At 46.4% G+C, this 66345-nt stretch overlaps 1 protein-coding gene and 1 pseudogene across 1 annotated transcript; both read left to right on the forward strand.

Moving 5' to 3' along the window:
• The first annotated feature begins 21238 nt into the window (after positions 1-21238).
• Positions 21239-25185, forward strand: LOC119338638 (annotated as a pseudogene).
• Positions 25186-40477: 15292 nt separating this feature from the next.
• Positions 40478-41797, forward strand: LOC119335737 (RING-H2 finger protein ATL3-like). The gene has a single exon (XM_037607824.1). It carries the CDS (start codon positions 40616-40618, stop codon positions 41576-41578), a length of 963 nt encoding a protein of 320 aa, XP_037463721.1. The 5' UTR covers positions 40478-40615; the 3' UTR covers positions 41579-41797.
• Positions 41798-66345: the final 24548 nt, after the last annotated feature.

Genomic DNA, 66345 nt, shown 5'->3' on the forward strand with positions numbered 1-66345 from the left:
AGGTGAGTCTTCTTGAGGAAGAAGACCCCCTTTTATAGTGGGGGGACAAATCCAACCGTTATGCACCACTCAGCCCGCAAATGAGTGGTACTACCGCTCCAAGAGTGGTACTACCGCACCTTACAGGATGCACAGGAGAAATGAAGAACAGGGGAGAAAATAGAGGAACAGGCGGTGGTAGCCGCAGTAGTAGGAGCGGTAGTACCGCCTCCACTATCGCTGCTACAACCTCCCGTTTTCTAGGGACAAACGGGTAGCACGGTAGTAACCCGGAGGCACCACCGTAGAACCCGACACAAAAAAATCAAGGTCCTAACCACGAGCAGTAGTGCGAACGATGGTTACAGCGGTACTACCGCCTATAGGCTAGGCGGTACTACCGCTTGTGGCTCTTCTGCCCTACTTCGATGCAAACGGAGGACAACTCCAATGAAATGGAAGGGGTCGATGGGTGCAAGAAGAGTGTGTATGTGTTGATTCCACCCAAACCTTTCCGAAGCGGACCCCCTCTTGATAGTATGGTTTTCCCTACGACTCAAGTCCACCAGAAAAGAAACACGGGAAAGAAAATCGTCTTCTCTTGAAACTCCGAGGGGCACGAATCATCCTGTGCCATATGCTTGATAATATGAAAAGCTCAATGCATACGATTAGTCCGCAAACATGTTGTCATCAGTCACCAAAACCACTTAGGGAGAAATATGCCCTAACAATCTCCCCCTTTTTGGTGGATTGATGACAACGAGGGATTTGCACAAAGGATGTAGCAAAAAGAGGTGTGCAACCCCACAATCTACAAAATATAGGCAGGCTCCCCCTTGATGTCTGCACTATTTTAGATATGCTTTTGGAATACAAAATACACACATATAGGATCCACACTCTCCCTATATTTTATAGACCAAACCATACTTGCATAGATAGTAAGATGACGACAGACAAGTGATACTATGTGAGCATATGAATAAGAGCATAAACATAAGATATATCTCACAAGCAATAATTAACATAAAGTACTTGACATAGATAAATAGAGATAGGATAGCTCATATGTCTCACACCATATGGTCTCGATGAAGGAAATATGCCCTAGAGGCAATAATAAAGTTATTATTTATTTCCTTATATTTCATGATAAATGTTTATTATTCATGCTAGAATTGTATTAACCGGAAACTTAGTACATGTGTGAATACATAGACAAACAAAGTGTCACTAGTATGCCTCTACTTGACTAGCTTATTGAATCAAAGATGGTTAAGTTCCCTAGCCATAGACATGAGTTGTCATTTGATTAACGGGATCACATCATTAGAGAATGATGTGATTGACTTGACCCATTCCGTTAGCTTAACACTTGATCGTTTAGTATGTTGCTATTACTTTCTTCATGACTTATATATGTTCCTATGACTATGAGATTATGCAACTCCCGTTTACCGGAGGAACACTTTGTGTGCTACCAAACGTCACAACATAACTGGGTGATTATAAAGGTGCTCTACAGGTGTCTCCGAAGGTACTTGTTGGGTTGGCATAGATCAAGATTAGGATTTGTCATTCCGTATTTCGGAGAGGTATCTCTGGGCCCTCTCGGTAATACTCATAACTATAAGCCTTGCAAGCAGTGTGACTAATGAGTTAGTTATGGGATGAAGTATTACAGAACGAGTAAAGAGACTTGATGGTAACGAGATTGAACTAGGTATGATGATACCGACGATCGAATCTCGGACAAGTAACATACCGATGACAAAGGGAACAACGTACGTTGTTATGCGGTTCGACCAATAAAGATCTTCGTAGAATATGTAGGAGTCAATACGGGCATCTAGGTTCCGCTATTGGTTATTGACCAGAGAGGTTTCTCGGTCATGTCTACATAGTTCTCGAACCCGTAGGGTCTGCACGCTTAACGTTCGTTGACGATATAGTATCATATGAGTTATATATGTTGGTGACTGAATGTTGTTTGGAGTCCCGGATGAGATCACAGACATGACGAGGAGCTCCGAAATGGTCCGGAGGTAAAGATTCATATATTGGATGATATGGTTAGGCCAAGGGGTCAGGCCCACAGGGCGATAAGTCGGTGCAAAAGGAGTTTTGCGGAGGCCAGGGGGCCAAACACCTGAGACCTTGGCGTCTGGCCCTGGGCTAGACGCCGAGGCCCATGGCGTCTGGGCCAGACGCCAAGGATTGTGGCGTTTGGTCCTGGAGTCTGAGTGGGACTCTTGCCTTACGGGTGAAACCGACTTTGTGGAGGCTTTTACTCCAAGTTTCAACCCCAAGGCTCAACATATAAATAGAGGGGCAAGGCTAGCACCAAAGACACATCAAGAAACACCAAGCCGTGTGTCGGCAACCCCGTCCCCTCTAGTTTATCCTCCATCATAGTTTCCGTAGTGCTTAGGCGAAGCCCTGCGGACACCAACACCGTCACCACGTCGTCATGCTGCCGGAACTCATCTACTACTTCGCCCGTCTTGCTGGATCAAGAAGGCGAGGACGTCATCGAGCTGAACGTGTGCAGAACTCGGAGGTGTCGTGCATTCGGTACTTGGATCGGTCGGATCGTGAAGACGTACGACTACATCAACCGCGTTGTCATAACGCTTCCGCTTAGCGATCTTCAAGGGTATGAAGATACACTCTCCCTCTCATTGCTATGCATCACCGTGATCTTGCGTGTGCGTAGGAAATTTTTGAAATTACCACGTTCCCCAACAGTGGCATCCGAGCCAGGTTTATGCGTAGATATTATATGCACGAATAGAACACAAGTGAGTTGTGGGCAATACAAGTCATACTGCTTACCAGCATGTCATACTTTGGCTTAGCGGTATTGTTGGATGAAGCGGCCCGGACCGACATTACACGTACGCTTACGCGAGACTAGTTCTACCGACGTGCTTTGCACATAGGTGGCTGGCGGGTGTCAGTTTCTCCAACTTTAGTTGAACCGAGTGTGGCTACGCTCGGTCCTTGTTGAAGGTTAAAACATTAGTAACTTGACGAAATATCATTGTGGTTTTGATGCGTAGGTAAGAACGGTTCTTGCTCAGCCCGTAGCAGCCACGTAAAACTTGCAACAACAAAGTAGAGGACGTCTAACTTGTTTTTGCAGGGCATGTTGTGATGTGATATGGTCAAGACATGATGCTAAATTTTATTGTATGAGATGATCATGTTTTGTAACAGAGTTATCGGCAACTGGCAGGAGCCATACGGTTGTCGCTTTATTGTATGCAATGCAATCGCCATGTAATTGCTTTACTTTATCACTAAGCGGTAGTGATAGTCATGGAAGCAATAGTTGGCGAGACGACAACGATGCTACGATGGAGATCAAGGTGTCGCGCCGGTGACGATGGTGATCTTGACGGTGCTTTGGAGATGGAGATCAAAGGCACAAGTTGATGGTGGCTATATCATATCACTTATATTGATTGCATGTGATGTTTATCTTTTATGCATCTTATTCTTCTTTGATTGACGGTAGCATTATAAGATGATCTCTCACTAAATTTCAAGGTATAAGTGTTCTCCCTGAGTATGCACCGTTGCGAAAGTTCTTCGTGCCGAGACATCACGTGATGATCGAACATGGTTTAGTTGATTTGGATCACGTGATCACTTAGATGATTAGAGGGAAGTCTATCTAAGTGGGAGTTCTTAAGAAATATGATTAATTGAACTTTAATTTATCATGAACTTAGTCCTGATAGTATTTTGCAAATAATGTTGTAGATCAATAGCCCACGTCGTTGCTTCCCTATGTTTTATATGTGTTCCTAGAGAAAACTAAGTTGAAAGATGATAGTGGCAATGATATGGACTAGGTCCGTGATCTGAGGTTTATCCTCATTGCTGCATAGAAGAATTATGTCCTTGATGCACCGCTAGGTGACAGACCTATTGCAAGAGCAGATGCAAACGTTATGAATGTTTGGCTAGCTCAATATGATGACTACTTGATAGTTTAGTGCACCATGCTTAACGGCTTAGAATCGGGACTTCAAAGACGTTTTGAACGTCATGGACCATATGAGATGTTCCATGAGTTGAAGTTAATATTTCAAGCAAATACCCGAGTTGAGAGATATAAAGTCTCCAACAAGTTCTATAGCTAAAAGATGGAGGAGAATTGCTCAACTAGTGAGCATGTGCTCAGATTGTCTGGGTACTACAATCGCTTGAATCAAGTGGGAGTTAATCTTCCAGATAAGATAGTGATTGACAGAGTTCTCTAGTCACCATCACCAAGTTACTAGAAGTTCGTGATGAACTATAGTATGCAACGGATGACGAAAACGATTCCCGAGCTCTTCGTGATGTTAAAATCGACGAAGGTGGAAATCAAGAAAGAGCATCAAGTGTTGATGATTGATAAGACCACTAGTTTCAAGAAAAGGGCAAAGGGAAAGAAAGGGAAACTTCAAGTAGAATGGCAAGCAAGTTGTCACTCCCGTGAAGAAGCCCAAAGTTGGACCAAAGCCTGAAACTGAGTGCTTCTACTGCAAAGGAAATGGTCACTGGAAGCGGAAACACCCTGAATATTTGGTGGATAAGTAGGATGGCAAAGTGAACAAGGGTATATTTGATATGTACCTTACTAGTGTTTATAGTAGCCCCTGGGTATTTGATACTTGTTCGGTTGCTAAGATTAGTAACTCGAAACAGGAGTTACAGAATAAACAAAGACTAGTTGAGGGTGAAGTGATGATGTGTGTTGGAAGTGGTTCCAAGATTGATATGATCATCATCGCACACTCCCTATACTTTCGGGATTAGTGTTAAACCTAAATAAATGTTATTTGGCGTTTGCGTTGAGCTTGAATATGATTTGATCATGTTTATTGTAATACGGTTATTCATTTAAAGTCAGAGAATAATTGTTGTTCTGTTTACATGAATAAAGCCTTCGATGGTCATACACCCAATGAAAATAGTTTGTTGGATCTCGATCGTAGTGATACACATATTCATAATATTGATGCCAAAAGATGCAAAGTTGATAATGATAGTGCAACTTATTTGTGGCACTGCCGTTTGGGTCATATCGGTGTAAAGCGCATGAAGAAACTCCATAAAGATGGACTTTTAGAATCACTTGATTATGAATCATTTGATGCTTGCGAACCGTGCCTTATGGGCAAGATGACTAAAACTCCGTTCTCCGGAACACGAGCTATTGACTTGTTGGAAATAATACATACCAATGTATGCGATCGAATGAGTGTTGGTGCTCGTGGCGAGTATCGTTATTTTCTGACCTTCACAGATGATTTGAGCAGATATGGGTATATCTACTTAATAAAACACAAGTCTGAAACATTTGAAAAGTTCAAAGAATTTCAGAGTGAAGTGGAGAATCATCGTAACAAGAAAATAAAGTTTCTACGATCTGATCATGGAGAAGAATATTTGAGTTACGAGTTTGGCCTTCATTTAAAAACAATGTGGAATAGTTTCACAGCTCACACCACATGGAACATCCCAGCGTAATGGTGTGTCCGAACATCGTAACCGCACTTTATTGGATATGGTGCGATCTATGATGTATCTTACCGATTTACCACTATCGTTTTTAGGGTTATGCATTAGAGACAGTTGCATTCACTTTAAATAGGGCACCATCAAAATCCGTTGAGACGACGCCTTATGAACTGTGGTTTGGCAAGAAACCAAAGTTGTCGTTTCTTAAAGTTTGGGGTTGCGATGCTTATGTGAAAAAGTTTCAACCTGATAAGCTCAAACCCAAATCGGAGAAGTGCGTCTTCATAGAATACCCAAAGGAAACTGTTGGGTACACCTTCTATCACAGATCCGAAGGCAAGATATTCGTTGCTAATTTGGATCCTTTCTAGAGAAGGAGTTTCTCTCGAAAGAAGTGAGTGGGAGGAAAGTAGAACTTGATGAGGTAACTGTACCTACTCCCTTATTGGAAAGTAGTTCATCACAGAAACCGGTTCCTGTGATGCCTACACCAATTAGTGAGGAAGCTAATGATATTGATCATCAAACTTCAGATCAAGTTACTACCGAACCTTGTAGGTCAGCCAGAGTAAGATCCGCACCAGAGTGGTACGGTAATCCTATTCTGGAGGTCATGTTACTTGACTATGGTGAACCTACGAACTATGAGGAAGCGATGATGAGCCACAAAATGGCTTGAGGCCATGAAATCTGAGATGGGATCCATGTATGAGAACAAAGTGTGGACTTTGGTTGACTTGCCCGATGATCGGCAAGCCATCAAGAATAAATGGATCTTCAAAAAGAAGACTGACGCTGATGGTAATGTTACTATCTACAAAGCTCGACTTGTTGCGAAAGATTTTCGACAAGTTCAAGGGGTCGACTACGATGAGACTTTCTCACCCGTAGTGATGCTTAAGTCTGTCTGAATCATGTTAGCAATTGCTGCATTTTATGATTATGAAATTTGGCAAATGCATGTAAAACCTGCATTCCTGAATGGATTTCTGGAAGAAGAGTTGTATATGATGCAACCAGAGGGTTTTGTTGATCCAAAAGGTGCTAAAAAAGTGTGCAAGCTCCAGCGATCCATTTATGGACTGGTGCAAGCCTCTTGGAGTTGGAATAAACGCTTTGATAGTGTGATCAAAGCATATGGTTTTATACAGACTTTTGGAGAAGCCTGTATTTACAAGAAAGTGAGTGGGAGCTCTGCAGCATTTTTGATATTATATGTAGAAGGCATATTGTTGATTGGAAATGATGTAGAATTTCTGGATAGCATAAAAGGATACTTGAATAAAAGTTTTTCAAAGAAAGACCTCGGTGAAGCTTCTTACACATTGAGCATCAAGATCTATAGAGCTAGATCAAGACGCTAGATAAGTTGTTTTAATGAGTACATACCTTGATAAGATTTTGAAGTAGTTCAAAATGGAACAGTCAAAGAAGGAGCTCTTGCCTATGTTGCAAGGTGTGAAGTTGAGTAAGACTCAAAACCCGACCATGGCAGAAAATAGAAAGAGAATGAAAAGTCATTCTCTATGCCTCAGTCATAGGTTCTATAAAGTATGCTATGCTGTGTACCAGACCTATTGTATACCTTGCTCTGAGTTTGGCAAGGGAGTACAATTTTGATCTAGGAGTAGATCACTGGGCGGCGGTCAAGAATATCCTTAGTGAGGACTAAGGAAATGTTTCTCGATTATGGAGGTGATAAAAGAATTTGTCGTAAAGAGTTACATCGGTGCAAGCTTTTACACCGGTCCAGATGACTCTAAGTCTCAATCTGGATACATATTGAAAGTGGGAGCAATTAGCTAGAGTAGCTCCGTGCAGAGCATTGTAGACATAGAATATTTGCAAAAATACATATGGATCTGAATGTGACAGACCCGTTGACTAAACTTCTCTCACGAGCAAAACATGACCATACCTTAGTACTCTTTGGGTGTTAATCACATAGCAATGTGAACTAGATTATTGACTCTAGTAAACCCTTTGGGTGTTGGTCACATGACGATGTGAACTATGGGTGTTAATCATATACAGATATGAATATTGGTGCTAAATCACATGATGGTGTGAACTAGATTATTGACTCTAGTGCAAGTGGGAGACTGAAGGAAATATGCCCTAGAGACAATAATAAATTTATTATTTATTTCCTTATTTCATGATAAATGTTTATTATTCATGCTAGAATTGTATTAACCGGAAACTTAGTACATGTGTGAATACATAGACAAACAAAGTGTCACTAGTATGCCTCTACTTGACTAGCTCGTTGAATCAAAGATGGTTAAGTTTCCTAGCCATAGACATGAGTTGTCATTTGATTAACGGGATCACATCATTAGAGAATGATGTGATTGACTTGACCCATTCTGTTAGCTTAGCACTTGATCGTTTAGTATGTTGCTATTGCTTTCTTCATGACTTATACATGTTCCTATGACTATGAGATTATGCAACTCCTGTTTACCGGAGGAACACTTTGTGTGCTACCAAACATCACAACGTAACTGGGTGATTATAAAGGTGCTCTACAGATTTCTCCGAAGGTATTGTTGGGTTGGCATAGATCAAGATTAGGATTTCTCATTCCGTATTTCGGAGAGGTATCTCTGGGCCCTCTCGGTAATACTCATCACTATAAGCCTTGCAAGCATTGTGACTAATGAGTTAGTTACGGGATGAAGTATTACGGAACGAGTAAAGAGACTTGATGGTAATGAGATTGAACTAGGTATGCTGATACCGATGATCGAATCTCGGACAAGTAACATACCGATGACAAAGGGAACAACGTATGTTGTTATGCGGTTCGACCGATAAAGATCTTCGTAGAATATGTAGGAGCCAATATGGCATCCAGGTTCCGCTATTGGTTATTGACCAGAGAGGTGTCTCGGTCATGTCTACATAGTTCTCGAACTCGTAGGGTCCGCACGCTTAACGTTCGTTGACGATATAGTATTATATGAGTTATATATGTTGGTGACCGAATGTTGTTGGGAGTCCCGGATGAGATCACGGACACGACGAGGAGCTCCGGAATGGTCCAGGGGTAAAGATTCATATATTGGATGATATGGTTAGGCTAAGGGGTTAGGCCCACAGGGCGATAAGTCAGTGCAAAAGGAGTTTTGCGGAGGCCAGGGGGCCAAACACCGGAGACCTTGGCGTCTGGCCCTGGGGTCCGAGTGGGACTCTTGCCTTTCGGGTGAAACCGACTTTGTGGAGGCTTTTACTCCAAGTTTCAACCCCAAGGCTCAACATATAAATAGAGGGGTAGGGATACCACCAAAGACATATCAAGAAACACCAAGCCGTGTGCCGGCAACCCCGTCCCCTCTAGTTTATCCTCCATCATAGTTTCCGTAGTGCTTAGGCGAAGCCCTGCGGAGATTGTTCTTCACCAACACCGTCACCACGCCGTCATGCTGCCGGAACTCATCTACTACTTCGCCCGTCTTGCTAGATCAAGAAGGCGAGGACGTCATCGAGCTGAACGTGTGCAGAACTCGGAGGTGCCGTGCGTTCGGTACTTGGATAGGTCGGATCGTGAAGACGTACGACTACATCAACCACGTTGTCATAACGCTTCCGCTTAGCGATCTTCAAGGATATGAAGATACACTCTCCCTCTCGTTGCTATGCATTACCATGATCTTGTGTGTGCATAGGAAATTTTTGAAATTACCATGTTCCCCAACACTCGAACACACGGGACACACACAAACGATGGGAAACTAAAGCAAAAGAAAGAGTTCGAGTGAGGAAATCAATTGCAAAGAGAGAAACACACTTGACACTCAACTCACAACACACTGCAAATCCCTACATCTCTCCCCCTTTGGCATTGAGACACCAAAAGAGTAGAGAGGACACCTAAACACGACGGTGGTAGCAATACTCCATGACATCACCAATCATGCTCCTCCTCCTCGTCAGACTCCTCTGCAGCAGCTGAAGGGCCTCAAGTCCCATCATCAGAATCAGTCCATGGGCAATGCACACGGATCCAAGCCTCCTCATCAGTGATCCTCTCCTTAGAGCCATCAGATACGGTGAGGCCAACCTACCTCATAATGGCCTTGTCACGACAATGGGCCTTCTTTGCAGCAACATGAGCCTTGTACTGTCCCTTGGCCTGGAGACAAAAGAGCTTGTTCATCTTCTGCTTGAGCTTCTTAGCCCAAGATGGATCCTCTGACGGCTCATAGTCATCCTCATCATCCTCAGAATGCACTTGTGGGGCAGGAGATGGCGTTCCCCACTTCTCCTTCTGCCTCAACTCAACAACATCATGAGACACTAGGTCTCCAGTGAGAAGCTCCTCATTAGGAAACGTAGACGCCCATGTCTCCTCAATGAGCAGCATGAGATAAGGGCCATAAATGATGCACTTGCGCTCCAAGATCACACAATGAAGTTTCGACCACATGACATGAGAAACATCCAATACCTCCTGAGAGCCCTGCTCCTTCTAGCAAAAGGGAAGAAGGTCCACCAGATAGGAATGCACCATATCCTGACTGCCAACACGAGGGAACAGAGTGTTCCTGAAGATCCTATGCATGATATCCAGAAAGGGCCAAAGCTCATAAGAGATGTGTCTAGTATCAGACACTTTCCTAGTAGAGAACTGCCGTAGAGCCTCATTGTGGGTAGCATTGGCCTCCCAATGAGGGAGAAACCCAGTTGGGGTTTGGGAGCCCTTATCCTCATATGGCAGCAACTCCATAAAGTTCTTCCAATACGCACACAAACACCAACCATTGGTCATCCAGGAGAGGGTCCTGTCCTCATCATGCCCAAAGTGAATTGTGGCATAGAATTGGGTCACAAGTTCTGCATCAAAGTCCTTGTTGAACGAGATAATCCGCTTGATATCGAGCTCCTCACACCTCTGAAGTGCATCTCTGAAGTAAGGCAAGTCTTTCTCCATGTGAGAGAGATCAACTGACTTAACCTTCACATACATATTCTTCTTTGTCTTCAACACATCATAGAAGATAGACTGCTGAAACTTGTTCCAGAACATACGATGAACAAGTGCGGGATCCTGAGGCTCCCAGTACTGATTGCGCTTACGAGTTGTACCAAACTCCAGAGCAGACATCTAATGAGCCCCTTGGGCCCCTTGTTCTTGGTTGCAATCACTTTGACTCATTGTCTTGGCTGCTCAGCGGCACCACTCACAGGGACAGAGCCACTCTCTAGCACGGTGCGGCCCACTGACACATCGGCAGAACGGTAGCGCTTGGAGCCACCGGTATGAGCAGGGTTCTTGCGACGAGCCTGATGCCTGGAGCTACTACCACCTGGAACACACACACACACACACATACACACTCACACGCACGCACGCACGCACACACACACACACAAGAACACGAAAGAGACAATTTGCATAAGCCAAGAGAAAACGACAACACAAGAGTGAAGATGGAACGGAGAACATCTGAAACTGGAAGCTGAGCGGTAGTACCGCACCTCCCAGTGATAGTACCGCTCGAGGTGGATATCAAGGGGCTGACGACTTCCGCGGGGAGATCCGGTAGTACTGGAGATGCCAAATTCAAATATTCATGGTTAAATCTTCAATCTACCTACTCTAGCAATCTTCTACGTCCTACTCAAGCCCCGAGTTGGGAAAAATCAAAGAATGCAACGGATATTTCCCTAAGCCTAGATCCAAAAACTAGAACCAACGAGGAGAAGAACGGGGGCAATACCGGCATCCATGGCAAGAGGAAGGCGTGGGGATCAATCCCACCGGACGAAAACACAGAAGACGGCCCGGAGACCGCGGCCTGGAGGCAGCCCTCCGCTGCCTGTTCATTGCCTGAGAGAGAGAGAGAGCGAGAGAGAGCGAGAGAGAGAGAGAGGAGATAGGGGCGAGTGAATGGGTATGGGGAGAGAAACCTCCCCCGCTCCAACTCCCTGCGTGGTAGTACCGTGGGCCCGGGAGGTAGTACCGCGCTGGCTCAGCGGTACTACCGCTCAGTTGAAAACATGCAGGAGCAGAAAAAAGAAGGGGGCTTATGCAAACAGGAAGACCAAGGAAAACAAGAGAGGGAAAAGACGAGGAACCACAACAACGGGAAGAGACACCTCAAGCTCAAAAGCAAGGGAAAAAGAACCACACAAGAAGTGCCTCAAACACACAGAAGGACCTCAAGACCAACAACAACCGTTGATCATGAGGGGAGGGCGGTGGCCGAAGCCACCTATGTTTGAGTTAATAGGTATGGCACCGCGAAGATTTTAGCATTGGGCCCATGACCAAAACTCATCTTTGAAATGTTCTAAACATATGTTGAAATGTTGAAAAATATATGTTAAAATTATTCTACAAAAAAATTTAAAAATGTTAAATGACTATCTAGAAAATGTTTATCATGTATACAAAAAATTATAGAAAAACAATTTCTTTATGAAAAAAAATCTTGTATTTAGAAAAAATGTTAATCAAGCACTTGAAAAAATATTGAACATGTATTTGAAAAATATTAATGAAGCATTTACAAAATCTTAAACATGTATAGAAACAAAGTTGACCATGTATTAAAAAATGATGAAAAAAATTGATTATGTATATAAAAACTGATAATCAAGCATTTGAAAAAAAATGGTGTACATGTATTCAAAATAATTAATCAACCATTTCAAAATGTTAAACGCGTATAGAAAAAGTATTGACAATGTACTAAAAGTAATGAAAAAATTGATCATGTATATAAAAATGTTAATCAAGCATTTAAATAAATGTTAAACTAGTATTTGATAAATGTTAATAAAGCATATGAAGAATATTAAATGTATGTAGCAAATAATGTTACCGTGTGCTAAAATCGATGAAAAAATTTGATCTTGTATATAAAAAAATTAACCAAGTATTTGTGAAAATGTTCAATAGGTGTTTGAAAAATGTTAAGTCCAACATTTAGAAAATATTAAATGTGTATATAAAAAATGTTAATCATATGTTAAAAAATGATGAATGTTTTTATCATGTGTATAACAATGTTAATCAAGGATTTGAAAAAAAATATGAACATTAATTAGAAAAATGTTAATAAAACATCTGGAAAATCTTAAATGTGTATAGAAAAAAATATTTACCATGTATTAAAAAAATATTTTATTTGAAATATTTTAATCGATCATGTAAAAAATGTGTAAAATATATAGGAAGAATGTTGACCATGTATTTCAAAAATGTTAATCTTGTATTGGAAAAATGTTAATTAAGGTTTTCAAAAAGATTAGAAATCTGTATTGAAAAAATATTGACCAGGTATTGAAAAAAAGTGAAATTTGTGTTTGCAAATTGCGAAACATGTATTAGAAAAATGTTTTTGACGTATATGAAAAATGTTCTTGACGTATACGAAAAATGTAGGAAGAAAACCAACACTCCAACATAAAACGAAAAAAACACAAAAAAACAATGAAAATCAAAAAAGAAACAAAAAGGCAAAGAAAAAACTGAAAAGTAGATGCAAAGAAACAAATGCAAAAAGTATGGCAAAACAATGAAAACCAATAAAGAAAGAAAGAAAGAAATAAAAACAACAAATAGAAAACCAAGAAAACGGATGAAAATAAAAGAAAAAAGAAAGAAAAAGGAAAAGTAAAACAGGTGAAAAACAAAGAAAACATGAAAAGGAAAGAGAAAAAAAGTGAAAACTGAGAAGAAACAAAGAGAAACATTTTAAAGGAAATATAAACAGAAAAACCAAAGAACCAAGTGAGGAAACAAAGAAAACCCAAAAAAATCTAGCAAAGCCAGCGAACGAAGCTCAGTTAGCGAGCGAACTCGATCGAAAACTAGCCTCATGAATGACCGAACAAATAACAGAAAAAAGCAGGTGACCGCGAACGAAGAAAGGAAAGTGTGTCGGCCTGACAACTTCATCGCATAGGAAAGATCTTCAGCGAGACAGAAAGGGGTCTCACTTAAAGCGAGATATAGTCGACACGCAGGGGAGCTATATCTCGCCTAAAGTGATATGGAAGCTGCTCACGCTGAAGGGAATCGTTCATCACCCAATAATTGGGCCGTCCCATTAATGTATATACTTAGAAGAGTAAAGGAGAAAAAAGGGAGTTCCCATGATTCGAACCTAGGTCTACTAGCTAATAGCTAGTGCATCAAGATGGGAATTGGCCGCGTCAGCCTGCTGGGTGACTGGGGGGAAGGTTCAATAGTCTGCACCTGAGCTTTGTTAATCGGGTTGCAAATGAAGGGCTCATCGTTGTGCGAAACAAGCGGGTGAGACAAGGAGGATATGTCTTAGGCTAAATTGTTTCCGTCCTTCCTTGCTGAAACCATTCAGTGTGATCGTAATCCTGATTAGCCTTTATCAATAAAGATTATTAATTCATAGGGAAAAAACGACTAACTTGAGTCACGCCACTTTTAAATTAGATCATGTTCTTTAGTGCAAATATCATTTTCATGACCGGGAAGTCAAAGTAACTTGAACATCTATTCTCACCCCATATGGTCGTCATTATACTTGTCACTCCCGGGGATAATCTCAAATCTCATGTGATTCTATGTGTACCTTTCATTGATGAGTTGCATTTCATATTGCATTTCACCCACCACATTTGCTTCTATCTGTAGGCTATATATTGTTTCAAAACGTTCCTCCTACACAACTATGCATCGAGCCAGGAATGAGACACACAATCTCTCTCACACTCTTTTGCGTTGCTTGATGAGTTACGGCCAAATGTATAGCGAGGATGGGAGGTTTCATGAATACTTTTAGCCAAATGATAAAAACACCACAATGGTTCAAGGATTGGGAGTAGAGACATAGATAGGAGAGCAAAGATAAAGGGTTCTCCCTCACAAAAGGAGGGCCGATGTAGTCATCATGACTACACTCCGACGGTTGTTTAATAAAATCCCACGTAGTCGTAAGACTGATGAAAGAAGAGGGCACCCCGGCACCTTCATCACATGGTATCAAGTTACAAGGTGAAGGGCTTCCGAAGTCCTACCATGACAATTGGATGTTGCGAAAGGGCCCCAAAAGGTCTCGGCATGTGGCCACAACCTTTATTTCCCCCGGGGCACGTGGTCCGTCTCTCGTTTGAAGTTCCAGACTTCATGCTATGGCAACTAGAGATGATACCTCTCGCGTTGTTGCGGGAATTAGTTGTAATTATTTTTGTTGAGGTTTGGTTATATATATGAAACGTTGGTTTTCAGACTAACAATATGAGAACTGAAACTAGATACATATAGGTTAGTGTATTTGATTATTGTTATATATGAGTACTTGTAGCAAAAATGGTTAATGGTGGACGAGCTCCATGGAGCCCTTTATTTTGAAAATCGCATTTTAAATTTAAAAAACTAAAAAAAAACCACACACGTTCATATGGATGTAAACTATAGATGTGTAAAATTTGAAGATGATGTAATGATGTACATTACGGTGAGAACTACATAAAAGGACTAATCATGATTTTAAAAATGATTAACAGTATGTGCACTGTTCACTATTAAAAATGCACAAATTTGTCTTTCCTGGGTAGCTCTGACCATAATGTATTTCATCGTCAAACTTTATACACAAGTAAAACACATCCATATAAAAATGTATGATTTTTTTCCAGATTGTTTTGACACTTCAAAATGTTTTTTTATTTTCCAAGAAAACAAGCTCGATGAAGCTCGTCCACGAAAATGCCCTACTTTACTTGTAGAAGTTTTATTGATAGCCTGCATGGTGCATGTTAAAGGTGGGGTATTTATTCAATAATATGTGTAGCATGCATGGCAAGGTGAGGTATTTTTCTATGCATGGTGGTGTCATGATGAGCTGGCATAGTTGCATGTTAAAAGAATTAGAGTTAGCGAGGATCAACTATTTAGGTATATAGCATGTGTTAGCAAGTAGAATTTCTACCGTCAAAACGCATGACGAGAGAACAACACATGAAACGCCACTCATGGCAACAAACCCCATCATTCAGGGTCCGATTTCGGTTTTTCGGTTTGATTCGGTTCGGTTTATGGTTTATACGGTTTTTATACTTCAGTTTATATGATTTATGATTTATAAGGTTTTTATACTTGCATGTATATGGTCATATGGTTTATGATTTATAAGGTTTTTATACTTCGGTTTATACGGTTTTATACATAGACACGGTTCGGTTTCGGTAATAATATTTTACTTTTGGTTTTCCGGTAATAACCAAATTAACTTTTCAAGTGTAAATATATATATATATATATATATATATATATATTTACGGTCACGCTATACTAAGCGTGAGCGCATAATCCCCTATCCTACGCTCCGGCCATGGTACGCCCGCACGAAGCCAGCCCCAAGTCATAACTTCCCTTGTGTTGATCGTAATACATTGCTTCTTTATCGTAAAAGTAGTAAAGCATGTTCGATGCGCTCCATCCCTCTTTTTTTGATAGTAATTGCCTGAACCTACTAGTAAAAGGTGATGCATATATCTAGTAAAAATCTGTAGGAGTACGTGAGACCAAACTTGATGGTAATCTGTTTAGACTTTCTAGTAAAATAATTGTATCTCTAGTAATGACTTGTCCTACGTCAGGTTTGCTAGTAAATCTTCTTGTAAAAGATGGTAACAGAATTAAGTATGGTTACTGTATGCATGCACAAGTCCTCTGCCACGTTAAAGCAAGCCCATTTTTTCCTCTGGCTGCTAGTAAAACTTTTGACAAATATAGTAATACAATTAATTTGTTACCATATGCATGCACGAGTCTAGCGATCCACCAAATTAGACCACCTTTACTAGATGCATGCCTCTTTTTTATTTGAAAGTCTTGTCTTTTCACTTCAAATTTATTACCGTCATTAGTTCTCTTAGTAGTAACTACGTACTACTTGATTACCACATATAGCAATGCTTTTACGTGCAGGTTGGAGGGTCATAGGTTTAACTTGCATCAGGCGCGCGCTCGTTTGTCATGTACGCGTTGTTCGACCGGAGCGTACAATAGGTAATTCTGCGCTCAGGCTTAGTTTAGCAAGCCTATATATATAGGCGAAATATCAGGTGAAAATGAGTATTCGGTGAATATCATAGTGAGAAAAAATAATTAGAAAAAGATAAAGAATTAATGTTGGATAAGCAGCCAGGCTAATCACATAAACAGAAGCACGAAGTGGGTTAGTAGGTACAGTACTATAGCAGCCCATTACGTTTTTTTTTGAACCCAAAAAACCTCAATATCAGTTAAATTTGGTTCAACCAAATGGTTTCCAGTGTTATTCGAAACCGAAACAGAAACCTAAAAATACCAAAAATATCGGTTCGTTTTTTCCCCTCGGTTTTGCACGCCCTGACTAGTGGCCATCATCATCATCGTCGCCCTTGACACTTTGGCCTGCCGTCTCCCCGCGTCCTCGCCCCACTTGACACGGCACAGGTGGAGATGGAGAAACAAAACATTGACCTGACCCGCCCCGGGCTCCCCCCGCCGTCACATCACCATCGCCCCGCTAGTCTCCGGAAGCGGCTCCCCTGACGTGCGGCTCCTGCCGTTGTGGCGCTGCCATGTGGGCCTGTTCTCCGATGGGTCCATCAGTCAGTGGTCGAACGGCACCCTGCCGGACCGAACGTACGTACGCCGTGAGATGCCGCGCAAAGGCCCCGGCCGGCATCTCCCGGCGCGCCCGCCGCTGGGGCTGCCCTCCGGGTTTCCCGCCGCCGGTCGCCCCGGCCCTCCCCTCCCGTGACGACGACGGTGGTGCGCGCTCTGCTTTCCACCCCCCCCTGGCGCGCTTTTTGTCCGCGGCCTCGCCCTACAGATCCCGACACAACAATCATCCTACTCATGTCGTGCGTAACAGTGTTGCTAGGGGGGGTAGGGCAAGGGACGGGCCTTTTCGCGCGGACTCCGGGCGCCGGCGGACCCGGGCGAGCGATCGTGGAGCCGGCGATCGCGCACAGTGGCAAGGTGCCGTCGCGTCAGGGCATGCCTACCGGTGGCTCTCTCTCTCTCCCTCTGACGTAGGAGTGCATGCGTTGCTCCCTCCGGCTCCAGGCCAGGCAGGCTCCGTCGTCAACGTCCGGCGCTCCGGCCCAGAGCACGCGGGCGTGTGCAGGCGCGACGCCGTGCACTGAACGATCGACCTGTCACTCGTGGTGGGCGGGGGGATCAAAATCGTGGTGGTTTCTCCGCGGGAACGGGCGTAGAAACCGAAACCATGCGTCCGTGCCGACGACTTTCCGCTCTCAACTTGTCAATGGTCTCGGCACGGCAGCGCACGCGTTTCCCTCGTCCTCCTACCAAACATTGTTGAAACGACAGCCCCCACAGTCGCGTTCCCGTTTCCCAGACCCCAGTAGTCACGGTTAAGTGGCGTTGTCATGTACTACAAAAAGCCAGCCAGCCGTGGCCGACGTGCTGTAGTTAATTCAGTGGGCAAAGGTGAATTGCATCCAAGGTGTAAAGTGTAAACTCATAAATATACAGGTCACTGTATACAATATTGCAGTACGTACTACGCATTTTTCTTTTGAAAATAGTACTGCGAATCTGAGACACTAATCCTAAGAATTATGCACAGATTGACAAAATGCTTGGAGTGCTATAATATTGAGAAAATTCCATTCTAGTAATATTTTATTTTTAAAGGACACGTCTAGTGGGCGGCCGGCTGCCCACTAGTGCGATCGAGCGGCCGGCCCAAAACGGTAAGCCCTGTCCCCCCGCGGTACAGAAAAGGAAGGGGACAGGCTGCCACCAAACCCGATTGAGCGGCCAGTCCCAATAGGCCCCGTATCCCATGCTCCCACGCCTCCCACGCCCGCTCGTCCTCACGCCCCAGCGTATGTACGCAGCGTCCCCACGCCCCCCGTACCTACCCCAACGCCTCCCACGCCCCATGTTGCCTTCTTCTTCTTTCTTGACCTGCACGAAAGAAAGGGATCCAAAACTCCTTCTTCCTCCTCCTGTATAGCCGCCATGGGAGCAGAAAGATAGATGAATCTGCTTCAACAAATTGATCTAAAAGGCAGGGTGATCAGACTCATACCAGGCAACAAACATCAGGCAAGTACTTCCTCTCTACCCCTCTTCAGTTCTCCCCTTTCTTGTACTGCATCTATAAAAACACCCTCCCCCATGGATCCATCAGCAAAATCCATGGAGAATCTGCTTCAAAAAAAGAGTAGATCTGAAACATCACCCTATTGTGAACATCACACCAACCACCCCCCACCCACCCCCCACCCCCCCATGAGTGCATCTGCACACTAACTTAGGATTCCCAGATCGAAACTGGACGTGTTTTTCTAAACATGCATGCCAAGCAAGTTTCTCCTGCCCCCTTTTATGTGTTCAACAAGTCAACTAAGACATATTTTCTGACCAACCAATGCATGATTCTAGCCAACTGAACATGCATGCTTGCCAACTCGATATATGCGTCCTGGCCAACTGAAACGTCTATTCTAACCAGCTGAACACATTGTCTGTGCAACGGAACATGCATGCTGGCCAACTGATATATGCATCCTGGTAAACTGAAACGTCTATTCTAGCCAGCTAAACACATTGACTGTGCAACAGAAACATGCATCCTGGCCAAGCTGATATATGCATCCTGGCCAACTGAAATGTCTATTCTAGCCAGCTAAATACATTGGCTGTGCAACAGAACATGCATCCTGGCCAAAATGATATATGGATCCATGAAAAATTCAAACATCTATTTTAGCCAACTGAACACATTGGCTGTGCAACTAAACATGCATGCTGGACAACTGATATATGCAGAGGGAGCAGGTAAGCCCCCTCTGCACCTCTTCACTTCCCCTTTCTCCATGGATCCATGGAGAATCTGCTTCAAAAAATAGGTGAATCTGGCACATCACACCAGATGTTAAACATGTTGGATGTGTTAAACATGCCAAAAACTACCACCTGGATGTGTTAAAACAAGCCAACTAAAAACGAGTTATCTGACCAATTAAAACATGATTAAAAGCCAACTTCTAGTTATTATTTGCAAAATGAACAAAAAATTGACTGCCCAATGCTTTGTTGAACATGTGCAACAAAAAATTCATAAATGTGCAACTAAACATGCATCCCAGCCAACTGAACATGTATCCTGGCCAACTAAACATGTATCCTGCCAACTAAACATATATCTGGCAATACATGTTTCTGAGTGAACACTTTGGAAAAAATGTAGTATATGTGAAAATAAAAAACATGTTTTCTGGCCAACTAAACATGCATGTTGGCCAAAAACTGATGACCAACTAAGACATCTATTCTAGACAACTAAGACATCTATTCTAGCCAACTGAATGCATTAACTGTCCAACTGAACATGCATGTTGGCCACAAAAACTGAAAAAATGCAACCTGGCCAGCTGAGACATCTATTCTAGCCATACTAGGCAGTAAGATCGAGCAGGTAAGCCCCCTCTGCACCTCTTCACTTCCCCCTTCTCCATGGATCCATGGAGAATCTGCTTCAAAAAAGAGGTGAATCTGGCACATCACACCAGATGTTAAACATGCTGGATGTGTTAAACATGCCAAAAACTACCACCTGGATGTGTTAAAACAAGCCAACTAAAAACGAGTTATCTGGCCAATTAAAACATGATTAAAAGCCAACTTCTAGTTATTATTTGCAAAATGAACAAAAAATTGACTGCCCAATGCTTTGTTGAACATGTGCAACGAAAAATTCATAAATGTGCAACTAAACATGCATCCCAGCCAACTGAACATGTATCCTGGCCAACTAAACATGTATCCTGCCAACTAAACATATATCTGGCAATACATGTTTCTGAGTGAACACTTTGGAAAAAATGTAGTATATGTGAAAATAAAAAACATGTTTTCTGGCCAACTAAACATGCATGTTGGCCAAAAACTGATGACCAACTAAGACATCTATTCTAGGCAACTAAGACATCTATTCTAGCCAACTGAATGCATTAACTGTCCAACTGAACATGCATGTTGGTCACAAAAACTGAAAAAATACAACCTGGCCAGCTGAGACATCTATTCTAGCCAACTAAAAGCATTGAATGTCCAACTGAATATGTATGCTGGCCAAGTGGAAATCCTGGAAATTGAGACATCTATTCTAGCGAAAACCAGAAATCTGTAGTGCAACAGGAAAAACATAGAAACTTTTGTCCATAGCTAATGAAGCCACAAACCATATTAACATATTCACACACAAATCTTGTCCCACGCATATATTCTGGTCCCACACCTATTGCAAACCATATTAATATGTTCAAATATACCAGATCTAGAAACATAAACGGCGATGAAAAACATATAACTATAATCTGTCCTCCAATTCTTCTTTCTTCTTTCTTCTTTCACCTGGATTTTCCTTCTCAAATGTAGCATCCAATTATGTGCAGAAAAATCTAAAAAGAGCTCCTTGCGAAACGGAAACCTACAGATCATTGCAACAAAACAAAAAGGGAAAAGGTAAGAAAAACTCTGTAGCAAAAAGAAGTCATGCTCTTGCCAGTTATTTACTGCAAACTGTGCAACTAACATAACAACTCTGTGCAAACAAAAAAATTCATAACTGTTATAATAAAAGATTATGCTATGGTCATGTTGCTTTTAGGTTGTTTTGAAACACAGTTTTTCTGTGGTTACCAACTGATGACATCAATTTCTTCTTTTTTTATATGTGCAGGGAGTGTGTGGCAGCATCCAAAAACAAGGGAAAAAATGCTTGATCTCAATGAGTTGCCTCCAGATCTCAATGAGCTCCCTCATGATATGGATCAGCAGCAACCCAGCATACAACAAGGAAACTGCACAGAAAATGGTCGATCTGTTTACTACACGCAGGCAAGTCGTGATGGTAACCCTACGGGCCATGACAATGTGGCAGGCCAGTCATCAGCCCGTGGTGCCCCTGTAGTGGTGTCTTTGCAGTCAGAGAGCCATACTCTTGATGACACAGGAACCGAGGCAAATGTTCCTGGTCCAACCAGGACTGAGCTGGAAGCTGGGGCTTTTGACAGAGCTGTGCAAGTAGAAGAAGGAGAGGATGAGGCTGGTTCTCAACCTATGGAACCCTATGTTGGCATGAGGTTTGACAGCCTTCAAATTGCTAAGGATCACTACAACAGTTACGCACTACGGATGGGTTTCTCTATCAAGATGAACACCTCTAGACGGACACCCCGCACCAATGAATTGATAAAACAACAGTTTTGCTGCAACAAGTTCAAGAAGCCCAAAGTTGATGATGGAGGAGCTGAGGCTCCTCCTTACCTGGACCCTATTCCAGATCCAACATCTGTTAACAGTGATGAGGAGATGGAAGAAGAACCTCCAATATTTGCTGAAGAGGATGCTGGTACTAGTAAGAAGAAGAAGAAGCGCAAACGTGAGACAATAAAGCAGACTGAATGCAAGGCGAAAATGTTGGTGAAGCTGATAGATGGGCGATGGGAGGTGACGCACTTTGTTCGTGACCACAATCATCCGCTCGTGAACAAACCTTCATTGTCCAAATACTTGAGATCCCACCAAGGCATCTCACCTGATGAAAAGGAGTTTCTGCGCATCTTGTATAACTGCAACTTGACTACAGGTGTGGTGTTTTTCTATATCCCTTGAAGAATTAAGTTTCCCTCTAGGCAGTCCAGTGTGCAACTGTTATGGTACTACTGTGCAACTGAAATGACTTAACTATGCAACTGTTGTCCAACTTCCCATGCTTTTTATATATCACTTTGGGTGCTTCTTGTGCAACTAGATTGTCTTTACTATGCAAATACACAATGTCCTGTATGCAAAAACTGCAAAGTGTTTTTAAAAAGGTGCAGCTAGGTGTCCATTTCCTGTGATTATCTTCTGTGCCAACACGTGTCCTATTACTGTGCAGCTGGATGTGCGCATTTGTGCAACTAAAAAAAGGATATACTGTTTGTTTTTGTATTATGCAGGACGAATGATGCATGTAATGGCAGAGTTCTATGGATCTGAGATGATGGTGCCGTTCGGACCAAAGGCAACAACAAATCTTTGTACAAGTTTCCGTAGAGATGACACAAAGGAGGGTGATCTGATTGAGACAATTGCACACTTCAAGGATATACAAAAAACCGATCCAGACTTCTTCTATAAGATGAAATATGATGAAGAGGACAGAGTTGTCAACATATTTTGGGTGGACGGCTTAGCTCGAAAAGCTTATGCGGAGGCGTACCACGATTGCATATCGTTTGACACCACCTACATGACCAACTTGTACAATATGCCGTTCGCGCCCTTCATAGGAATAAACCGACATAGCCAATCTTTCATGCTGGGTTGCGCGTTTGTGAGGCAGGAGTTGGCATCGAGCTTTGATTGGGTCTTTGGAGCATTCCTAGAGGCTATGGATGGCAAACCTCCTGACAACTTCATCACCGATCAGGATGGTGCGATGAGGCAGTCAATACAGAGCATCTTTCCAACCACCGTGCACCGTTGTTGTCGATGGCACATCATGAAAAAGGCTCAGGAAAAGGTTGGTTGGTTGCTGTGCCGGAATCCAGGACTCTCTGATGATTTCAACAAGTGTGTTGACTTCAGCTTCACTATAGACGAGTTTGAGCAGAATTGGGCTGGGTTAATGATGAAGTATGAGGCTATGGCACACACGCACTTTGAGAAGTTGTACGAATACAGGTCAACTTGGGTGCCGTGCTACTTCAAACACAGGTTCTTTCCCTTCCTCCAGTCTACACAGCGTAGTGAGGGGTTCAACGCCGTCCTCAAAAGATATGTGAACCCACACAACTCAATGTTGAACTTCATCAAGCAATATGAAAAAATACAGAACCACATCCTTGTCAAGGAAGGCTGCAATGATTACAGGACACAACACCTTGAGATTGAGTTGTGGTCCAACTTCCCAATAGAGAAGCAAGTTTACAAAACCTATACTAAAGACCTTTACCGCAAGTTTAGAGAAGAGTTTGAGCTGATTGGACGTTATAATGCATTCCAAGTTGGTGCTGATGTGTTTGAGCTCAGACCGAACCAGGAATTTGTTGCGAAATATGGTTCTCGAAACTACTTGGTGCAGGCAAGGGTGGAGGAGCGTTCCTATTTGTGTGAGTGTTGTAAAATGGACAAGGACGGCATCCTCTGTTGCCACATCCTCAAGGTGTTCACCCATGTTGGCGTTGATGTCATACCGGAAAGGTACCTGCTAAGACGGTGGACACCTACTGCTGTACCTAGTGCGCCAGGGACTGGTTATGAGAAACCGGATGAAATGCCTCCTCAATCAAAGAAGCAGATAAGGGAGAGGAACATGATATACGATTTTCGGAAACTAGCAAAGTTTGCGAGTGGTTCTGATCCAACACAAGCTATTGTATACAAGCATATGCGTGCAGCACGTACCGAGATCGGCCACCTGAACAAGTCCAAGAAAAGGAAAAAACCGACTGCTGCAACGGGGCCATCAGATGATGGCAACCCTCGAGGACCTCCTCCACCTCCAGGCAGCAATCAGGGGGCTCATCATCCAGGTAATTACCTGCCCCAACTCCTGATCTAACTAGGTGTGTAATTTCAGTTGCACACATCATTGTGCCCAGTTGCACACACCATGGTAGCCACTTGGACAAGAACATACTGCCTAGTTGCGCACGCTGTGTTAGTTCACGCATCAAAGATAAGACAACTAACTTATTTTTTCCAGTTATGCATATATGTGATGTCAACCCTCAAGGACCTCCTCCCCCTCCTGGCTGTACACGGCATCCTCCGCCACCTCCTCCCCCGCATGCTTCTCCCAATGGCCCTACAGGCAGCACTCAGGGGGCTCGTCGTCTAGGTAATTACCTTCCCCCAACTCCCCATCAAACTAGGTCTGTAACTCCAATTGCACACATCATGGTGCTCAGTTGCACCGAACAGGCTACCTAGTTGCGCATGCTGTGTTAGTTCGAGCATAAAAAAGATAAACACAACTGACTTGTTTGTCCTGTTTCTGCCTATAGGTGATGCCAACCCTCAAAGACCTCCTCCCCCGCCAGGCCCAACTAGCAGTGCCCTTTGTGCTACTCCCAATGGACCTACAGGCAGGACTCAGGGGGCTTATAACCCAGGTTAGTACCTTCACCGACTCCAAAATAAAAACTAGGGTGAGTGGCTTTAGTTGCACATATCATAGTGCCTAGTTGAACAGAAACATGCTGCCTAGTTGCGTGCGCTGTGTTAGTTTGAGGATCAAGCTAAAAATCTAACTTGTTTTTCATGTTCTGCCCATAGGCGACTACAATCCAAGTACCATGACAGGCCGTGCTACTGCAGGTATTTTTTTCAACTTAACTTGCACATAGCAACCAGTTAGTTGCACAAAAATGTACTGTGTGGTTGCACAGAACATCAGTGTTGGTTGCACGATAACAAAAATACTAAACTTTTTATATGATTATTACACAGGTGATCGTGACGGTCCTACTGCCCCGTTGGAGGCTGCATCCCTTGCACAAGCTTCTGATGATTTTGTGCCCAGGGATCCTCCAAGGTCTACTACAAAGGGTAGGGCAAAGAGTCGACGGTACAAATCGGCGCTGGAGCTACACCCAAAGAAGAAAAACAAATGCAGCCAGTGCCAATCGACAGAGCACACTGCTGGTGTGTGTCCACAGAGGCTCCTATGATTCTGTTTCCTCATTTGTAACTTTAGAACAAAAAAGGAAAAATAATGATGTCTTTTTTAGCAATGTTGGGACCAAGTGAATTAGTTCATGCACTGTGTAAAAAAAGTTGTTATTTGTGCCTTTGTTGGCAACTGGTTAAATATTTAGTTGTTGAACAATTGTATATACAGTGCTCCTAATGTATCAACAAAAGTGATGATATTGAGTTGCAAACGCAATTACTAGCAGTGTGCAACTACAAAATCTACTTAATAAAATTGTACAAACCAGAAACTTCCTCCATGGAGCAGAAAAAAAAGTACTGACCTACTCTTTGTCGTATCTCAGCAACTTCCTCCATGGGGCGGTGTTGTGCACGCTAGTGACCCAATCATACGTCAGCTTCTTCCTGATGTTGAGTACTTCCTTGGGGTCGTAGTTGGGCAGTTGGCTACCATTCCACTCGGTGGCGTTAAGCAGTGCGAACAACCCACACTCATTACTGCAAAAAATGGGCAAAAAAAATTGTCACATAAAATTAAAACCAAATAAAGGTAATGCACTCTGTGCAACTACTTATGTCCTACTGTGCAACTGCTTGTGTTCTACTGCAACTCATTATGTGCCACTTTGCAACTACTTACGCGCCACTCTGCAAACTAGCTAGATAATCCATTAGAAACTCATAAAAATGATAAAACAGATTGAAGACTAGTATTGTGTCTTAAAAATACTAAAGATTGCACATGTAGAAAAATTTAAAAACTACAAAATGATTGTATTTGATTGAGAAGGAATGAAATGCTTACTGTCTTACTTGCCAAGCTGCTTTGGTACGTCAATGTCAATAATCTGGAAGTGCTCGATGCTGAACTTTGGGTAATGCTTCCTCCATAGCTGGCGTACTGCCCCCGCAATGGTAGAGGCGGTGTTCATCAGCTCAATGTTGTCCAGCGTCCTGCTTGAATCAAGAACTTCGAAGCGTCCGTCCCTCAAGTTGACACTGAAGACCCAATAATGCCTCCCTCCGTCCTTATCGGTTACATCTGCGCACTCGAGCACTGGCAGCATGACCTGCAAGCGTGAACGATTTCAGACACAAATACAAGATGTAGCTAAGAAAAAAGTAAAAAGACTTTGTCAAGTTAAAAAATGGGTTGCAACAAGTATCTGCCAACTAACAGATGTGTCATGTGCAACTGGACATGCTGTGGGTGCCAACTAAAAAAAGATTGATGATGTGGGCACAACACTCACCAAGTCTTTCTTGTCGAGACGGTTCTTGTAATCAAACTTCTTGTTCATCTTATCCACATTGTGGATCCCTTGCTGTAATTTTATCTGCAGAGATTATAAAACATGGCTCAAAACTCCTTAGTAGGTGAAAGGCCTCCCTCAAATGGTCAACGAAAAGTGCTACAGAACAAAGATGAGGGTAAAAAGAAGGTTTTGGAAAAACTTATAGAAAACCTCAGTGGCATAACAACCTTCTTTGACCCTTCTGGTAAGTTATCCATGATGTGTAAGATTCCAGTCTCAATAACAATTTTTGACAACCATTAAACCGGCTTCATCGAATCAACTAACTCATTTAAAGAAATGTAGAAAGCACCATACCTAATTATCTCAGGGCTGATTTTTTTTGAAAGCAATAAAAAGACAAGTTAGCTCGAAGGGTCACAGCAGCAAAAAAATGTGCATGAAAATGAAAAAAAAGAACAGTGTGCAACTAAAAGCCCTGTTCTGTGCAACATACTATGCTTTCTGTGCAACTAAGTGGCTGGTGCTATGCAACTGAAAAAGATATGTATGTAGGCTGTGGGGAGTTAGTTTACCTGGTAGCTCCATCATTTGCTCCTTTGTGATGCCTGACCCAATACAAGAGGGCAGCGTAAAGCTTGTTCACTGCCTCATTGGTGCTGAAAGTCTTGTTCTTGTTGTAGTCGATGAATGGAGACCTTTGAGATGCTGCGGGCCTTCTTACCCTCCTCTGTCTTCGTGCAAGAGGTGGCCCCGAAGAACTGCTCGTGCAAAGTTCTGGTTCTGCGCATATCGGGGTGTGGCAATTCTCTGGTGAACCAACATCTAGTTCTTGAGCTATTGCCTTGCCAACATCAGCAGCATCACATCCTTCATTCACAGCTGCTGGGTCTAACTCACACTCATCGATGCTAATCACACTGGCTTCCGCTGTATCTACTGCTGGAGCAGGTGCTGGAGCATCACCATCTATGCCGAGGTCAAAAGATGGTGCATCGCAGAACCCGTCACCATGATAAGAGTTTGATCTTCGTAAGGGTTCAAGGACCAGGGCATCTCCTTGCGACACAAACATGGGTGCATCATTCACTGACTTGGTTCGCAATAGTGTTGTAGTTGGCGGCCTTGGAGGCTTGCACCTACTTATAATGTCGAACACCTCCTCTTGTGTTAATGGTTGCTGAAAGACAACTCTTGGGGACGGCACTTTGATAGTTGGATCACCTCCTTTTGTGTTTGGCATTGAAGCATCTCTATCAGTAGGCACCTTGGGACTTGCATTTGCAGTGGTGCCTTCCTGACCAACTGTGGTGGTTTTGACTGTGACCATACTGCTAACTGACACATCAGTTGGCACACTGGTATCTGTAGTTGGCATCTTTCCAGTCTGAGTTGGCAGCAACCTGGCAGAACTTGGCACCCCTGCATCAATGGCTGCGGCTCGCAGCTCTCTCTCGTCTCTGAACCCCAAATCTTTTGTGGCCTGTTCCCCCTTTTCGCCCCTGGCAAACTTGACAATCTTCTGCTTAGGTGGTTTTGGTGGGACAGTTGAAAGGGGAGTCTTCCCCTTGATCTGTTGAACTTCTCTGACATTGGTTGGCTCTCTGCTCACTACTGTTGACATATTAGTTTGAAGCACAGCTTCCTTGACCATATTTACTTCGGCATCTTCACTCACCATCTTCTCCTTGGTTTGAGGCAACTGCAGATTCTTCTTCATTGAAACTGCTTTACACTTCTGGACCACGTGAGGCTTTGCCGTGGATGCTGCCTTGCTCTTGCTGGAGCTTAGGTATGGGAGCTGCTTTAAATATTCCTTGTATTTTTCCTTTGAATGAACCCAGTCAAGACCCTTTCCTGCTTCCTCCATGTCAATTTGATTCTTTTCAGCTTCAGTTGATAAGAACAGGCTCTTGTCAATGGCAAAGTTGATCTTCCCACACATATCTTTGTCGCTGAAATCTAGCACGGGAAAGGTGGTTGGCAAAGCTGGCTTCAAGTTGCAGAGCTTGAACATATCAATGCTTCCCTGAGACTCTGCTTCGTCATTTTTCTTTGACTTTGGCAAATCCTTGTCTTTCCAGCAAGTCTTGTCAATCAACAACTGTAGTGTGCTCCTGCTACTCAATGAATTGCTGCTGCTCGTAGGGGTGGCGTGAGTGCTAGTCCTCCTGGATGTGTTGCCACCTGTACCACCAGAACCAGGAGCGTTGTCATCATCATCGTCACCGCTGCTGTCGCTGCCTCCATTGGATCCCCTTTATCATCACCATAATCATCCTCGTCTTCTTCATCCTCGTCTTCTTCCCTCTCACTGCCATCAGCTGCTGCGCCTTTGTCTTCTCCCCTCTCACTGCCATCAACTGCTGCCCCTTTGTCCCCGTCCCCCTCTCTGGCCTCACCTTCTTCTTCCTCCTCCTCTGCATCACTATCTTCTTCCTTGTTCTCCTCCTCTCCTTTGTCCTCTTCTTGTTTGTCCTCCTCCTCCTCCTCCTCCTCTTCCTCCTCATCCTCCTCCTCCTCTGCATCTTCTTCATTTTCATCCTCATCCTTGTCCTCCTCCTCTGATTCATCCGCATCTGTCTCCTCATCGTCGTCAGCATCTATCGCTGCTCCCATTTCCTCATCTTCTTCTGAATCATCCTCAACAAATTCTTCTTCTTCTTGTATGGTTGACGGCCGTCTCTTTCTTTTTGGAGCACGGCGTGATGCCCCAGTTTGCATTGATGGCTGCTGTACATAAGGATCAATATCTGGTTCCTCGTCATCAATCTTGGCAACTTCTTCAATGAAGGTGCCAACCTGTTCAGTTACAGCCTTGCATAGCTCATTGACCACTTTCGCAATTTTTGCCTTTTTCTGCATCAACACAAAAAAGATTCAGTACTGATTCAGTTAGAAAAAATAATAAAAAGTAAAAATGTCTGTAACTGGCCATGATGTGATAAGCAAAAACGACTAATACACACTTTCTGGCCAACTAAAAAACATGATTCTAGCCAACTACACATGCACTGTGGCACAAAGTAAAAACCATGCATTTCTGCCAAAACTTGATGACAATGGTTGTAAATGAACACTTTGACTATCCAAAAGAATATGTGCAACTACAAAAGCTTATATGTGCAACTGAACATACATCACAGCCAACTAAATTCTGAATTTTCGCAACTACAAAAGTTATACATGTCCAACTGAACATACATCCCAGCCAATAGAAAAAATATTGGTAAGTGATGCAAGTTTATGTATGCAAAACACTAACCTGCGGATTATATGTTATTGGTAACTTGGATGCCACAAATGCTTCAGCTTGCAAAATTCCACCAAACAATGGTGTCTGCTCCGTGCCTCTATACTCCTCTTTAAGCTGATGTAAAACAAAGAGAAACAGAAAATAACAAGGTTATCAAAAATAGATTTGTGTGTTGAATGAAACCACACATTACAACCTGTGCAACTACAAACAAAGATACTGGGGTAGACAAATTCAACTATACATATATGCAAACTGAACAAAGAAACAAAAACTGTGCAACACACATGGCACCTAAAAAAAAGTTCCTACCAACTGATGCAACACATCTGTGCAACAAAGATTAGTAAAACTGTGCAACTTAAAAAAATGCTGTGCCAATTTAAAATGAACATGTGTGCAGATTGCCAAACTTAAAGCTATAATCTGTGCAACTACATGCATTGTTGTGCCAACTGATGACAGTTTTCTGTGCAATTTCCAAAAAGAGTGACCAGACATCAAAAGAACATAGAAGGAAGACACTGTTGGAAAAAAACAAAAAAGAACTCACTTGTAATTTGCCGAACACACCAGGAGAGATAGTATCCTTCTTGATCACCTTGGCAATTAGAGTACTATCCCATGCATTCGATCGTATCGCGCAGTTGCTTACTGGGATGTCATGTACGAGCGCATCAAGGTATAGTATCTGCACCAGACCCAAACAAAAGAAAAAGCCAAGTTCAGTTATTGTTATGAGAATTTCAGCAAACTATAACTGCACAGAAAGAACATGAACATATGGAAAAAAGTGGTCGTTTTCACTAACCATCAAGTGATACAAGCAACAGCAAACAGTTTGCTTCTCCTGGTCCATGTTCCGGAAAGCTTCGTTAATGTGTTCTGCTACAAAGAGGCAGATGTTTGTATTCTTTAGCATTTGATGATCTAGCACAAGTCCATAACACTTTGGGCTGAGCTTCAAGGCCGTGGTTGGTGCTAGAAAAGTACTGAAGGCAACCGCAAGCCAGGCCATAAAAAATGTGTCATCCGTTCTTCCAGCCATATGCTCAATCATCTTGAGCCATGTAGTGATCTGGGGATGAGAATTTCCAGTTATGTTGAAAGCCTGTCTGAATCTCCTAGTGGCATCCTTGTCAACTAAATATCTGACTTTTGGACCCTTGTTTGGGAGATCAAATACCCTCTGAACACTGTCAGCATCGACACGGATCCTTCCCCTTCCTGGGAAAACCATTTCAGAGGTCTGTGGCTAGTAGGACTGCACCAGGAACTTAGTGAGGTCCGCTGGAAGTGTGTCTGATAAGTTCAATAGCCCCCCGACCGACCTCGAAACTAGCTCTGATTTCTGTAGTGGAGTTAGAGAGGCGTTGAAATTTGCAAAGCGCGCTGGTGATGCCCTTATCCTGCCTGCTTGTGATGGTCGCTCCACATCTTCCCCTGGAGACACCTCAACTCCTTCACCGCTGCCCTGTTGATTAGAAAATGAAAGCATTACACAAACATTAAACACAAGAGAAAAAACAAGAATGAAAAAAAACTAGCAATCATCATTTGGATCAGTATTAGAATGAGCTATGTATTCATAAAATGGATCATGCCAACTAATATGATGTATTTGTGCAACTAATAAAGCTCATGAGGACAACTGCAAAGACTGCCATTGTGCAACTGTATGTGCAACAATAAAACAGTAAATAAAAAAAAGAACGAGACCTAGCAGCTACAAAAAGTTCTAGTGTATGTGCAACAATAAGAAATGATATTGCAACACAAGAAAAACAGTAACTAAAAAAAAGGTTTGCAAAGAACTATTCAAACTCCGCCTATGTCTTCTAGGCATAGCCGGTCCCAAGCCCGGGTAAAGGAGGAGGGTTGTGATAGGCTTGGCGAGCCAACGTAAAAACTAGTCAGTCCCATAGGTATGAAACCGATTTGAGCGAGAGTAGTACTAGGATGGGTGACCTCCTGGGAAGTCCTTGTGAAAGAGTTTCATATCTAAGGGTTGTGATAGGCTTGGCGAGCCAACGTAAAAACTAGCCAGTCTTTTGGGTATGAAACCCATTTGCGCGAGAGTAGTACTAGGATGGGTGACCTCCTGGGAAGTCCTCGTGAAAGGGTTTCATATCTAGCCTACCCCAACTTGTTTGGGATCAAAGGCTTCGTAAACACAGCAAAGAACTATTCAAATAGCTCATAAAAACACACAAAAACCCCCACATACCTCAGCATCTGCTGTGGAAGATGCGACAGCTTCTCCAGCAACTGCTGCCTGCACAAAAAAATGACCACTGATGTCAACTATGAAAAGATGCCAACTAGTGAACTACAAGATGCCAACTAATGCCAACTAATGTCAACTGTATTTAAATCAAAATGACTAGAGATGTCAACTACAAAAAGGTTGTTATTGACAGACTAAAAACAAAAAATAGTGTTCCGAACTGCTACATAATTTCATCACTATCTAAAAAAGGCGAGAAAAAACACTTATATTTGAGATTTTACTTACCCTAGAAGATGACTCAGCTCCCTTGCCAAGTGCTGCACGTCTAGTCCGCTTTACAACACGGAACTGATCAGCATCCTAAGAAAAAAACATGAGCATGGGAAAAAGTAAAAAAATGTTATATGACCCAAACAAAACCAAAAAAATGGACTTGTGTCATCAACATGCCACTTACCTCAACATCCTCTCCCTGCTCAACACTCTGCGCAGGTCGTGGCTGGCGATTAGCAGGACGCTTCGAGTTCCGGCGAAGAGGTTGACTTCCAGAGCGCTGATTAAGGAACCAAAAGAAAACATGAAAAAAATACATTAGCATACATGCATAAGTTGAAAAACAACTCAAAAACAAAAGAAAAAAGTGAACAAAAATACATCTCCTTCATTGCCACCCGCATCTCCTCCTATTATAACCATTTTTGCCCTGCGGAAGGAAATACAACAAAAAAAACATAGTTAGAAGATGTGGACAACCAACTACTACAATCATGCAGCCAACTGGGCAGTAAACCTTGTGCAAACTGGACATCAAATAAGCCAACTAACTTTTTTCTGCCTAATTATTACTTGCCAACTGTGACAAGTAATACCTAGACAGAAAAAAGTTAAGTAAAGGCAACAAGCTCAGTGAGATAACTTATTCTGAAAAAAGCGTCCCTAGTTGAACATGAAGGGAGACACATGAAAACAACCACATCCACAACAAAAGACTTGCACATTGAGAAAAATTAAAAATGGAAAAATTGGCAAGCATTGGTACTAATTTGCACAAATCAAGGGGTCCTAGTTGCACAAAGCAGGAGAATAACACATAAACCACCACAGCCACCACAACGCTGGTGGATTGGGTAGATTATATTGGAAAATTGGCAAGCATTGGTGCTAAAATTGTACAAACAAAGAGTCCCTAGTTGCACACAGCAGAGGGGGGAACAGCCAACTAGTAAAAGTGTATAACATATGCAACTAAGTAAAACCAACTAAGTAGAGCAACTGGCACAAGTGTATAACATATGAATAGCCAACTTGGTAAAAGTGATGCAGCCAACCGAGCAGGCAACTTGTGCAACTGAACACAGTATAGACAACCACCTAGTACAAAAACAGTGAGCCAACTGACCAAAACAACTGCTGCAACTGCAGAGCATATGGACAGCCAAGTACTATATGGACGCAGCCAACTGAGGAGAATTTTTTGCAACTAACCACTTAAATCTCTGAACACCAACTACGAAATCAGCCAATGCATTGCACACAAAAACAGTGAGCCAACTGACCAAAAACAACTGCTGCAACTACAGAGCATATGGACAGCCAAGTACTATATGGACGTAGCCAACTGAGGAGAATTTTGTGCAACTAACCACTTAAATCTCTGAACACCAACTACGAAATCAGCCAATGCATTGCACACAACATTGCGCACATCTAATACAACTTATAGAATAACTAAGAATCATGAACACATCTCAAATCTCTGCAAAAAATTGAACGGAACATGAAGTAAACAGCCAAATCGCCCCTAAAATCGCGCAAACGGGGACTACACGTTGACCCTGTCCAGCCACCCCCGTGCCGTGAACTACGCCTCCAACGATTCCCCCGCGAGGAGAACCACCCGCAAGCCGTCGCCAACCTGAGCACTCCGCCGCGACGCCCCGTTCGGTGGAGAGGATGGCGAGGAGGAAGACAAAGACGGAATGGGGAGAGAACTTGCTGTGGCGAGGGATTTCAGGCCACCTTGTAGATCCCGACCACCGTTGGGCGCGTGCTGCGAGATGGGAGAACGGAACTCAACGTGACCAAAATTGAAGATAAGCGGGGGTAGTTCGCGCCGTTCCCGAACCCTAGAGAGCATTGCCCTCGCATTTCGGCACCATCCGCGCCCCGCGAGATAGAGAAAGGGAGGAGAAGCACGTAGAAGTGGAGGGAGAGCATACCTCCGGCGGCGAGGAGCACCAGCGATTCCCCGGCGAGGAGAACCACCCGCAAGCCGCCGTCAAATCTGAGCACTCCGACCGCCACGCCCCGTTCGGTGGAGAGGATGGCGAGGAGGAAGACGATGAAGGAAGGACGGGAGAGAGAGCACGCTGCGGCGAGGGATTTCAGGCGCAGATTTCGAAAACCGCCGCCCACGACCCCCACTACTCTCTCCTCTACCACTTACAGGTGGGCCTCCCACGTCCGGATGCGGACAAAACCGCCCACGACCGCGGTGCGCGACCAATCCAAACCAGGTGGCACCTGGCGGATCTGGGAGCGATCGCTCGCGCGATCGAACGGCCACGGGCCGGCCGCCCGTTTCGGTCAGTTAGTGGCCGGCCGCTTTTTAGACTTTAGGATTTTTAAATCGTATTGCGCATGAGTTGACGGGCCACAGTCTGGCTGCAGAAACCACCGAATTCCGGTCTAGGCAAACGATTAGCACCATCATAATCGGTACACGCGCCTTTCGAGTGAGTGCAAGTGTCAACGAAATCTGTTTAGGACCATAGTTCCTCTCGCTCACGCAAATCTTCTCAGCTCGCGTTTCTTAGAGCATCTCCAGCCGTTGGCCTCTCAGGAGGGGCTAAAATCGCCCCCGGGATGCACCGGCGCTAAACCGCGAGCTGAGGGCGTGATGCCCCCCAGTCGCGGCGCCCATGTTTAAAAAAAACTTAAATACGGCGCAAACACGGCACAAATTCAACGCAAACTTCGGCGAGTTCGTTCAAATTTAAACATATTTTACAAAAGAAAAAAAAACTACTAGGGGCTGCTCCTCGCCGTCTCCATCGCCGCTCATCGCCGTCTCCCTCGCCGACCGCCGCCCGCCCTTGCGGTTCTACATGCCAAGGAGGTTGTAGAACCGCGTGTAGTCACCGCCGCCGTCGTCGTCGTCGTCGTCGTCGTCGCCGCGTCCGCCGCCGCCGTCCCTGCTGCATCCCTTCCCCGGTTGGCGCGGCGGGTTGGACGGTCCGGGGGCGTCCTCCTCGTCGTCGTCGCTGTCGAGGATCACGACGCCGTGCTCGTCCTCGCGCCCACGTTTGCGGGCTTCTATCTCCTCCAGGGCATGGCGCTGTCGGACCATCTCGTCGCGGAGGTAGTCGTCCCGCGTCCACTGTAGGGCATCCTCGTTGGAGAAGCCGCGCCGAGCTATCTCCTCGTACTCCAACGGGAGGCCGGGCTCCGGCTTGGTATCGATGAGAACGAAGCGATCGAAGGGAGGGGTGGAGTCGCCGATGCGGATGCCGGAGCTGTGGGTGCGCCTGCTGACAGGCGTGTCCTGGGGCTCCGGCTTGACGGGGCGGAGGCAGGGAGAGCCGGACGAACGGCCGGAAGAGGAGGAGGACGCCAGGGACGCTCCATGCGCCTCGGCGTCCACGAGCTCCCACGCCGGCGAGAGAAGGATGGAGGAGCGGGGTACTCGAGGCGCGGCTTGTTGCCGCCCTCGATGTACTCGAGGACGGCCTCCAACGTGCGGCCGGGCACGCCCCACCACTGGCGCCGGCCCTCGGAGTTGAGCCTGCCGGAGGGCTCGATGCCGTTCGCCGCCTCGAGCTGTTCGGCGTGGCGGCGGCGGAAGTAGGGATCCCAGAGCGGGCTGTTGGGGGTGTACCGCGGGCCTTCCCTCGCCGCCCGCAGCAGGGACGCGCGGATACATGCGATCTCCGCACGCCGCGCCGCCCCGGTGGGCAGTGGTGGCACCGGCACGCCGCCGACGCTGATCCTCCACGCCCCGGGCACCCGCATGTCCGGCGGGAGCGGGTACTCGGCCTCGAAAAGGAGGCGAGCCTCGTCCTCGTGAAGATGGCGGCAGCCGAAGCCGTTCGCCGCCGCGCCGTCGCCTGGGAAGCGCTCGGCCATTCTTCTGATCTGGAGACGGCGAGAGGAGGGGAGGGAGGAAGGGGGAGAAATGGGCGCATCGGCGGTGGAGGCTCTGTGCGTGTCTCCGGCGCGCTGGGGTCGGCTTATATAGGCCGAGGCGCCGCGTAGTACGCGTGGCCGCCGCGTTACCGCGTAGCGGGCGAGGGGACGCGCGTCACCCGTCCTTCACTGCGCCGCCCGTGAGGAATCAATGGAGGCTGACCGGCGCGGCAGCGCGCGCAGCTTTGACATTGATTCGCCGCGGGAAACGAGGCGATGAGGACGACAAAGCGGCGAGAAGAGAGGCGAGTCGCTGGCAAGGGGGGCCCGTGGCTCTTCGTGCCAAAAACGATTCGCCCGGCGCCCCCGAGCGCCCCCAACGCGCCGGGTTCGGGTTGGATTCGCCAGCGCCAATTTCGGCCTGAGCCGGCGAAAACTGGGCCCTTGGGGGCGCGACTGGACCGATTTTTTGGCGCCGGCAGCCAAAAATCGCCTGGGGGGCCTTGTTGGGTGCGCGGCTGGAGATGCTTTTACGGGGCCAAACTATGCAATAGAAAAGCCGTTTGACGTGAAAGAGTGAAGGAAAAAATAACTAAAAAGGAGCATCGGATTAGAGATAAACGGCTCAGATTGCTCTTCAAGTTCTAGAACTTGTCGGTGTAAATTTACAACTCGCATCTGTGCTATGCATATCCAATGTAACAATCATGTTGCTTTTTCTCTTCTATCCTCACAGGTGTTATTTTTATTGTAATCCCCCTTCCTTCTGGCCCCTCCCAAATTTCTTTTTTTTGAACGGTCATCTGGGGGGAGGTCCCCACCTGAATATATTGCTCAAAAAGCTACCAAAGTCAAGAGTCACCTCTTAACTTTGGCTGATCCAGTTTATAAGGGAAACAGGATCGAAACCTAAACAAATTGACCCCGTTTATAAGGGAAACCGGGCCAAAAACCGTACAAGCAACAAGGTTACAGAAGAAGAGAGAAAAAATGATGCACATCAATAATTGAAGAAGAGAAGAAAAAAGATGCCCCGGACAAGGATGGCCTAGCTAGCAAACCAAACAACCAACATCACGGAGGCACAAGTAGAAGAGGGGTGTCATCGAAGGATCACAATACCAAGACTAAGCAAGCAACCTAACGCACCGCACCGGCGTGCATACCGAACCTCACGACACTACTCAGGAGCATCCACAACCAACGAGTGATAACAAGAACATTGACTGGAGCTCCGCCACAGGAATTTGGGATGATTAGCGAGTTGGGGAGGCATCTTGTGTCGTCGAAGAGCAAAGATGAACCGGAACAACACGAAGAGCGCTAAGCTCACCGCAGCACAATGGCCACCTTGGGAGGGGCTTGAACATGCACAACAACATGGCCGACACCGGGGAACAACACCGAAGACGAACACCAGACGAATGGATGGATGACGGTCACTGGCTCGACGGAGAGACAAAATTCGATGATGGGATGTGCGGGCGTCGGTGAGTGGATTGAAGCATGGGTTTTCGCGATACCTTCAGGAAGGTTGAATGACGCCCACAGGCGCCATCATCGCAGGACTTTCGTCCAAAACCATAGCTGCACTGAACTCCACAGCAGCGCCTCCAAGAAGATGAAGCGGTGTCGGGAAGGCGTCGCCGTTGCTGCCGCTGGCAAGGAACCAGCGAAGGGATTTCTCCCGAAGACAGAGAGCCGAAGGTCAGAGGGAACTGCGGCCAGGGGCAGCAGTCCTCCATGCTAAACGCGGCTGACACGGGCACAAACCAGACGCAGCTGTAATGCCCAGCCGCGTAGGCGACCAGACCGAGGGCGCTGGAGCCTTATGGCCCGCCCGAGGCAGGGGAACCACGACAATCCACCCAGCACCCATGAGCATGGATCTGAGGGAGGGGTGGTGGGGGCGACGGCAGACGCACACGCCACGCCAGCGGCGGCGCAGCCCAGCCTGGGTGGCGTAGAGCAACAGGCTGCGAACAACATGGCGCACGACACGCAGGAGGGGAGTTTTGCCGGAGCGAAGGGATGCGGCGCACGGACACAGAGGTGGAAGACCCCGAGCCAGCCTGATGACCACCACGGTTGGGGCCACGCACTGAACGAAGGGGCGCCACCCAGAGTGCACGTCGCGCAGCCGGTGCAGACGGAGCTGGGAAGAGCGGTGCAGATCGAGCGAAGGTGGTCGCGGCACAAATGAATCTGGATCCGTGTGGGGCATCGACCTGAAGGCAGCCACACGCTGCAAAGGGCGCCCTCAACCAGATCCAGCGAGCACCGAGGCGGATGAGTGGGGAGGACGTTCGGATCCGGGTAAGCGGAGAAGATGGCCGACATGGTGGGTGGTGGAGTGAGGAAAACGGGGGTGTTGTATGGCGAGCTTCGCTGGAGAGAGCGGATCCCGCCGCCGCTAGCCACCGGCAGGCTTCGCCCAATGCCGTTTGCCGGCGGCGACGAGGGGATGTGGGTGGGGAAGGGGCTTAGTCGCCGGCCGGTGAGGTGCCCGCCCGAGTCGCCTCACGGAGACAACGCGGGGGGTGGGAAAAAAAATCTCCAGACTTGTTATTTTGATGCCATGGCTTCTCCGAAATTTCTTTCGAATCTACTCCGTCTAAATACACATGTTACACAAATATAAAATGTTTTTGCAGTTTAACGCACGGCGCAGATTCAGGAAATACTGCTACTCTGTAATTCAATCCCCGTACGTTCTGTGGAGCGGCAGAGATGATGTCCGTTGCATTTAAAACGCCATCAAGGTATTGCACCGCACCACATCCACATGGACCAGGACCACCACCTTAAACGTGCACTGTTATTTACGTGGGCTCTCACAGTGCAACGGACGGGTCAGCACGTCGTTGCCTGGCTGGTCGCCGGCATGGCAGTACGTACTACCGCCGAGTTTTTCTACTCTCCGTTTCACATTTTCTGGTATTGGTACGAAATTCAAACAACGAACTGCCCGCCAGTTCAGCGTGCATTCAATCACAGAGCCGTTGGTGATCCGTTGCGAAATTATTGGCTCCAGCAATCATAGCATTTATTTGCTGTTAGGATTTCGGTTTTAAACTTTTTTTTTGAGGGACATTAGCAAAACCCCTAGTACAAAGGAAAGTGTATGGCTCAGCAGTTTTGGTTGTCCCTTGTAGTATCTGACAATTCGAGATGCATTTCCATTTATGATGAATGTTTTCTCACTATTCAAGTTTTGCCATGGATGTATCGGTATTGGGCTGAATGGATAATTTGTGTTCTTCGAAATGGCCGGATTCTCAAGAATGAAAACCCCACTTTTAGTTAATGCAAAAGAACCCTAAAATAGGAGCTCAAGCTAGTTCTACGCAGAATAAAACATACTACCGTTCCTGCAAAAAATGATTTTGGAAACAACGACAAATATCATCTTTAAATGTCGTTATTCGGTCAGAATATGAATATATAGCACAAAGCAACACCCAAGCATGTAGGGAATGCAGATTGCTAGACAATGTCATCGCGATGCCATCATTTTGTAGACATGTGTTAGCTTCCCTTGCGATGCTTGTCTCGTGGGAGATTTGAAAATAAAGAAACAGAGTGTTCCGAAACACACAACCCTTCATATAATAAATGTCGAACAATATTGCGGGAGAAGTTATTTAATATCGGGATAGCGGTGGCAAATTTTCATCTAGCGGATAACTTCGAAACAAGGATAAGTAAGAAGTGTAGGCTTTTATCTGAGCCTTCGGCTACGGCCTCAGGAACTCACGCTAAAAGGTTGTGCCGCAGCGCGACGACTTATACACATGACGCACGTTTTCACTACACAAGTCATCTTGGCATCGACCTGATGTCCATCAACTAGTGAAAAACAGTGTACTAAACATTTCTAGAAACATTTTTCTTAATTGGCAAGCATTTTATATAAAAATAAGACAAAAAACATAAGATTCGTTACCAGCTTGAGTTCTTAGTCGGCACATGGCGGGCTGTGCATAGCTCATATCTGACGCATGTCGAGCTGAATTCCAAGCATACATTAGTATAATAAGTAACTGTTTGACCAAGGTTTTTATCCGGATGATATTTCTACTAGCAGCACGAATGGCCCGTGCAAAAGATGCGCAATGGCTCTGTACATTCGCAGGAAGGCGATGGAAGCCACATCGACCGTGACCGGCGAGGTCAGGTCAGCAGTCACCGGCGACGTCAGTTTCCCGCACATCCCGCGGCGGCGGCTGCCCGCGCTTCCGCCAGTTGGATGCTTCCCGGAGGCCGCCGGCGCACGTCGCGGCCGAGCCGAGAAGGCCCCGGCATCACCATCGAAACGGCCCAGTCAAACCCAGACCGCGCGACCCAGGCCCTGTTCCCTCGCTGAGAGAGCCCAACCACTAGTTGACAAAGTCCACCTCCCGTAAGCTAGCCGCCTAGACTAGACTCGCTCCCCCCCTTCAAATACCGTGCCACCACAGGCGGCCTCCTCCATTGCTTCTCTTCTCCTCTCTTCTTCCTCTCTCCGTTGCCAGAGCGCCGTCAGCCATCGTCGCCGGGAAACGGGAGTCACTTTGTTGCTGAGACTTGAGACGGGCAGAATGTCTTCTTCGCCTCCGGCGTCGACGGTGTCGGACGCGGCGGCGGCGGCGGGGCCGCCGTCGCAGCTGGCCATCAGCAACGGGGTGCTGCTGGCGGCGGTGATCTTCCTCTTCATGGTCGTCGTCTTCGTCTTCCTCCTCTACCTCTACGCCAAGCGCTTCCTGGGGGCCAACCCCATGCTCAACGGCGCCGGGACGGCCTCCTCGCGCTTCATCTTCGTCGGCGACTCCCCGTTCCCGCGCCGCGGCCTGCCGGCCTCCGTGCTCCGGACCCTCCCCGTGGCCGTATACGGCAGCGGCGCCTCGCCCAAGACGCCCGGCGGCGGGAGGAGGAGCAGCCGCGACGCGCTCGAGTGCGCGGTGTGCCTCTCGGAGGTGGCCGACGGCGAGAAGGTGCGGACGCTGCCCAAGTGCGGCCACCGCTTCCACGTCGACTGCATCGACATGTGGTTCCACTCCCACGACACCTGCCCGCTCTGCCGCGCCCCCGTCGGCGCCGACGCCGAGCCCGCCGCCGAGGGGCTCCCCCGCGTGCCGCGCGAGGACCACGCCACGCCGGAGTTCCCCATGTTCCCCACCAACGTCCTCTTCTGGGGCACCCACGACGACGTCTCCAACGGCGGCCTCGGAGGGATGCCGCCCCCGCCTGCCCCGGCGCCCCCGATCGCCGCCGCCTCCACCAGCTCCTCGGCGTCCGGGCGCAGGAAGGAGAACCTGGTGATCGACATCCCCACCCGGGCAATGGCGGTGGGCGCCGCGTCGTCCCCCGTGACGCCGCTGCCGGCGAGCGACCTGCGGTCCCCCATGTCCGCCCGGCTCCGCTCGCTGCGCCGGCTCCTGAGCAGGGGCAAGCAGGCCGTGGTGGGCGCGTCCTCCTCCAGCCCGCGCGGCGGCGGCGACATCGAGCAGGGCCTCGCCGGACGCCCGCCGAAGACGCCCAAGACACCTCCGGCGTCGAACTGATCCGAAAACTACATAGCTCTCTGGCGCATTGGCTCGCCTCGCCGATCACCGGAGAGTCTATACATACATGTGTTCATTCTTTCATCTTCTCCCCTTTAATTCTCTTTTCTTCTTCTCTTTTCCGCCAAGGATTTTGGCCAGAAATTCTGATGTAAACAAAAAGATGTTTGGCATTGGTGTCACTGATTGGTTATTGATGTCGATGGATCATTGATGAAATTGATTGGCTTTGTTCATAGTACAATGTTGATGAGATTGCTCTTCTACTTCTCTGGAGACCAGTGAGATGAATGTGTTTGAGTTGAACTCTGCTTCTTCATGCCTCACCAGCAGCACATTGCCGCATTCATCCACCAGCTCCAAAGAAAAGTCACCTTGTCTGTGACTGACTGTACTTGTGATTAGATAACAAATTATTACGACCGAGTTAATAAGTAGTAGTTCCGCAGCTGGAAGGAGACAATGCGATCCCTGAAGTCAGTCCTGAACCGCATCAGCGAGGGAGAAAAGGAGGAGCAAAGCAAGGGCACACCAAATGCGCCTGCGCCTAACTGACAAAGGCCCGGCCTATCTTTGTTTGAAAACAAAACAAGAATTCTACCGTGGATTGACCGGAACACCAGGTGTGCAAGCGTAGCCCTGGGCGTTCGGTTTATTCGGTTTACATGGTTCGGTTTATATGGTTTTTCGGTATGTATTGTATTAATACGGTATTAATACTTCAGGAAAAAAATCGGTTCGGTTCGGTTTATTTTCGGTATGGTTTTTCGGTTCGGTTTTAAAATGCACAGAGTGATGCAAGCGACAACCTCCGCGCTTTCTTGGCAAAGAGTTGGTTTCTGCTGACAGACAGACAAAAACCTAAACCTCTTTCCGCATGCCGCGTGAGGAAAGCACCTCAACCCGGCACTGCAGCTGGGAGCTGGCCAGCGGCCTCACAAGTTCCAGTGCCTTGAAGCGTCGCCTCGTCCAAGTCTTAAAAAATTCGAAATTCCGAACCAGTTTGCTTCCAGGCTCCAAGTACTGGCAAAGAAGAAAGTTTACCGGTAGTAGTCTGTCGTTTCGAAGTCGCTTCCGTCGAAGAAATTCTTCTTCTTTACCCGTTTGTTTCAGCTTTGCCGGTCGAACACGCCACGGCGACCCGTGTGTTGACACAGGGGACGCGCAGGGGTACAAAACTTTGACTTCACTTAATCAAATCACACGGTATATCCTGCTTATGTTTTTTTACTTGTTTATGAACCTCTTCTTTTTCTAAGGCAAGTTGCACTTGAGGAAGGATGAACTAGTACTACATGCATGTAGTATTACTGCCGAGCATGCCTCTTTCCGGGCAACAAGCACGTATATCCTGTTTTCACTCGCCATTCTCTTTATTTTATAGTACAATTTTTTTCCCTTAATACAAGTTGCCCTAACTTGTCTACGAAGTAGTAGTAGTGCACATTCAGGCGTTACTGCCCTGCATTTCGCGGCAAGGAGAACCCGGTCTATCTATCTATCAATTAAACATGTGCTGTATATCTACGTCGTCATTGTATATGCAGTTTTAATGGAGTACTGCTCGGGATGATTGTGTGGTTAAGTCGTGCGATCCAATGCGATTTAGTCGTATCGCGCGCAGTCATCGTGGATTCGTGGCATCTCATCATCAGGCTGAAGAAAAGGTCAGAATAGCAGTACTACGTACATGCTTGCGCGGCTGAATCCCGGTCCTAAACAGGGGTTGGGTTAGGTCCGGCATCACTTTCTGAAGCTTCCTTGCCGTTTCTACGTAGAGTACGTGCTTGCTTGCTCTGTCCTGTGTACGCACGTAGTCCTCTCATCGATCCCCAAGTGGATAACCTACGTGTGAGCCGCGTATAATAATACGTACTGGAGTAATCTGTCTTAACCAGATTGACATCCGATACATTTCGCCACGTTCGCTATGATTAGCTGCCGATGATTAGTTTTGGGTTGGAGAAGACGCGAGGGAATCTGGAAGGCTAGGGGGCAGCCGGTCGGAGTTGCCGGCACGAAAATGTGCGAGAGGATCAGAGCAGAGGGGCCGGGTCATGCATGGCACCGCGTCACGTGGAGGGGTTTCGTGTAGTCATATGTGGCCTGCCCGGGCTACCTACCATAGCCCGCCCCCTACGTGGTCAGGTGTAGCAGTAGTCTGTGGTGCAACTGTATCTCATGACTCAGCAGGCGTGCGTGGGGATGCGGTTGCGAGATCAATTCCTCGGGTCCGGGTGGTGGCGGTGGGCACGCGCGATGCCGGTCCCCGGCGGCGTGGGCGTGCCCGCCTGCGCCCGCGCCGGCGTCGCTCCCTCGTGGCTCGTGGGGGACGTGTGCGGCGCAGCGAGGAGTTGGGGTTGGACCCCGGCGCGCGCGTAGGGCAGGCAGCAGCAACGGCGCGGTGGAGGCGGTGGCGCCGGTGGGGTGCGTGAGACTCGCGCCAGACCGCGCGCGGATCGGGAGGAACGGATCCCGGTTTCCGCTGCCGTGGGAGCACCGCGGAGGGGAGGGGGGCCGTGCCGCCATGCGTGCCGTGGCGTGCGCGCCTGGAGTGTTCATTGGATCCCGCCCTGCGCGCGTGACGCGAGGAGGCGGGCCCGGGGCCTGGGGACGACGGCTTCGTCATGGGCCATGTGTTGTGCTCCCGACCTGACTCTCACGCACGGATGTTATGGCCCTATCATCATCACCGAGAGATTAGAGAGGGCGCAGTGGGCTTCGGTTTTAGAGAGGGCGCAGTGGGCTGCGGGAAATGTGAGCAAAAAAAAAATTTGGGAGGAAAAGAATACCAATTATATCAGATGCATGTGATAACAAATATAAATGTACCGTGCATCTGATGGTGTTTCAAACAATCGTGAATAATTTCCAAGTCATCTAACAGAACTATGGCTAATAACAATGAACCTTTCATGTCCATACTCCCGGTTAGGCCGAAAGGTTTAAATTTCATAACATCATCTAATAAATTTAAATGTACGCAAAAGTCTGTACAATCAAGAACATGTTTAGATGGAAGATATTTACATCTTTCTTGCATAACATAATAATAGAATGAGTGTGTTATGACTGTAGATAAACACACATCCGTAGATTTTGGCTGTCACTTAAAATGTTATTCCTGAAGTACTATCAGCAGCTTGCAAAGTGGAATGACAGACCTGAGGCCCTCAAATGGCAAAAACTACTTTGTACATAAAATATATTCTCACTCTCCAGTCCAGTCTAAACTCTTTCTGAAATATATATATATATATATATACTTTTTGAACAGATGGATGTCATATCAGACGGAAAAAGTAAAATGCTATCACGGAGTGTTTGGAGGAAAGGGGATCGACGCTTAACACCAAACTCCCTTTCCTACTACGTACATGTGCTTTATTATTTGGCCTGTGTACTGTTGATGTGATCTTTTATTTATAATTAGCAGTCACGGGAAAAAACTGAAGAATAGAGTACATGACCCGCTTGTTATTGTAGTCTGAAGTTGGACATCTCGCATGACCAACAGGAAGGAGCACAGCCGCAGAATGCTCGCCAAATGGCTTCGTCCCCAGCCGCAGAAGGATAGCTTGCCAAAAAAAGGCTATCATTGCCGCAGAATGCTCGCCGCAACAGCTGGATCAAGCACTTCTCTGAGCAGTGGCTGTTAATCTCCTTTCCATGGCTGAGGCCCTCACTGCGTTGCGACACTCAGGAGTCAGGACACTCCTTTCAGATACTCAGGAGTCAGGACACTCCTTTCAGATCTGGTGTGGGAGGGGGATTTTTTTAGTTGTTTTTTCAGTGGGCCCTAGAAGATCTAACCCAACTAGCTCCTCTCGCCCGGGTTAGTTTTTTTACATGGGTTAGATCCAACTTTTTTTTTTGAGGTAAAAGTCGCCGCTTTATTACCTTAAAACGAAGTTTGGGATCTCGTCCGCAATTACATCCAGAATACAATCTGGAGGTGCACCAACCCAAATCCTACAAAGTTCTTCACCTACACCTACTTTTGCTAATTTATGCGCGGCAACATTTGCTGAACGTCTAACCCAAGAAACTCTGAAATCTTCAAACGAACGGAGCATCGTCTTGATCTCCTCAAGCCACGGTCCCATCACTGACAAGTTCTTCTCTGGTTGTTTGAGCACATGTACAAGCGACTGGCAGTCCAGTTCAAGATGTACTTTTTGCACATTGATATCCGCTGCTACCCGAAGGGCCCGTTTGCATGCCATGATCTCGGCCACTTCAGGATCGACCACCTGCGGGAACAGGTGACACGCACTCGCCAGGAAGCCACCGTTCGCATCTCGCAGCACTACTCCTCCTCCCGCTCTTCCACCGTGTCTTGAGATCGCTCCATCGGAATTCGCTTTGATCCACCCCTCATCTGGCGCAGACCACCGTTGAAAGGCCGCTGGTTTGGTGATTCTGGGAGACTTTGCATGAACCTCTCTCCATTCCTTCACGTGAGAGCAAACTCTCTCTATGATTTCACGTGGGGCTTCAATCCTCCTTCCATCTCTTGTCTCATTACGAGCTAGCCACATAGCATATACAGAATGGATCATCATCTCCCTTTCATCCTCGTTGGCCGTGGCGAACCATTCGAGCAGCCAGTTGGCCAACTCACTCTGGGAGGCTGTGAAGATCGGTGGGGCTGCCACCGAGACTCCCTTTTCCGAGCGAAGCTGGCTCCAAAACTGAACCGAGTGCTGGCATGACCAAAATCGATGCAAGATCGTTTCCTCTCGCCCGCATACCACACAAAACACCCCTGGTTTGATACGCCTGCGATGGAGTTCAACCCCGACAGCTAGGCCGTTCCTAATGACCCTCCACATGTGAATTTTTGCTTTGTTCGGTGCACTAGTATCCCACAGCCCCAGATAACCTTTGTGTCTGCTTACGGAGCTTGACGATTCCGGCTGTCCGGATCTCACCTTGTTCATAGTCATTCTGAGGTGGTAGGCCGAGCGCACCGAGAACACCCCATTCTTAATATAGTTCCAAGCTAACGTGTCTTCTGTTCCCGGTCCCCCAACTGCAATTTGTTTTATGTCAGCCGCATCATCAGGGGAGAACATCTCATCAACCCGAGCCGAACTCCACGAGGTGCCATCCGGTGACAGCAGATCCGCCACCCTTGTCACTCCCTGGACATATACGGCTCCCAATGGCTTCATACTCCCGCTCCTAGGGATCCAATTGTCATGATGAACATTAATCTTGGACCCATCTCTGACTCTCCAAATCAGCCCCTCTCGCAGCAGGTCTCGCCCATGTAGTATACTTCTAAAAGTGAACGATCCCCCCGAGGGGCACGTAGCCGACATAATGGAGTTATCCGGAAAGTATCTCGCCTTAAGGACACGTGCACACAGCGAGGCTGGATATAGCAAGATCCTCCATGCCTGCTTTGCTAGGAGAGCTTGATTAAATGCTTCCGGGTCTCTAAAGCCAAGACCACCATCACATTTTGCTGCACACATCTTCTCCCATGAAATCCAATGCACTTTCTTATCACCATTCGTTGCACCCCACCAGAATTTTGACGAGATCGAAGTCAGGTTCCGGCACATTTTCTTTGTGAGATGAAAACAACTCATGGTGTAAGTAGGTGTAGCTTGGAGAACAGATTTTACTAGTACCTCTCGTGCAGCCTTAGACAGTCCTTGACCTTTCAACCCATTAACTTTTCCTTTTGAACACTCAGTAACGTACTTGAAAGTCCCTTCTTTGGACCTACCAACCAGTGTTGGGAGGCCCAAATATCTCTCACTAAGCGCTTCATTATGCACGCCCAGAGCATTTTTTAGTTGTACCTTTGCATCCTCTTGACTCCCTTTGCCAAAGAAAATTGCTGACTTCTGCAAATTAATGCGTTGGCCAGACGCTTCCTGATATTTCCTTAGAATCTCTTTCAAGGCCAGCATATTTTCAGTGGATCCCTCAAGGAAGACAATACTATCGTCAGCAAACAGAAGATGTGTAACATGGGGGCCAGTTCTCCCAAAAGAAACACCCTTGATCAGCTTTTCCTCTTGCGCCTTTCTTAACAGAGCAGAAAAACCTTCAACACAAAACAGAAAAAGGTACGGCGATAACGGGTCCCCCTGCCTAAGTCCACGAGAGGGGATGAATCCTCTCGAGAGGCCTCCGTTGAGCTTTACAGAGAACCTTGCTGTAGTCACACACCGCATGATCATGGAAATCCATTCTGGGGCAAATCCCACTCGCACTAACATCTGTTGCAGGAAGGTCCACTCGACCCTATCGTATGCCTTCATCATATCAAGCTTGACCGCGCACAAGTGCCTTTTCCTCTTCCTGTTACGAATAGCATGCACACACTCATATGCCACCAGGACATTGTCAGTGATCAATCGGCCGGGTACAAATGCACTTTGTTCCTCGGAAATAAGGACAGGAAGAAGACACTTTAACCTATTTGCCAAGACCTTCGTTGCAATTTTATAAAGAACATTACACAGGCTGATCGGTCTGAATTGAGTAAGCAACTCCGGTGAGTTAACTTTAGGAATCATGACAATTACCGTTTCATTGAACGCCTCAGGAACTGCCTCCCCATATAAGAAGTCCTTAATCGCCCGGCACACATCATCCTTTACCAGAGACCAGTGTCGTTGGTAAAAAAGTGCAGGTAATCCGTCAGGCCCCGGCGCCTTAGTAGGCCCCATTTGAAACAAAGCTTTTTCGATTTCATCATTTGTAATCGCTGCAATTAGTCTTTCGTTCATTTGCGCAGTAACGGAGGGTGCTAAGTTGTCCAGCACCTCATTTGCTCCAGCCGACCCCTCTGAAGTGAAAAGCTGTTCATAAAAAGCCGCCGCCATCTCCCTCATTTCTTCATTCACCGTGCACGTTGTGCCATCCTCACGCTTGAGCGCACGGACTGTATTCTTTCTCTTTCTATGCGAGGCCCTGTTCTGGAAATACTTGGTATTTTGATCCCCCGCTTTCAACCAGTCCACACGTGAACGTTGCTTGTAAAAGACTTCTTCTCTTGTGAATATTTCTCTTAGCTGCTGTTCAATCTCTCGGGCCTCCAGTGAGGATCTCGGACTCTGGGAGGCTGTGAAGATCGGTGGGGCTGCCACCGAGACTCCCTTTTCCGAGCGAAGCTGGCTCCAAAACTGAACCGAGTGCTGGCATGACCAAAATCGATGCAAGATCGTTTCCTCTCGCCCGCATACCACACAAAACACCCCTGGTTTGATACGCCTGCGATGGAGTTCAACCCCGACAGCTAGGCCGTTCCTAATGACCCTCCACATGTGAATTTTTGCTTTGTTCGGTGCACTAGTATCCCACAGCCCCAGATAACCTTTGTGTCTGCTTACGGAGCTTGACGATTCCGGCTGTCCGGATCTCACCTTGTTCATAGTCATTCTGAGGTGGTAGGCCGAGCGCACCGAGAACACCCCATTCTTAATATAGTTCCAAGCTAACGTGTCTTCTGTTCCCGGTCCCCCAACTGCAATTTGTTTTATGTCAGCCGCATCATCAGGGGAGAACATCTCATCAACCCGAGCCGAACTCCACGAGGTGCCATCCGGTGACAGCAGATCCGCCACCCTTGTCACTCCCTGGACATATACGGCTCCCAATGGCTTCATACTCCCGCTCCTAGGGATCCAATTGTCATGATGAACATTAATCTTGGACCCATCTCTGACTCTCCAAATCAGCCCCTCTCGCAGCAGGTCTCGCCCATGTAGTATACTTCTAAAAGTGAACGATCCCCCCGAGGGGCACGTAGCCGACATAATGGAGTTATCCGGAAAGTATCTCGCCTTAAGGACACGTGCACACAGCGAGGCTGGATATAGCAAGATCCTCCATGCCTGCTTTGCTAGGAGAGCTTGATTAAATGCTTCCGGGTCTCTAAAGCCAAGACCACCATCACATTTTGCTGCACACATCTTCTCCCATGAAATCCAATGCACTTTCTTATCACCATTCGTTGCACCCCACCAGAATTTTGACGAGATCGAAGTCAGGTTCCGGCACATTTTCTTTGTGAGATGAAAACAACTCATGGTGTAAGTAGGTGTAGCTTGGAGAACAGATTTTACTAGTACCTCTCGTGCAGCCTTAGACAGTCCTTGACCTTTCAACCCATTAACTTTTCCTTTTGAACACTCAGTAACGTACTTGAAAGTCCCTTCTTTGGACCTACCAACCAGTGTTGGGAGGCCCAAATATCTCTCACTAAGCGCTTCATTATGCACGCCCAGAGCATTTTTTAGTTGTACCTTTGCATCCTCTTGACTCCCTTTGCCAAAGAAAATTGCTGACTTCTGCAAATTAATGCGTTGGCCAGACGCTTCCTGATATTTCCTTAGAATCTCTTTCAAGGCCAGCATATTTTCAGTGGATCCCTCAAGGAAGACAATACTATCGTCAGCAAACAGAAGATGTGTAACATGGGGGCCAGTTCTCCCAAAAGAAACACCCTTGATCAGCTTTTCCTCTTGCGCCTTTCTTAACAGAGCAGAAAAACCTTCAACACAAAACAGAAAAAGGTACGGCGATAACGGGTCCCCCTGCCTAAGTCCACGAGAGGGGATGAATCCTCTCGAGAGGCCTCCGTTGAGCTTTACAGAGAACCTTGCTGTAGTCACACACCGCATGATCATGGAAATCCATTCTGGGGCAAATCCCACTCGCACTAACATCTGTTGCAGGAAGGTCCACTCGACCCTATCGTATGCCTTCATCATATCAAGCTTGACCGCGCACAAGTGCCTTTTCCTCTTCCTGTTACGAATAGCATGCACACACTCATATGCCACCAGGACATTGTCAGTGATCAATCGGCCGGGTACAAATGCACTTTGTTCCTCGGAAATAAGGACAGGAAGAAGACACTTTAACCTATTTGCCAAGACCTTCGTTGCAATTTTATAAAGAACATTACACAGGCTGATCGGTCTGAATTGAGTAAGCAACTCCGGTGAGTTAACTTTAGGAATCATGACAATTACCGTTTCATTGAACGCCTCAGGAACTGCCTCCCCATATAAGAAGTCCTTAATCGCCCGGCACACATCATCCTTTACCAGAGACCAGTGTCGTTGGTAAAAAAGTGCAGGTAATCCGTCAGGCCCCGGCGCCTTAGTAGGCCCCATTTGAAACAAAGCTTTTTCGATTTCATCATTTGTAATCGCTGCAATTAGTCTTTCGTTCATTTGCGCAGTAACGGAGGGTGCTAAGTTGTCCAGCACCTCATTTGCTCCAGCCGACCCCTCTGAAGTGAAAAGCTGTTCATAAAAAGCCGCCGCCATCTCCCTCATTTCTTCATTCACCGTGCACGTTGTGCCATCCTCACGCTTGAGCGCACGGACTGTATTCTTTCTCTTTCTATGCGAGGCCCTGTTCTGGAAATACTTGGTATTTTGATCCCCCGCTTTCAACCAGTCCACACGTGAACGTTGCTTGTAAAAGACTTCTTCTCTTGTGAATATTTCTCTTAGCTGCTGTTCAATCTCTCGGGCCTCCAGTGAGGATCCCGTACCCAGAGCCCTTGTTTTTGCTTCCACCAACTGGTTCTTTAGCTTTGAGATTTGGCGCCGGATTGACCCGAAAACTGCTCTTGCCCATCGCTGCATGCTGGATGAAACACATCCCAGCCTTTGCATGCATGCACGTATTCCTGTTTCACCTACGCCCGAGGCTTGCCATGCATCAGCTACCATCTGGTCATATTGATCATGTGTGGTCCATGCTTCCTCGAAACGAAACGGAAAGTCTCCGCACTGCTTCTGGCGTGGAGCTGTCTCCAACGCCCTAATCACAAGGGCCTGATGGCCAGATTCTTCTGTCATCACATGCTCCACTGTAGTCTTCGGGAAGAGATCGAGAAATGCTTCATCGCATGTGGCTCTGTCCAACCGAACTTGTATGTTATCTCCTGCATCCCTCTTGTTGTCCCACGTGTACGGGTAGCCTGAGAACCCTAGATCAACCAGGCCGCAGTCGGCCAAGCATTCTCTAAAATCTTCCATCTGTGCAAAACTTCTTCTGTTACCTCCTATCTGATCGGTGTGGAACAGAGCTTCATTGAAGTCGCCCGCACACAGCCACGGCAAACTATCTTGTGCTCGCAGGAAACGTATCGCATCCCATGATTTCTTGCGTAACTCGTTATTGGGCTCCCCATAGAATCCAGTGAATCTACAGGTTTTCCCTTCCCAGACTATTTCAGCATCCACAAAATATTGGCACCAAGGCCTAACCGTTACTTGCACAGTATCCCTCCACCAAAGAGCCAAACCACCACTCTTCCCATTACAATTTACCGCCATCCCCGATCTGAACCCCAAACTCCATTTGATTTTCTCCATCGCCCTGTCTTTCTTTTTTGTTTCACTTAGGAATACCACCGCTGGGTTGTATGACCGTATCAGGTCCCGTAGTTCGCCCACCGTCGAGTCCAACCCCAATCCTCGACAGTTCCAGGCCAAGATGTTCATTGTGTCCGGCGACCCCGCGTCGCGGGGTCCGCCGCTTTGTCATCACGCTCGGAGATACGGTCAAACACCGAAGACACTTTCTGCCTTGTGTCGCGAATGAATGTATCATTAGTGGTAAACCTGTCAGAGTCACCTTTAGCTACCCATTGCTGCTTCGGCCTCCTCTTCCTTTCCCATGTATAATCATGTCTTGGGCTTGTTGGATAGCGCTGTTCCTCATAGCCCGATCTTGGCTTCCTTACGTAGTGGCCTTTCCTTCGTTCCTTGTCTCTGTAGTGGTTTGACATTCCTTCCCCAGTCTGATCCCATGCACTGTATTGCTGGTAGTTGGCTCTTAGCTCAGCCTACCTGTTTAGTTGTCTCTGTCTCAGTTCATTGCGCATGTCCTTCTCTCTCTTTTGTTCTAGTCCCTCTCTCAGATCCTTACCCCTAGACTCAGCCAGCCCGTGCTGCTGTTTGTTAGGGCTTGATACCTCTCCCTTTTCCCTCTTATCACCATCGCCAGTGCGGGAGGCCTCTGAGTTTTCAAACTCATGATGCAAATTGCGTTTGGTTGGGGCATCCCGAACCGACCCTGTCTTCATCCTTGCACCCCCAGCATCGGTTGATCTAAAACTCCCTTGACTGTTTGCACTTCCAGATGGTCCCCTGCCGGATCCCTCTTTCATCGGAACGGCCCGGCCGGATGAGGCTCGAAGCAATTCTCCCCACTGATCATCCGACTTCACAGGAGGAACACACCCTTCTACGCCATGTACCAGCCGCCCGCACTCAAAGCAAAAGTGCGGAATCTTTTCATAGGTGAAATCGAACCAGGTTTGTTCAAGGTCCTCTTCAGATTTTTTGAGATAAAAACCTCTCACCAAAGGTTCAAATATTGAAAGTTTAGTCCTGAAACGGAGTTCTGCACCCTTTGCAAAACCATCTTTCTCCACATCCACGCGGACTACTTCTCCCAGCCAATTACCAAGAGCTTCACCAAAAGCCTTCGATCGTTTATCCAGTGGGAGATCAGCAACTCTTACCCAAACCTCTATTGAGTCAAAAACCATCTCTGATGGCCTAGTTGCACCATCATAATCCTTAAGCACCATCACATTGAAATCAAATTGCCAAGGGCCGTTGTTAAGCGCATGTTTCCAGTCGCCTTCGCTGCCGAAGTTCACCAGAAACATGTTTCTCCCGATGATCTTGAACTTAGCCTCCCTGTGCAGGCCCCAAGTCCTCGGCATCGACTTCTCTAACGCACGTTGGTTCATCATCCTCGGCGTGAAAGCTTTTCCGATTGCAGACCACCTTGCAGCCCTCGGTTGGTCCTGCTCAGAATCCTTAAAAACAAAACCCGTGGCCTCTTTCTCTGTCAATACCAGCCCGTCCAGACGCGCCAAGAGCCCAGCCGCTTCCGCTGACATCTTCCCATCTGCAGGTGACTGCGACGACGATACCCTGCTTGTTCCGCCCAGTGGCGTCTTCATCGAGGAAGCCTCTTGCGTTTTCTGAGTCGACGGTCCCGGTGTAGCAGCCGCCTTCTCCTTCCTCGGCGTAGCCGCCACCTTCTCAGCCCCCGCCGCCACCTGCGACGACGCTGGTCCGTTCCTCATCCTGTCCGCCATGGCACAACCACGGGAGAGCAGATGCACGCCGATCCGCACGTTGGGGGACGCCGCCGTCCCTTCACGTGCCACCGGATTCTCACCACCACCGAGTGAAAAACCCTAACCCTAGCTCTCGAGACAATCGCCAAACAATCGCCTCAATCGCCTCTCCTTGTTTTCCGCTCCTGGTGGACCCGCAACAACTCACCGGCATGGGTTAGATCCAACTAGCTGAAACTAACCCATGTGTTTGGATTCTTTGGAGTTAGTTCAGGCAAAACTAACTCAATCTAACTCTAACTGAGGGATCCAAACGGGGCCCATAAAGAAAGATAGCCAGCCCAGCGGCAATGCAGCTAGCTTCTTCGCATGGAGACGAAGACAGCAGCAATGCGGATTCACTGTTGTGCCGGACTCGGAGAGCCGTCGGAGGCGAGGAAGCCGACAGTCGTGCCTGAAAAGCCTACCGGCATGGGGGTTGCAACGGGTGAAAATCTTGTCCGAGGGATTCGTGGAGGAGCCGGAGACCCGTCGGATGTGAGGCTATCATACGGAATGAGATGAGACGTCAGAGGCGAGGCAGCCTAGCGGTCGTGACAGAGAGTCGGCAGCGGCGGCGAGCGGCCAGCCCGCACCGTAGGAGCGTCATCACGTGGAGATCGTCGTCCAGCTGCCGTACCCTACGATGGATAGAAGGTAGATCTTTTATATGAGGAAGGAGGATTCTGTGGTTGGTCGGTGTTCACGGCTGGAACCCTCCACCTCCTCTGCCATTGCCTGCACTTGCCGATGAGCCGCTCGTTCGCGAGAGCAGCAAGCGTTGGCAGGTGATCTAACTGGAGATCAGGTTCCGGTCACCACAATGCAATGCCCAAACAGGGGTTATATATATGCTGCAATTAGGAGGAAAACGGGTGGCATGAGGGAGTTGAAGGGAAATGGTGTAATGGCGTGGTTACCATCAGTTTCGTCTCCCGTTGGTGGCATGCATGGAACTTTAATAAAAGTGTAAAGAAACAGTGCGAATGAACAGTAATCACTGATCTAATCTGATTGACTGCAATGATGTACATATTTATATGTCCGGAGGGGACACGTCGCACAGTCGCGACGCTTACAAGAGGCAAGATTAGAAGGACGCGTCCGTTACATTAGGACGTGACACATCGGGGGAGAAACCGCACATCGGTTTTGAAAAGCTGGAATTTCCCTTTAATTAAACTAATTAACTGAATCTTAACACTCCCCCTAATCCCTGCTTTCATTATTCTTGTAAACATCATCATCACCATGACCAGTCTCCTCCAAAAACCCTATAGAAAAAATATGAGGAGATATGTACAATATGTCATCAAAAACTCCTTCCAAAAACCCAATGGGAAAATTTGGAGAAACCGACATATCATAATGCACGTATTACTATTGCCTCATTAAAAACATTTCATAAGAAACCATTTAGGAAAAACTTATAAAGGAAAAGAGTGCAATATCAAAGATCTGAGGATCACAAACAGATTATCATTCAGGGAGACACTCCCCCTGAACTTTGCAAGTCCCGAAGTCGTTTCATACCAATTCCATTGATGTACTTCTCAAATAAAGAATTTGACTTTGTGAACAAATCAGCAAGATTATCACATGACTTCATTTACAAAATATTTATCTTCCCAGTTTCCTGTAACTCATGGGGATAAAATAATTTAGGAAAAATATGCTTTGTAATATTGCTCTTTATATAACCTGTTTGCATCTGTGTAATACATGCAACATTATCTTCATAGATAACAGTGGGTGATTCCAATGATCCAACCCCACTTGTACTTTCAATAAAGTTATCATTCTGCGAAGCCATGCACATTCACGTGATGCTTCAAACAAAGCAATAATTTCAGAATGATTCGTGGACGTAGCCACCATAGTTTGTTTTGTCGACTTCCAAGAAAAGGTCGTACCTCCACTCAAGAAGACAAAACTAGTCTGTGATCTGGCATTATGGGGATCCGATAGGTATCCAACATCACAATATCCCACCATGGTCTTATCTTGATTTTTCTGATAGAATAAACCAAGATCTTTGGTGCCTTGAAGATATCTGAAAATGTTCTTCACACCAACCCAATGCCTCTTTGTTGGTGATGCACTGAATCTAGCCAATAAATTTACTGCAAATGATATATCAGGCCTGGTGCAGTTCGCTAGATACATCAGTGCTCCAATAGCACTGAGGTAAGGAAACACATGTCCTAATACCTCTTCATCATCACCCTTAGGTTTAAATGGGTCTTTATCTTTATCAAGAGATCTAACCACCATTGGTGTTTTCGATGGATATGCTTTATCCATATTAAATTTCTCAAGAATCTTTTGGATATAAGCAGACTGATGAACAAGTATTCCTGAAGGAAGATGTTCAAGTTTTTTTTTGCGGGAGAAATAGCATTGCATTACTCAATCACAACGTCCTTACAATCAAGAGAAGCTATTTCCACTACTTCATCTGGACCCTATCCTAACCAAGTCAAGGTCCTGCCTTGGGTTCTAGCAAACTTAGCTAAGCAATCGCTAGTTTTATTTTGAGATCTAACTATATGAGAAATACAAGTCTTTCTTAAACCCATTAAGTGCTTAATCTCTCTCACAATAGAGCAATAAACTGAACGATCCGTATCCAAGCTTGATATGAGAGAGACTGCTTCGAGAGAGTCCATCTCCACCATGATCGGCAAATCACTTCGCTGCAAGGCAAGGGACAAGCCTTCCATACACGCGCATAACTCCGCCTCAAGGGAGTCTCTGCACGAAAACAACACCCTGCATGACGAGAAGTTAATAGCTCCTTGATGATCCCGTAAGATCATCCCCGCACCAGCCTGTTTTGACGCAACAAAAGACCCATCGGTATTCAATTTACACCACCCTGGCTCCGGCGTATTCCAACTCCGTTCATCCTGCAGATCAACGCTTCTCCCCCTTCTCGTTGTATCCTTCCATACAATGTAAGATTTGCCTTTAGCTGGGTCAGCCTGTGGGTTCTGCTTAGCACCAACCAAGGCCACCAGATAGCTTTGAAGAAAGCTTAGAGAGACCTCCATAGGCGGGGCAGGCTTATCATGAACTAGTTCGTTTCGGACAAACCAACTCCTCCAGAAAATCAATAGTAACATTGTTCGTTCCAGGTTGGTAAGAGGATCCAGGACGTGTAGCAGCCACTCTTTCCCGTTATTAAGTATTGAAGTGATATCTGGGAGCCTCCATACCTTGGCCATGGCCAAAAACAGATCACGCCCAAGCTGGCAGCGCACGAACGGATGGAAGTTATCCTCCTCTTCTACTCCACATACCGGACAAATACCCGTGGTTTCCAATCCAATACGATGTTTCCTCTGCCATGTGGGTAGTGCATCATTCGACAAGCGCCAAGCAAAGTGCTTCATCGTTGGGGTGGCGTCACACTTCCAAATGAAATCCTAGCAAGCACGACTTCCCGACGGCGCCGCGCTTGACGCCACCGCCGAGCTACGATGAACCTCATCAAAATCCAATTCATAAGCTGATTTAACTGTAAAGATACCATGTCTGCCGGGGCCCCAGGCGATCACATCTCCCGCCATCCTCGGAGACGCACGAATCTTCATTATTTCATGTACATCTGCAGCCACAAAATATTCCCGAAGGAGCTCGACTTTTCAAGACCATTAGTGTTTAGCAGACCAGAAACAAACCGAATACGGCAGCGCCCTTGGGGGGAGATCGGTTTATATGAAAAGGGTCTCGGGATCCAGCTATCCTGCCACACCCGTATGCTTGCTCCGTCCCCTACTCGCCATAGCAGCCCCTTCTTCAACAAATCCATCCCATGGCATATGGCCTGCCAAGATGATGACCCATTCCCAACAAAAACCGTGTCTTCCAACTTGCCATATGGGTAATAACGTGCCTTTAACACCCTAGCACAGAGGTTGTTCGGCTTCGTTAAGAGCCTCCACGCCTGCCTAGCCAGCAGGGCCTGGTTAAACATCCGAAAGTCACGAAAACCAATACCTTCCCTGTCCTTAGGCTGCAAGAGATGGTCCCAATTCTTCCAATGCACCTTGCTTTTACCCTTTGCCGATCCCCAATAGAAATTCCGCACCATGCGTATAAGGCATCACAAAATGAAAACGGTAGCTTGAAGACGCCCATAATATAAGTTGGAAGCGCTTGCGCAACCGACTTTATCAACACTTCTCTCCTCGGTTGGGCCAAGAGGCCATCCCCCCATTGTATCAACCGTTTGGTGAGCCGAGTCTGTAGATTCTGAAAACGCCCCTTAGACATCCGCCCTTCCGGCGTCGGCAGGCCCAAATATTTCTCCTCAAAGTGAATGCTCGTTATATTAAGCACTGACCTTACTTCCTCCTGAACCGCAACGGGGCAAGCGTCGCCAAAAAGAATGGAGCACTTGGAGGGGTTTAGGCATTGCCCCGTTGCCTTCTCATAGAAGTCCAACACCATTTTAACCTCATCTGCTTGCTCCCTCGAAGCCTCAAAAAACAGCAATGTATCGTCAGCAAACAATAGGTGTGAGATGCCCGGTCCTCGTCCAGCAACATGTACCGACTTAATGACACCCGTAGCCACTTTGCTCTTTAATAGAGCTGATAGGCCATCTGCCACAAGCAAAAAAAGAAACGGAGAGAGCGGATCTCCTTGCTGAAGCCCACACGTCGGTGCAAACGAATCCAAGACGGTTCCATTAAGTTTGACAGAGTATCTCACCGACGTGACACACGACATTATGCAGTCAACCCATCGCTGAGAGAAACCCAACTTTTGCATCATTTGCCTCAAGAAGACCCAATCTACTCGATCATATGCTTTTGATAGATCCAGTTTGTAAGCACAAAAGCTCTTTGTGGGATCCTTCTCCTGCTTGATATGATGTATACACTCGAAAGCAACTAGTGCATTATCTGTAATCATCCTTCCTGGAATGAAGGCACTTTGCTCGGGAGATATGAGATCGTCCAACAACGGCCTCATCCTATTCACTAGGCACTTTGAGATGACCTTATAGATAACATTACACAAACTAATGGGCCTATAGTCCGTAATTCTTACCGGGTTGGGAACTTTGGGAATAAGTACAATCAAAGTGGAATTCACTCCCTCCGGCATGACACCAGTGCTGAAAAAATCCTTCACCGCAGCCAACACACCCTCCTTTAGGGTGCTCCAATTCCGCTGAAAGAATCTAGCGGGAAAACCATCCGGACCCGGAGCTTTTAGTGGCCCAATTTGAAACAAAGCATCTGAGATCTCTTTATCAGTAAAAGGCGCACACAACTTGGTGTTATCCTCCTCAGTCACCACCGAGTTAATTAGATCCAAAATAGGCCCTGCATTAAGTGTGGGATCGGCTGTAAAAATGTCATGGAAATACCTGTTAGCCACTTCCCCCATAGAGGCCAGATCGGAATGAACTACACCGACACTATCCGTCAACTCTCTAATCTTGTTCTTCCTCGCCCTCCAAACTGCTTTACTCTGGAAGTATTTTGTGTTTCTGTCCCCCTCCTTCATCCACGTGATACGTGATCGTTGTAACCAAATCATCTCTTCTTGGTACAAAAGCTCATTCATTTTATCCGTCACTCTTGCGATATCTTGGCGATCTGCGTTCATATGCATCAACTCCTCTAGCTGGGTACGGGACTTGGCGAGCTCTCTTGTAATATTACCGGATTTTTTGCTCCACAACCTAAGAGCGGTCATTGTTTTAGACAGAGCGTCCCGCAACTAAGACAGATTATGAACTCCCCCCACTGCCTCCCAAGCTTCCTTTATCACCTCCGGCAAGGACTCATCACGCTCCCAAAACACCTCGTACCTCCTATGCTTACCACCTAGCGGCCCTGGGTCGGACGAACCCTTTAGGACAAGGGCCACATGGTCTGAACACGGCGAAGGAACATGCACGACCGCAGCATAAGCAAACAGATTTCTCCACGCATTAGTTGCGGCTGCCCTATCCAGCCTTACCTTCACATTACCTCCTCCTCCTCTTTTATTATCATATGTATAGGGCACACCAACGAAGCCAAGGTCAACTAGGCCACAGATCTCCAATGTATCCCGAAAAGCAATCATTTGTGACTCACCACACGGTGTAGCAGATAGATGTTCAAAGTCCCACATGGCCTCGTTGAAGTTGCCGATCACAAGCCAAGGTAAGTCATTCACTGCCTTTAAATGCTCGAGTTTTGACCACATAATGCGTCTGTTTTCTACTCTTGGTTCACCGTAAATACAAGTGATCCTCCATTGCGCCGCCCCTCCTGAACACGCACCAGTGCATCAATAAAGTGTTCTTCCTTTCCTAGGATCTCCACTTCATAGTTCTCATGCCAAAAAAGAGCAAGACCGCCGCTCATACCAATGCTATCAACCCCAGCAAAACCCCTCAACCCAATCCTCCGACGCACCTTTTTTATTTTCTCAGCCTTCTGTCTTGTTTCACACAAAAATACCATATTGGGGGAATGCGACTGACAGATAGTCGCTAACTCACGAACTGTCTGGGTATTCCCCCCCTCCCCGGCAGTTCAAACTTAAGACATTCATTGGGCCCGGCGGTCCCCCATGAAGGAGGCCGCCTCTTCAGTCATGGTTGTATCACCATCCTTCCCCTCTTCCCCTTGCTTTCTTATCTTCACGATGGGCACCTTGCCCGGGGTAGATGACGAAGCCGCCACATTATTCACCCCTGAACCACCCCCCCTCTAACATCAGGACGGTGTTCGGGACTTTGCTCATAAGGTTTGGCACTGGTTGCCCACGAACCATAACAACACCATCCACCCCCATAAGCCTCTTACGGGCCGTCCGCACTTCATCATCACCAATATTGGGAGCTCCTGGCACGTTGTGTACACCACCCTCCACCAGTTGTGTATCATCATCAACATTACTTGCATGAGCTCCTTCTGAACCAACTCTTCCACCTGAGCCTCCTACGCATCTACCTCCACCTCTACCAGCCTGCCTTGCTCCACCCTCCCCCCCGCCTTGGCCTGCAGCCCTCCCTCCTCTACCACGCCCTACACCACCTCCCGACATGGCCGGCTCACTACTCCAATGCAACCAATCCCCCCATCCGCACTCGCCGGGATCATGAAACCCGTCCCCGCACTCCTCCACCACATGCCCCATACAGCCACAGAAAAAACAGAAGTCCGGCATCTTCTCATACGTAACAGGGTACCGTTTCATCTCCTTAAGTGTGATACTCACAAACCTCACCAATGGTTTCTGAACATTCACAAAAACCCTAACCCTTAAGTGGCTAGCAGGGTTAATCCTCCCCTCATTAACTACCAACATAAACGGCGGCTCACCGACCTTCTTTGCTACCTTCTCCGCCAACTCCCTCTTTCTTGTGAGTCCATCCGGCAAGCCTTTGATCCTCGCCCACAGAGGATACATATCCAAAGCATATTCGGAGACGTTGGTGAACCCATCGTACTCCACAATGACCACCGGATCCTTTCGAAATTGCCAAGGTCCTCCATCCATTACACGTTTCCAATCGCCCAAGCAATGACACTGAGCCAAGAACAGGTTCGGCCCTTTGATGTTGAAGGTAACACCTTGGGCACAAGCCCATGCATTCCGCATTGAATTCAGTAACGCCGCATGACTAAATGGCCTCATAGTATGCACCCGAAACAAGCACAGCCAACGAACATCCTTAATCAACTCATCTACCTCTCCTGAGAGATCGAGGTCCTCCTCCTCCTCACCATGAAGCTTCAGGCCTTCAAACATGTCCTCCAACTCTGGACTCGGGCCGAATTGATCCCATCCATTAGTCTCCTCATCCCGATCTGCATCTTCTACCCGATCTTCATCTTCAACCTCAGCCCCCGTCGCCCCCATGGATCCAGCCCCGTTAGCGCCCAGAGGCGCCCCAGACTCCCTCCGCTGATCTCCTGCAACTCCCGCCTCCGCACTAAACCCTAGATCACCATGAACTCCCTTCTTACCGCCCCCGAACACTTGGGTTTCCGGTTCCGCCATGCAACCACACAGGCTTGGTCACGAGAGCAAACCCTAGCGGCTAACGGCCGCGATCGCTGATCGAAACGCTGGATTTGTTGGGTGGACTCCGACGACGCCGTCGGAGGAAAAGGTGGACTCTAGGGAAACCCTAGAGGAAAAGGTGAATGCTCAAAAAGTCATTGTGATCAATGATGCTCAAGTTGTAAGCCCAAACAAAATTTAGTCTTATCCAGATCTTTCATCTCAAATTCCATCTTAAGATGATTACTTGCCTCATGTATTTCTTGTGTAGTCCCAATGATATTCAGATCATCCACATACACAGAAATAATGCAAAATCCATTCTTAGATTTCTTAATAAACACACATGGGCAATCATTATTATTTGAGTAACCCTTTTGAAGAAGGAATATACTCAGTCGGTTATACCACATTCTTCCCGACTGCTTCAAGCCATACAATGACTTTTGAAGCTTTACGCAATACATGTTGCGATTAGCCTTTGGATTCGGAAGCTTCATTCCCTCAGGAACTTTCATGTAAATATCCGAATCCACTGACCCATATAAATATGCAGTCACAACATCCATCAGTTGGATAGACAAATTCATTTTCACTGCCAGTGATATTAAATATCGGAACGTTGTTCCACTCATAACAGGAGAATATGTTTTATCATAATCGATGCCGGGTCTCTGCGTGAATCCATGTGCTACAAGCCTCGCCTTATATCTCACCACCTCATTGTTCTCATTTCTCTTATGAACGAAAACCCATTTTGCTCCCATAGGGAACACACGCCGAGGAGTGGGTATTACTGCAGTAAATACCCCTATTTTCATGAGCGAGCGCAATGCATCCTCAATTGTTGCCTTCCATTTGGACCAGTCTGAGCGCTTCATGCACTCTGCCATGGACTTAGGTTCTCGATCCAAATCAAGGCCTTCTACAATTCTAGAGGCGAAATAAATGTCGACAATTGTAGTCTTTCTATTGTATGATTCTCCTGAATCAATATAATTAAGGGATATCTCATCAATACCTTTTGATCCTTCGTGATTTCCCTCAACAATTGGATCAAGGTCTTCCGATGTCCCAGCATCAAAATTTGTGTGCACACTTATGTTGGGTACTAGATGTCCAACATCCTTCAGGTGTCCTTCAACCCTAGGTTGATTATCAACATTTTGTTGACTTGCATTTACTATTTGAGGATTCCTCATTCCCCTTGGACGCTTCTGCAAAGCCTTGTCCTTTGTGTCCAGATTCCTCCCCCTCTTAGGTGGCTGAGTAGACCTGTGGGTCACATCCACTCTCTCTGGCACATTCATAGCGGGAACATTTGATTTTGTGACACCTTTATAATTAGTAAATGCATCTGGCAGAATATTTGCAATATTTTGCAAATTTATAATCTTTTGAACCTCTAGTTCAGACTCATTCGTACGTGGACCTAAGGACTGGATGCCTTTTACATCCCAATCTATTTCTCGGCATTCTTTGTGGTTATTCTCTCTCCCTAATGCCGGGAAATTATCCTCATCAAAAATGCAATCAGCGTACCGGGCTGTAAATAAATCACCTGTCAGGGGTTCCAGGTAGTTAATAATTGACGGAGAATTGTACCCCACATAGATCCCCATTCGTTTATGAGGGCCCATTGATGTACGCTGCGGTAGTGAGATCGGTACATATATCGCGCAACTGAATTGCCGCAGATGGGAAATACTTGGTTGGTTTCCATGTACTAACTGCAATGGGGAGACCGTATGATATGCAGTTGGTCGAATTTGTATCAATTCTGCAGCATGTAAAACTGCATGACCCCAACATGAAGTTGGAAGATTACAATTCTGCAGGAGCGGTCTTGCTATCAACTTGATCCTCTTGATAAGTGATTCCGCAAGACCATTCTGGGTATGTACATAAGGTACTGAGTGCTCCACAGAAATGCCCAAAGCTAGGCAGTAATCATTAAATGCTCGTGAACTAAATTCTGCAGCATTATCCATTCTGATGGTTTTTATCCTATGCTCAGGATGTTTTGTTCTCAATTTAATGATCTAAGCAATTAGCTTTGCAAAAGCATGGTTCCTTGTTGACAGTAGACACACATTTGACCATCTTGTTGATGCATCAATTAGGACCATGAAATATCTGAATGGTCCAGATAACGGTTGTATTGGACCACAAATATCTCCTTAAATGCGTTCAAGGAAATCAAGTGGCTCATCCTTTAATTTCACATAAGATGGCATTGTGATCAATTTCCCAGTTGCACATGATGTGCATACAAAATCCGATGATTTTGGGAACTTTCTATCCGTTATGTTGTGTCTAACAGAACCATCAATAATTTTTCTCATCATCCCAATACCAGGATGACCCAAGCGACCATGCCAAATCTTGAACTTATCAAGATTCTGAAAAACTATCTTGTACGCCATATGCATCTCTAGTTTAATGTATGTATAATACAACCCAGAAGATAGAGAAGGCAAATTCTCAAGGACTTCCTTTCGAAATCCCTTTTGCTGAGTTATGAGTAGGCATTCAGCCCCACTCTCTTCATTAGTTTCCACATGGAAACCATTTTTTTGGATATCCTTAAAACTCAGCAAGGTACGAGTAGAATCTGGATACAATAGAGCATCCGGGATTATTAATTTAGTACCCATAGGGAGTGTAATTGTGGCTTGACCAGAACCAACAATTACGGTGTCTCGACCAGCAATTGTCATGACACTTCCATTACTCTTCTTGAGTGTCTGGAAATACTTCATCTCCCTAAGTATCGTGTTAGTAGATGCACTATCCACTAAACACATTTCCTCCTCCATTCTATTATTCCTTGAAGTTCGTTCCAGATTCTTCTCCGACGAGTTCTGGCCTGTCCCTCTCGCTGGAGAGAAGTGTGTGATAACGTGTAAAGAAACAGTGCGAATGAACAGTAATCATTGATCTAATCTGATTGACTGCAATGATGTACACATTTATATGTCCGGAGGGGACACGTCGCACAGTCGCGACGCTTACAAGAGGCAAGATTAGAAGGGCGCGCCCGTTACATTAGGACGTGACCCATCGGGGGAGAAACTGCACATCGGTTTGGAAAAGCTGGGATTTCCCTTTAATTAAACTAATTAACTGAATCTTAACAAAAAGAAAATGAAGGATTGGGATGGGAAGCGTATACTGTAGTTGCGCTGAATAAAACAATAATTAATGACATCGGAGCATGCACATGCTGTGGGAAGTAATTTCCCAAATTCTTCCTGGTGCACGCGCACCATCTAGACGAAACGGGTGGCTGGTCTTGCATGCATCTATGTGTTAATTTTTTTGTCTTCTAGTGCATGTGGCTGTTAGTATTAAATACGAACACACTCATTGCCTCATTCCGAAAAGAACAGATCCACGCACATTTATTTTGGAGTTCTAAATTTTAAAAAGTCATATCTTTCAAACCGTTCGTTGGAATTCAGATCTGTTTTTACTGCTGGAACTCTTGCGACGAGATCTTTGAAACTAGATCCCGCATGGGTATATTTCGATGAAATTTTTCCGATGCCAACTTTGGTACTATATGGTGCAACTTTAATACTGTATTGTCCAACTTTAGTACTACATCGTGCAACTTTTTCCAAAACTAATTTTTGGATCTGCACGATTTAACTTTCTATGAGATTGCAATCTAGCAACCACGACAATTTTGTTGTGCAATTAGTCTACTGTACCGACCAACTACCTAATAGTCAATGTGCAACCCTCGTTCGTTGGCTTGTAATGTAGTCTAGTTACACACACATATGCTCAGTTGGCTTGTAATGTAGTCGAATTGCACACACATTAATGTTTAATTGGCTTGTAATATAGTCTAGTTGTACACGCATTGATGTTTAGTTGGCAGGAAGACTACTTGCACACACATATGCTCAGTTGACTTGTAATGTAGTCTAATTGCATACACATTGATGTTTAGTTGGCAGGACACTAGTTGCACACACATATGCGCAATTGACGCAGTAATTTAGTCTAGTTTCACACACATCTATGTTTAGTTGGCAGAACTATTGGCACACACACATGCTCAGTTGACTTGTAACGTAGTCTAGTTGCACATATATTGATGTTTAGTTGGCAGGACACTAGTTACACACACATATGCTCAGTTGGCGCGGCAATGTAATCTAGTTGCACACACATTGACGTTTAGTTGGCAGGACTATTGGCACACACATATGCTCAGTTGGCACGGTAATGTAGTCCAATTGCACACACATTGATGTTTAGTTGGCATGAAGACTAGTTCGTCGAAACATCCCCATGCAGGATCTACTTTTGAAGAGCACGTCGCGAGGGTTTCAAGGGTGAAAACAGATCTGAATTTTGACACATGGTTTAGAAGATATGTCTTTTATAATTTTAGAAATCAAAAATTAATGCATCAGGGACGAACATGGGGAACAGACATCCATCACGTGAGAAACAGACCACATAGGATGATTAATCAGCAGTGTCTTTTTTAGCAAATTTAGATTACAGTAATTTTACTTTTTTAATATGCGGTAGTGACTGGACGTCTGGGCACGAGGGGCCGGCTGCTCGCTAGCGGTACCGAGCGCCCGATCGCTAGCCAGAC

This window comes from Triticum dicoccoides, chromosome 7B (genome assembly GCF_002162155.2).
Source record: "Triticum dicoccoides isolate Atlit2015 ecotype Zavitan chromosome 7B, WEW_v2.0, whole genome shotgun sequence".
NCBI classification, from domain to species: Eukaryota; Viridiplantae; Streptophyta; class Magnoliopsida; order Poales; family Poaceae; genus Triticum; species Triticum dicoccoides.

Bases quoted from the DNA above. Each gene is read 5' to 3' on its own strand.
- LOC119335737 (XM_037607824.1), top strand. From the start codon at position 40,616: ATGTCTTCTTCGCCTCCGGCGTCGACGGTGTCGGACGCGGCGGCGGCG.